The sequence below is a fragment of a genome, unplaced genomic scaffold, assembly GCF_019419815.1.
Source record: "Pyrus x bretschneideri cultivar Hongxiangsu unplaced genomic scaffold, Pyrus_bretschneideri_v1 Contig36, whole genome shotgun sequence".
Classification (NCBI taxonomy): domain Eukaryota; kingdom Viridiplantae; phylum Streptophyta; class Magnoliopsida; order Rosales; family Rosaceae; genus Pyrus; species Pyrus x bretschneideri.
Window position 1 is genome coordinate 234,000 of NW_025999679.1, and position 70,816 is coordinate 304,815.

General features: G+C 38.8%; 7 protein-coding genes across 7 annotated transcripts; 4 read left to right on the plus strand and 3 right to left on the minus strand.

The window, feature by feature from the left end:
* Positions 1 to 7,306: 7,306 nt before the first annotated feature.
* Positions 7,307 to 9,488, plus strand: LOC103948656. The gene is made up of 5 exons (XM_009359697.3): positions 7,307 to 7,573; positions 7,685 to 7,759; positions 8,377 to 8,469; positions 8,602 to 8,694; positions 9,053 to 9,488. The coding sequence occupies exons 1-5, from the start codon at positions 7,570 to 7,572 to the stop codon at positions 9,325 to 9,327; spliced, it is 540 nt and encodes a 179-aa protein (XP_009357972.2). The 5' UTR covers positions 7,307 to 7,569; the 3' UTR covers positions 9,328 to 9,488.
* On the minus strand, positions 9,461 to 11,786 carry LOC103948720 (pentatricopeptide repeat-containing protein At4g02750-like). The gene has a single exon (XM_009359777.3). It carries the CDS (start codon positions 11,643 to 11,645, stop codon positions 9,591 to 9,593), a length of 2,055 nt encoding a protein of 684 aa, XP_009358052.2. The 5' UTR covers positions 11,646 to 11,786; the 3' UTR covers positions 9,461 to 9,590.
* A 2,085-nt stretch (positions 11,787 to 13,871) lies between these two features.
* LOC103948655 (28 kDa ribonucleoprotein, chloroplastic) lies at positions 13,872 to 16,039 on the plus strand. Its single transcript, XM_009359696.3, has 4 exons — positions 13,872 to 14,470; positions 14,838 to 14,939; positions 15,154 to 15,426; positions 15,722 to 16,039. The coding sequence occupies exons 1-4, from the start codon at positions 13,952 to 13,954 to the stop codon at positions 15,773 to 15,775; spliced, it is 948 nt and encodes a 315-aa protein (XP_009357971.2). The 5' UTR covers positions 13,872 to 13,951; the 3' UTR covers positions 15,776 to 16,039.
* A 7,320-nt stretch (positions 16,040 to 23,359) lies between these two features.
* Positions 23,360 to 28,095, plus strand: LOC103948654 (nuclear transport factor 2). The gene is made up of 10 exons (XM_009359693.3): positions 23,360 to 23,520; positions 23,645 to 23,752; positions 23,848 to 23,982; positions 24,646 to 24,952; positions 25,406 to 25,668; positions 25,789 to 25,978; positions 26,189 to 26,316; positions 26,809 to 26,874; positions 27,068 to 27,149; positions 27,614 to 28,095. Exons 2-10 carry the CDS (start codon positions 23,714 to 23,716, stop codon positions 27,829 to 27,831), a joined length of 1,428 nt encoding a protein of 475 aa, XP_009357968.2. The 5' UTR covers positions 23,360 to 23,520; positions 23,645 to 23,713; the 3' UTR covers positions 27,832 to 28,095.
* Positions 28,096 to 28,294: 199 nt separating this feature from the next.
* LOC103948653 lies at positions 28,295 to 32,687 on the minus strand. Its single transcript, XM_009359692.3, has 7 exons — positions 32,536 to 32,687; positions 31,368 to 32,136; positions 30,814 to 30,986; positions 29,459 to 29,543; positions 29,219 to 29,365; positions 28,852 to 29,024; positions 28,295 to 28,595 (listed from the first exon to the last, which is right to left on the minus strand). Exons 2-7 carry the CDS (start codon positions 32,067 to 32,069, stop codon positions 28,469 to 28,471), a joined length of 1,407 nt encoding a protein of 468 aa, XP_009357967.2. The 5' UTR covers positions 32,070 to 32,136; positions 32,536 to 32,687; the 3' UTR covers positions 28,295 to 28,468.
* A 1,777-nt stretch (positions 32,688 to 34,464) lies between these two features.
* Positions 34,465 to 35,644, minus strand: LOC103948718 (senescence-specific cysteine protease SAG39-like). Its single transcript, XM_018647819.2, has 2 exons — positions 35,221 to 35,644; positions 34,465 to 35,057 (listed from the first exon to the last, which is right to left on the minus strand). The coding sequence occupies exons 1-2, from the start codon at positions 35,642 to 35,644 to the stop codon at positions 34,465 to 34,467; spliced, it is 1,017 nt and encodes a 338-aa protein (XP_018503335.2).
* A 1,836-nt stretch (positions 35,645 to 37,480) lies between these two features.
* LOC125480842 lies at positions 37,481 to 39,755 on the plus strand. The gene has a single exon (XM_048592046.1). The coding sequence runs from the start codon at positions 38,123 to 38,125 to the stop codon at positions 39,722 to 39,724; it is 1,602 nt and encodes a 533-aa protein (XP_048448003.1). The 5' UTR covers positions 37,481 to 38,122; the 3' UTR covers positions 39,725 to 39,755.
* Positions 39,756 to 70,816: the final 31,061 nt, after the last annotated feature.

Below are 70,816 nucleotides of genomic sequence, written 5' to 3' on the forward strand. Positions count from 1 at the left end.
AAATACCCAATCTCCGACCTCGTACACCCTGTCTGTAGCATGCCGATCCGCTAAACTCTTTTGTCTGTCTTGTGCCGCTTTCAAATTAGTCTTGATTACCTGGACGTTCTGGGTAGTCTCCTCAACGATCTCCGGACCTACTAAGACCCTTTCTCCGACTTCTGACCAACACAACGGTGTGCGACAAGCTCTACCATACAAAGCCTCAAATGGTGCCATGCCAATACTTGAATGAAAACTATTATTATAGGCAAATTCCATCAAATCTAACCGCTGGTGCCAAGCGTCACCAAACTGCAACACCGAAGCTCGCAGCATATCCTCTAAGGTCTGAATAGTTCTCTCTGACTGTCCGTCGGTCTGTGGATGATATGCCGTACTGTAAAGTAGTCTCGTACCCAAAGCTTCCTGAAAAGCTACCCAAAACTTCGATGTAAATCGTGGGTCACGATCCGAGACAATACTCACAGGAACACCATGGTACTTCACAACCTTCGAGATGAACAACTCCGCTAAACGGCTCAAAGAATACTTCTCTCTCACTGGAATAAAATGAGCCGACTTAGTGAGTCGATCAACGATCACCCAAATGCCGTCAAAACCATTATGTGTACGCGGCAACTTGTACACAAAATCCATGGTGATATTCTCCCATTTCCACTCGGGAACGGGAAGCGGCTGCAATAATCCAAACGGCTTTTTCCTTTCCGCCTTAACCTGCTGACAAATGGCACACCTACTCACATACTCGGCTATTTCCCTTTTCATACCCGGCCAATAATAAAATGGTCGAATGGTATGGTACACTTTAGTAGCTCCTGGATGCATGGCGTAAGCCGAGATATGTGCTTCATCCAGAATTTCTTTCTTTAAATCCACGACATTCGGCACGAACATTCTTCCTTCTTGCATCAACATGCCATCCGATTCTCGTACTATGAGGTCTCTCCTCCTACCTAGTTCTCGAGCTTGGATTAATTCTTGAGTCTGCTCATCAGCTACTTGAGCCGCAAGCACCCGATCAACTAAGATAGGCCTAACCTGAAAATTAGCAAGTAAAGCCACATCTCGATCTTCAGCTTCCAACCTCACTCCTGTAGCACGCAAGTCCGCCAAAAGAGGAATACGGCTTGCATACAACGCATTAATGCGGCCTTGAGACTTTCGACTAAGTGCATCAGCAACTACATTCGCACGACCAGGGTGATAATCAATCGTGCAGTCGTAATCGCTGAGCAACTCTAACCACCTCCGCTGACGAAGATTTAGTTCTTTTTGGGTAAAAAGGTACTGGAGACTCTTGTGATCTGTAAGGATCCTGCACTTTTCTCCGTAAAGATAGTGTCTCCACAACTTCAACGCAAAAATGATAGCAGCCAACTCCAAATCATGTGTAGGGTAATTCATCTCATGAGGTTTCAACTGCCGCGAAGCATAAGCAATCACCCTACCCTGCTGCATCAATACACATCCCAAACCACTCAAGGAAGCATCGCTATAAACCTCGAAATCACCGCTATCGTCTGGGAGTGCCAAAACAGGTGCTTGAGTGAGACATCTCTTCAACTGTTGGAAACTCTGTTCACACCTATCGTCCCACTCAAATTTAACATCTTTCCTCGTAAGTCTCGTCAATGGTAAGGCGATCACCGAGAAATCTTTAACAAATCTCCGATAATACCCTGCCAATCCAAGGAAACTTCTCACCTCGGTGACGGTTCGCGGTTGCTCCCAACTCTCTACCGCTGCAACTTTCTGAGGATCAACCAAAATACCCTGAGCAGAAATGACGTGCCCCAAGAACGCAACTTGGTCTAACCAGAACTGGCACTTGCTAAACTTAGCATATAGTTGATGTTCCCTCAACCTCTTTAACACCAAAGTAAGATGTCGAACATGCTCCGCTTTCGACTTAGAATACACCAAAATATCGTCAATAAAGACAATGACAAATCTATCCAAGTAAGGCTGGAATACTCGGTTCATCAAATCCATGAAAGCGGCTGGTGCATTCGTCAACCCAAATGGCATAACCAGAAACTCGTAATGACCGTAACGAGTCCTGAACGCCGTCTTAGGGACATCATCCCTACTGATCTTCAGCTGATAGTAACCAGACCTCAAGTCTATCTTAGAGAACACGCAAGCACCTCTCAGCTGATCAAACAAATCATCGATACGAGGCAAGGGATAACGATTTTTAATCGTCACCCGATTGAGTTGCCTGTAGTCGATGCACAGTCTCAAAGTTCCATCCTTCTTCCTTACGAATAACACTGGAGCGCCCCAAGGTGAAGTACTAGGCTGAATAAAACCCTTATCCACTAATTCTTGCAGTTGCACTTTCAATTCCCTTAATTCAGCAGGTGCCATACGGTAAGGAGTCAACGAAATAGGATTAGTACCTGGAAGCAACTCGATAGTGAACTCTAAATCTCGATCTGGTGGTAACCCAGGCAATTCCTCGGGAAAAACATCTGGAAAGTGTCGGACGACCCTCACGTCCTCAACACCACAAGGAGGAACCTCATCCAACACCACATGGGCTAAATACCCCTGACAACCCTTAGTCAACAACTTTTTCGCTCGTAGCGCCGAAATAACACCATGTCTCACCCCACTCTGCTCACCAACAAAGCTAACCACGGGTAGTCCAGGACGACGAAATGTAACTATCTTCCCGTAACAATCAATATTGGCACGATTGGGGTGCAACCAATCCGCGCCCAAAATCACATCAAAATCCACAATATCTAACGGGATAAGATCAGCGGGCATAACCACGCCCTCCACTATCACTGGACAACCTGGGTACACGCGATCCACAATACATCTCTCCCCTCTAGGCATAGCGAACTCTAAATCATACCCTAGGGGTGTGGGGCGAGGTTGCGTCACTTGAGCAAATGTATGAGAAATCACAGAATGTGTAGCTCCACAATCAATTAAGACTCTAGCAAAATAACCAAGAATATTTAACGTACCCATAATCAGATCCGGGTTGTTCTGAGCATCCTGCAAAGAAATGTTGTGTATACGCCCCTGGCCCTGCTGCCGTCCGCCACGACCTCTGCTCGCCTGAGCACCACGACTCTGCGTACCACGCCCCTGACTGGGCTGACCGGTCTGTCTCGAAGACCCTGCACTACTGGTAGCAATCTCTCCTGTCTGAAACTGTCCTCCTTGATACCATTGAGAACTGCCGGCTGGAGCTGGAGGATACGGCATATAGCCGCCCGAATACTGAGGGTAACCACCCTGGGAGTAGGGGTCCTGAGGATACTGATACTGTCCCGAGGCATAGGGTACAGCATCACCCTGGTAGTGGTAGGCACCACCTCGACTTGCTTGTCCGTAACCACTAGGACCCTGGAGCTGTTGGAGTGGTGCAGGTGGTGGCATAAAGGTCTGCTGTGGTTTCTGCTGCTGCTGGCCCTGGGGACAATGTGCCGCTCTATGTCCCACCTGTCCACATGTGAAGCAACCATTGCTACCACGTCTACACTCACCGAAATGCCGGTTGTTACACCTACGACAAACTGGGGCTCTGCCTCGCCCACCATCGCCCTGCCTCTGGCCTCTAGCGCCACCAGAAAATCTACCTCCACGACCCTGCCCAGTGGCACTGAAGCCACCACTCGAAGAACTAGAACTAGCTCCACCTCTCTTGAAGTTCTGAGTCTGACGGGGCCCAAGCGATGCTTGACCTTTACCTTTGTCATCTTTCTTCTGGTTGCCGTCCTTTTCTTCATCAGTATCGCTCGACATATTCTCCGAATCCTCGATCCTCAGTAGTATCTCATAGAAGTCCCGATAAGTCTCGCTGTGGATTGCAGACGCCATAGAACGCCACTTCTTCCTAGTGCCCAAACGGAAAAGACGGAGCATCTCCGCCGGATTACCAGCGACATCAGGGTGGTAACGGGACAAGTCCGTAAACTTACGGTAGTACTCATTCGCTGACATCTTCCGCTGTTTCAGTTCGGAAAACTCCTGTTTCTTACGGTCAATATACTCAGGGGGCACATACCTTCTCCTAAACAACCTCGTAAAAACATTCCACTCGACCCTCTGATCCGGAGTCAACCTACGAAGCTCCTGCTCCCACCAAGCTGCCGACTCCGTATCAAGAAACCAAGCGGTCGTCTCAACCCATCTCTCCATAGGCAAGTTCCCCTGATTATGTAGCACCCGAAAAGTCTTCTCTATGTGTTCTAGCCAGCGCTCTGCGTTCTCGGGTCCCTCACTGCCCTTAAACTTATCCAACTTCAGATTGTACATAGTTTCCAGAGGAGTCCTCTGGGGAGGGCGCATCACTGCCTGAAGGGCTGTAGCAAAAGCTTCCCCCAATTGGGTAATATCAGGGAACGTAGGCTCAGAAGAGCGACGGGGTTCCCGACGAGGCGGCATAGTTCTGACAGAAGACACCAAAATTATTAGAATACTCACAAGGACACAGGACTGCCAAACCTAGGCTCTGATACCAAACTGACACACCCCGACCGAGGTAGGAGCGTGCTGGCCGTCACACAAAGGCGACGTAGCCATGTGCACGTGCGGAAGCTAATAGAGTAGAAATAAAAAGTACGAATAATTAAAAACTAGCATTCAAGTACCAGAATAAGTGCTAGTTAGTGCGATACAAATTCAGAGCAGGTCTATAGCAGTCCAAATAAATAACAACCGTAGTACGCCCGAAGGCGAACCTACAATGTGGAGTGTCTGTCAGAACGCCGAAAAGCTCGCAAGGGAAACCACCGCAACGGCTAAGCAACTAGAACCTGGAGGGGCGCAAAAACAAAAGCGTGAGTGGGCAAAAACAAAGCTCTTTGAAAACCATTTAGCAAAACACAAACTAACCCCTCGCCGTAAAACCTGTATACGTCCCAGAAAATAACATATGTACGTATGTATAGATATGCTCAAACATGCTCAAGGGTATGCCAATCATGCTCAATATATGCTATGACAAAATCTCCTAATGATATGCAAGTGCTCAGGTGTGAGTCGTATCAATCACACAATCCTCTGGCAACCGGAGTCACCTAACGCGACCTGTACGGCTGTATATAGAGCTCAAATGTCAATCTCAATAACTAAACCTGCCCACGAGTCGGAACCACCTAAAGGGTCTGTACGACAGGCCTGGGTGTAACATGTATATACGCTCTAGTGCTACGATCACGTGAAGGCTGTGCGAATAATCGCGGGTCACCTACGAGTCGGAACCACCTACTGTGGTCTGTACGACAGGCCTATGCACCTAACTTGGATCCAAGCTGAGCGTATGGTGCGGGAGGTGAACAACACGTGAAGGACTGTGCCCTACTCTGGGCGGGAGCACTAACACCGGGGGTGCAGGTTATGAGCTCTCTAAGCATCTCTAAACACTATGTAATGCAATCGTTAATTAACGCTTACCTGGCACTTACCTATGCCTCCACAGCACCCACACATAAATATATATGACATATGCATATGTATATGTATGCCACAAATAATGCATGCAACGATGCATAAGCGATAAATAATAAAGTACATGGCATAAGGCAAATAACCCTTTTTAAATCAATTTCTGGGAATATAAATGTATATAGGTATATACGGAAAACAAAAGCCCACTCACTGGTATGTAGAAGGGTCGTAGCCCCCCTGCCTCGAATGTGCACGCTCGTCCTCGGGATACGTGTCACCTATATGCGAATTAACTATAAAAACGTTAACTTTAGAGCACATAACCGTCCGTTCAAAATAACTTCTCATACATTGCTCAAAATGGACAAATGAATATACCAACGTGACCTACACAACCTCACGATCACAACCATATTTTTAAAATAATTTTTGGACCACGCACGCGCCCCCACGCGCCTGGAATGGCACTGGTCCACGCGCCCCCACGCGCGGCCACGTGCACGGCACACCGACGGAATATTCCGTTGACTGACGGAATATTCCGTTGACTGACGCCGTTAGTCCTGTAGGAATATTCCGTTAAGTCCAACGGAATATTCCCCTGTCTTCTCCGGCGAGCCGCCGCCGCCTGCGCCGCCGCCGTCGCCGGCGCCGTCGCCGGAAAACTGGAAATTTTTCAAACTTCGTTTTCTCACTCGTTTTTCAACCATTTTTCACGTTCTTTAAACCAAAATGAAGCTTAGGACTAGTAGAATCACGTTAGACTACTTTTAAGGCCTAAAAATCAAAGAATCTCACCTGCAACAACGATCCAAGTTCGGCCAACTTTGAAACTAAGCTTTCCCGACGTCCAAATTCACCCAACGAAGCATTCCCAAGCTCCTTGAGGCCTCACTAACACATCTACAAGCTTAGAATGTCCAAAAACATACTAGATTAGGTTTGCATGAACAGTGCTCAAAACGGAGCTTACGAGATCGACGTGAAAACGACTGGTTTCTCACCTGAAAATGGCACCACTAGACTCCTCTCGGCCTCACCATCACGATGGTGTACTTGGTTCCCTCGATCTGCAAGGTTTTGGATGGTTTTGGGTTTGGTCCGTACGTTTTCAAAGGGAAGGAGGAGAAATGGAGCTCGGGGGAGAGAGAGAGAGGAAAGTCAGAGGGAGAGAGAGATAGCAAGTGTGAATGTGTGTGTGTGTGACCCCCACACCTGTCCACACCACACTAAACACCAAAAACCTAATAGAACAAACTAGGGGTAAAATGGTCATTTCACACGTACGGTTCGATAGTTTCGGGACGGGATGTCACATTATATCTGCGGAAATGAATTCGAAAACCCCCGAGTAAATTGTAGCAACGGTCCCTTAACCTTAACTCAATTGGAGCAATGATCCCTCAACTAAAAATTCATTATCATTGGTCCCTCAACTCATCAAAACGTGCAACTATGGTCTCTCAATTTATCAAAATGTCTCTCAACTAAAAATTCATTACCATTGGTCTCTCAACTTTAATACAACTGAAGAAATGGTACCTCCACTTTAACCTCAATTGGAGCAATGGTCTCTAAACTTTAACCCAATTGTAGTAATAGTCCTTACAACATAACTTATTTTGACAAAACTCTGACAAAGTTGACGGAAATGACCATAGCTACACAATTTGGTGAGTTGAGGGCCAATGGTAATGAATTTTTAGTTGAGGGACCATTACTTCAATTTGATTAAAGTTAATAGACTATTACTAGAATTTACTCAAAACTCCCGCTTTATCCCAAATTCAAAGACCAAGAGGGAAGCCCGGAAACGACATGGCGTTTGTTAATTTCACTATACAAGCGTCACGATTTAGGCGTGATCAGCCGGGACTTGCAAGTGCTCAAGACACACTCGTCAGTCTAAGATTTCGGCCCTCTTTCTTTTGACCTGACGACGATTCCTTGCACGTCCCTCCCTCCTTTCTTCCATCATCATATTATTATATACGATTTATAGAATATAGAATCGGAGAGAAAAAGAGAGAACCCAGAAAGCAATTTGGTCCCAGATCCCAACTTTTTGAATAAATCCCAAAATTCATAGCCATCCATTTCATTCTCCAAAACCCTTCAGAGCTCTCAGAAGGGAAAGAGGAAGAGGAAAAAAAAATGGGTTTGTGATCAATTTTCATTTTTTTTTTCTTGTTTTTCTTTGTATTTTTGGGTTGGTTTGATTGTGTTCTGAAATGGGTTTTCATGTTTTTTGGTGTTTGGGATGTTGAAGGGTACCCGAAGGTGAAGGTCAGGCAACAAGAAGACCAGGATGATCATCAACCCCTCACTGATTTTTGCTTTCCAGGTTTTCATTTCTCGATCCTGTATTTCCCAGCTTAGAACACAAATTAAATTAAAGTTCCTCTCTGTCGATTTATGGAGTATTGAGTAATAGGCTTTTGAAACTACCTCCCTCTCTGTCGATATCAACACTCTCACTTGCAAACTAATGCAAACGGTGTATACTGTTAGAACTGCGATTAAGCAAATAGCCAGACCTTTGTAGATGAAGCTCAGTTCGTTGGTTCAGTATATGTCGGTTTCTTGCAAGCTTAATTTCCACTATCCCTCGTTATATGTAACTCCAACAATCTGTTCATTCCAATCAATGTGAACTCCTGATATTGTATTTTTAGCACAAAACTTTTTACTGATGTTTTTCTTGGGCCAATAGAAGCGTCAGTTTTAAGCCTCTAATTTCAGTTTGAGTCGTCTGAGCTTGAATGGTTTACTCATATGACCAACCTTACACCAAAAGCAATTCCATTCTTTCAAATACTAGCTCACTATCAAAGGATTTTGTCCCTCCTCTTTCTCCCTACCTTTTCTAATTTTGTAATAACATGTTCATTCATCTCACTTTTTATTTTTCCTCAAGATTTATTGGTCATTGGGTGATTTGAAACTTGTATTTATCTACAGAGAAGGAGCACGAAGAGTCTCCGCCCACTGTTGCGAGAAATCCTGAATCTTATGTCCCGAGTGTAGTGATGCCATCAATATCTGCAACTGAAGGTTTAGTTACACTATACTCATATGCTTAGTGACCATGCAAATGTCATTTCTGTACATCATCCTTATCAAGGGGAAAAATGTTCATTCTGTATTATCTTCCAGTTTTGACATTTGAATCTATGTTTTTGACAGGAGAAACGAAAGACGACAAAGTTGAAGAGGAAATCAAACAAAATATTAGAGCCAGCTCAATCCCTAGGCCGCGCGCTGTCTTATCAAGTCCAGGTAATTTTTCTTCCTTGCTCATCTCTATCGAGGTGTTTTGCAATGAGGCTTTTCTTGTTTACACTTAGAGTTTTAAGAATTATAACTCTCAATGGAACACCTTAAACTCATGGAGATGTAATTATATTTGGCTAATCCCAAAATAACTACGATGTTTCAATCGATGAATTGAGAAATTACCGTAAACCTATAAACGTTTTGAGTTCGATATGTGGAACTTGAACCAGATGCATGTTTTCCTAGCTTGTATTCATATTTTAGCAGCATCAGTTTAATCTGATTTAAAATTTGAAATTGTGATCAACATGTTATACTGTTCATTTATTTCTAACCTTTTGTTTGGTCATTTTATTTTCAGTAAATGATACAGCGATTGGAAGCAAAAACAGGATCAAAGCAGTGCGAACGCCACCTCTGAAGAATCATAGCCTGGTCAAGAACAACCACACACAATCCGTTCCATCCCATATTACTGAAAATTCTACAAAAACAATAAAATCCAAGGGGGCTTCGGAAGAGAACTCTCTGAAGGGAAGGAAGGGGTCAGAGACAAATCTTCCAAGTCAGAGGCGACCCCCTAGAACGGGAAAAGCAAGCTCTGTGGGACGTCGAGTGTCGTTTAGTTTGGATTAGATTGGTAATCTTACTTGAGGGATTTATGTAGATAAAGGGAGATATTCCTGTTTCAATGAAACAGCATGAAGCCTTGTGAGAATTGGAGTTTTCGCTTTGTTTGTAATTACAAACTGCCATGCACATAATGAAATCCATGTAACGAGGAAAATTTTGCATAACTCACGTTTTGTGCACAATTTCTGTAACACATAATTGTTGTTCATTAACTATGATGTAAGTGATACAATTTACTACGACACGTACTAGCTGAAGTCGATACCTCAGCCATAAAACCCATCCGGTGGAACTTGTACTAGCTGAAATGAGGCAGCATTTGATTTCGAAATTTCAGCCTCAATCTCTGTATGTAGCAAACCTAATACAAAATGGATTCTTCGAAATTTTGGGTGGGATTTGTCCCCCGAAAGGAATACATACCCGATATTGTTTACCTCAATCCAACTGCACCCAGGTTGCTTCTTCACTCCTTGCTCTTTCATTCTTGCCCAAATCCTCCCCGCGTCTTCCCTTCGTCCACTAGCCAGATACATTTCTGCCAAAATCAAGTATACACCAGAGTTACCGGGCTCTATGTCCAAAACCCTCTCTCCGGCAATCTCACCCACCTCAACATTCTTGTGGATTCTACAGGCTCCAAGTAATGCACCCCAGACACTAGCAGGAATTTCAAATCCATCTGCTCTCATTTGATCTAAGAAACTCATTGCCTCATCAATAAGTCCATATCTCCCCAACAAATCAACTATACATGTATAATGCTCCATTGTAGGTTGAACAAAATACTTGCATTTCATCATATCGAAGTAGAATCTGCCTTCGTCCACCAACCCCGCATGGCTACAAGCAGATAGAACACCAACAAAGGTTATGTGATTGGGTTGAACATCTGTTGATCTCATTTGTTCGAACATCTCCAGAGCTACTTCAGCATTCCCATGGTGAGCGAATCCGCAGATTATAGAATTCCACGAAATGACATCGCGGCTTTGCATGGAAGAGAATTCTAGGAAAGCCAAATCCATGTTCCCACATCTAGCATACATGGTAACCATAGCATTGGAAACTGCAATGATGTTATCAAATCCTGATTTTACTGACAGTGCATGAGTTTGTCTACCAAGCTGTAAGGTTGGTATGTCTGAACAGATTGTCAAAACACTGGTAAATGTACTTTTATCTGGAGATGGCCCTGATTCTTTCATTCTAATGAAAAGCTTCAAACCTTCCTCACCAAGATCATTTTCGCTTAATCCAAATATTGTGGCATTCCATGCAGCTGTATCTCGAGTTTCCATTGACTCAAAGAGTTCAATAGCGCTGCCGACCTCTCCAGTTCCAAAATACCCAACAATCATATTTGTCCATGACACAACATCTTTGTAAGGGTTTTTCTCAAAAACGGCATGAGCTTCTCTAGTGAAACCATTTCTTATTAATTTTAAAAGGATTGAGTTCCATGTTTTCGGACATTTCTCTGGCATCTCCATGAAAAGCTTCATGGCATCATTGACTCTTTCAATCCTGACCAATCCATTTACCATTTGAGCCCAAGAATCCAAATCCCGCTTGGGCATTTTGTGAAGCAACCCCTCCGCAATTTCAACATACCCATTTTCTATATACCCAACCATCATTGCATTCCAAGCCTGAATATCTCTCACAGGCATTTCATCAAAGAGCTCTCGGGCTTCAACAACACGTCCTACACTAGAAAACGCTGAAATCATTATAGTCCAAGACGCCAAATCCCGAACAATCATTCGCTTAAAATACTTTTCAGCCAAATCAAAATCTCCATTATTCACAAGGCCTCCAACTACCAAGTTCCAAGAAACCACATCCTTCAACGGCATCCCATCAAACACTTGTACCGCTTCACCAATCATCCCATTACGAATATACCCGGAAACCATTGAATTCCAAGTAACAACATCTGTAAAATTCATCCCATCAAAGACTTTCCTTGCACCATCCACATCCCCACATTGCATCAACCCAGCAATCATTGTGTTGTACGAGAAGACATCATGTTCAGTCATCCGATCAAATAAAGAAACCGCATCTTGGAACTGCCCATTTTGAAAGTAGCCACGAATCATGGCATTCCAGGTGACGGTGTTTCTGTGTGGCATTTTGTCGAACAGCTTCTGGGCTTCTTCGACAGAGCCATCCCGCATTAAAGATGAGATTTTGGAATTGAGGGGTTTGAGAGTGGTGGATGGTGTTGTAATCTGGTTTTGTGAAAAGGATTTTGCGGTCGCCGCCGCCGTGCAGAGAGATCTTGCGAGTCGTAGAGAGAGGCGTCGGTTGAGCATACTCCATTTACTTTGACTTCAACGGCCTACTACGCGGGAACTCAAATAAGCAAAAATGTGAACTCGGGCTTGACCCGTAAGCACTTGGGCCTTGTTGACCCGTGATCAGTCTGATCACATGGGCCTTGACACGTGATCACTTTTGGTTTAATATTCACACATACGTTGAGATAAATTCTGTTGATTAAATAGAAAAGCTTTTAGTAAATTATGTAAAATTACCTCAATTATACGTTGCATTATAATTTTATATTTTATATTTTAAAATTTGTAATATTATACCTCAATTTATGAATTCGTTGCAATGTCCTACTTCTGTTAAATTAATCGTTAAATGAAGATGTGGTAAATGCTGTCTCCGTATTTCTTTTGATGTGGAATACTATGTAGATAAAAAAAAAATTATAAAATAAACAATTTAAAAAGAAAATTTGTCCAAAAAATTAAATAAAGAGGGGTGGGTCCCAGCCCAATCAAACCTCCATCTTTCACCCTTCTTCCTTCCTGAGTTTTCACCTCCATCCGCTCCCTCCCCCCCCCCCCCCCCCCAAAAAAAACACCACACCCTCACCCCTTTCCTTCACCAACAAGACCACGTCCCCGAGCCTCCTCCGACACCTTCCCCTTCTTCCTCCTCCAGACCTCCACCCCTACCTCCCACACCAAGTCCATCTCCTTGAGCACCAAGCCTTCTGAGATGGTAGCTGCTGAGATGGTGGCTCTTTCTTCAATTGCGGCGAGGATTCATCGGGGTGCAATAGTGGTTCCTGGGTGCAGGTGTGGCGAGAAAGAGAAGTGAGGGGAAAGAAGGGGATCTGTGGGGTGCTGCAGATACTCTGAAATGGAGGAGAAGAAGGGTGAGGATGGAAAAACCCTCGTTTGTGCGTTTTTTTGCTTTTTAAATTTGAAATTGAAGCAAAAATCTTGAATCTGAATGGTGGGTTTTGGTTGGAATTGGAAATGCAAGAGGAGGGGTGTCGGGGGAAGCGGCTGTGGTTTTGGAGGTGAAGGAAGGAGGGGTGCGAATGGAGGGGAAGAAGGTGAGAGATGGATGGTTTGATTGTGGGGTGGGCCCCACTTCTCTTTATTTAACTTTTTTGACATAATTTTTTCATAAATTGTTCCTTTTTAAAAAAAGATATTTTTTTTTATCTATTTGGTATTCCATGTTAGAAAAATATAGGTCCAGCATTTGCCACATCATCACTTAACGGTTATTCTAAGGGATTAATTAATGGAGGTATGACATTTTAAGGAATTCATAAGTTGATAAATGACATTTCAATGTTTAAAACATTATGTATAAGATTGTGGTGCAACCTATAGTTAAGGTAATTTTGTGTAATTTACCCAAAAATTTTTTTAACCAAAACGATCCATGAGATTGTCATAATTCCTCATTTTGGTTTATGAGATTTAGAATTGATAGAAGTTGTCCCTAAGATTGTTCACCGACAATTATTTTGGCGGAAAAATTTCGTTAAATTGAAAAAACTACTAGTATGAAGGGGTTAATTTGACAAAAATACACTTAATTTAACGGAGATTTCTTACAAAATGATTAACAGTAAATAATCTCAGGAACCACTTATATTGATTTTAAATCTTAGTAACCAAAGTGAAAATTTATGTCAATCTCAAAATCATTTTGAATACAAAAAAAAACCAATAGTAAAAAGAAACCATGAATAAACTAAAAAAAGGTAATCAATCGAAAGTGCCCCCAAATCCCCTTGGTGGCGGCAGTAACAATAGGAGGTAAGAATGTTCCGTCCAAACTCTATGTTTAATTTCCTCATTCTCATCCAAAGGGTAATGCATTTTAATATTCTTTCGGTCAGAATTTAAAATTTTACTGTTAGAATCGGAAACACTATTCAAACTTGCTCCCCTAAACGAGCAGTGAGCTCAATATTTTAAGTTTATATTATCCTAGAATAAAAACACTTGTGTTTATTTGGTAATTGGTTCGCGTGATATACTACTTAAAAATTAACATAAAACCTAGTGCCATAACCAGTGATGATTTTTCTCAGTCATGGAAACTTAGAACAATGAATCCTATTTTTTTTATTTTTTATTTTTTGGGGTACAAACATTGGAGATTGGAGATTGGAGATTGGACATGGACACACCTTATCCCCCCACATATCTCTCTTCCGCTCTCACTGGACACAAAGTGCCCACATCAGCTCACATAGCTTTTACCCAATATTCAACTGTAATATCCACCACCACCACCACCCCGTCCTCCTCCAGGCCTCTCACCTCACTCAAAAATACACAATCACAGTTGATCTACCACCATGGCTGCCACCGCAGCTGCAGCCATGAGCTCATCTTTCTCCCCCTCCATCTACACCGTCAAATGCATTCGTTCATCATCCAATCATTCATCCCCCGATCATCTACACCTTAAAATGTCACCAAATCGCATGCCATCACCGTCATCACTATCCCACTCTTTTGCTATAGAGCCACTACTTTCCATTAGTAGCATCGGGACCTCGAATAAGTTTCGGGTGCTGAGGATAACAACTACTTGTGTTGCTCAAGAAGGGGTGGCAGTGACTGATGAGGTTGAAGTTGAGCAAGTGGTCTTGGCCGAGGAGGAGGAGGAGAAGGAGGAGAAGCAAGCAGAGGAACAAGTAGTTGCCGCGGTGGAAGAATTAGGAGGAGGAGGAGAGGCGGCAGCTGGTGGAGTTTCAGGAGAGGAGGAGGTTGCCGTGAACACAAAGCTTTACTTTGGGAATCTTCCTTATAGTGTGGACAGTGCACAGCTTGCTGGGATTATTCAGGACTTTGCTAGTCCTGAGCTCATTGAGGTCAGTTTTTCATTTCCTATTTTTCATTAAGTTGGTTTTAAAAGATGCCATGCTAGTGTTAATTTATAATTTTATCGTCATACACTTTGATAGATATGTTATGTTAGTACGAGGGATTTTCTCATTTGTTGAACGCTTTTGTCGACGGATTCACCACCTCTTCTGGGGTATAGATTAATCGTAATCCATTAGGTTACGATGAATTTGCACGGCAAAATTGTCAACTTAGACTATTTTATGACGTCTTTTGATTCAAAAGACATTCATCTTATTGACAATTTGACAACTTAACATGCTAAATCTTTTGAAAATACCCGTATACCGCCATTAATTGTTACTGACGAACACAATTGACGATCCTATACAGGTTCTGTACCATAGGGAGACTGGAAAAAGCAGAGGATTTGCATTTGTGACAATGAGTACTCCCGAAGATTGTAAAGCTGTCATTGAAAATCTTGACGGACGTGTAAGGCTCTCTCTGTCTTTCTAATTTCAAACATTGTAGAGAAAGAAAACTTCATTCTTTCTCCCATTATATCACATATACTCGTCATATCTCTCGTAGTAACAGAAAAATAGGTCTCATGAGTCATGTTTCGCATGAGTTGGCCTACATTATATGTCAGTGGGAGATCCAGTACATATAACAGCGTTACTCATACCTTATTCCAACATTTCAGGAATTTGCTGGGCGAACCTTGAGGGTGAACTTTTCAGACAGGCCGAGAGCGAAAGTACCTCTATATCCTGAAACTGAGTACAAGCTTTTCGTTGGGAATTTATCCTGGTCAGTCACCTCTGAAAGTTTGACAAAAGCTTTTCAAGAATATGGAACCGTGGTTGGAGCTAGGGTTCTATATGATGGCGAAACAGGAAGGTCTCGTGGCTATGGATTCGTATGCTACTCAACGAAATCAGAAATGGACGCTGCCTTGGCATCTCTCAATGGATTTGTATGCTACTCTTCTCATTCACCTCCTCACTTTCCTAGATCTATTTATAAGCGTAAAAGTCCTTCTCGCATAACATGTGTCGGACAAATTACAGTTTGACAAGTGCTTGTTTATAAGAATAGGTAATTGTATGGACTAGTAACACAACTTCGTGTTAATGTCGAAAACAAGCATTTATCCAATAAACTGAAAAAGGAAACAACTAGCTGGCGTATCAAATTATAATTTGTTCGTAATGAAGAATGACTTGTTAGGCAGCCGACTAATCCTTGTTTTATTTTGTTTGGCTTCTCAGGAACTAGAAGGAAGAGCATTGCGTGTAAGCTTGGCTGAAGGAAAACGTTCATAGAGTTTAGTGTTAATTTAGAAAAAGGGTTAATTAATTGGAACATGTTAATTAGGTGAGGTATATGATTCATATGGAATCACATAACGATTTAATTGAAACTCCCCTTTCAGTTATTGTTGCATTTTGTAACTCAATTTTTGTTTCACAACTTTATGAGCGGAACTTCCTTGTGGATATATGATTGTTTTTGCCATTTGGTGAGGGTGGTTTAACATTAGTTAAACTGCATTGCGTCAACTAATAAAATATGATAATTTATAGAAATACATCTCATTCATCCATACTTTGATCTTGACAGATAAGAATGATGCACTGATTTTAGAAAAACGAGTTTTTAGTTTTTGAGTTAAAATTTAACCTTGAAAAAAAAAAAAAAAAAAAAAGAGAGGGAAGAAGCAAGATTGGAAATACTCTAAAGCGATATAAATTGTATGTCTGTAAGAAATGTTTTCTCGTTAGTAACCCAATATTGCTAAATTGTCAACTATAGTTTGTTAGAGTACTGTTAGAATGCCAAATGGCAGCATCTAAGTGTGACAGATGTAGGGTGTGATGATGGAATCACTGGATCAAATTAAGTTGTTAAGGTGGTTAGAAGATTGTTACAGAGAAGCTTAAAGAGTAAGCTAGATAGTTACTATAAATAACAGCAGTTGTAATATTGGTGGGTTGCTGATGTAATATTCCTTAGTAAATACAAGTTACTTACTGTGCAATTGCGAAGACTTAAAATTGGTATGAGAGCCTAGGACTTAAGGTGTAGTGGTACTTTAGTTCAACCCAAAAGACTAGTCCAATAGGTGAGAGGACCCCAATGATTAAAGTACCACTACATCATTTCTGGTGTAGCCGATGTGGAATCATAACAAAATTATGAATTTAATTAAGAGTAAACAAGAATTTACATGATTAATAATCCAAATTCATAGATTTAGTAACATACTATGTAATGTGTACGATAATAGTGTGCATCTTCATAAAAGCAATATTCTCTTTTCTTGGTTATGCTATCATGTTGCTGAATTGTTACCATGACATATACATAGTAAATAGTAAGAATGATGTTGACATTTTATTGATAACAATAGATAGCATGTTGCTAAATTGTCAACCCCAAACATGAATTCAAATAGTTAACGATTCAAATTGGCAGTCTAGCAATATTATAAGACAAGTCTCTCACAACCAAGTGCACCTAGATACGTGTAATGGTAAATAAACTGTTATTTGTCGTAAGAGCAATTCCACATGTTGGAGGAGGGCCATGCAAAAGCAAGGGCAATGACATGTAATTGCCACTTTGAAAAGTAATTATTTTTTTACAACTCCATCTGTTGGGCAATGACGATTATTGTTCACAAATATTATTTTTAAAATTTTTTTAATCTTGTAAGTGTGTTTAAGCGTGAACATTGTAAGTTTGTTATTTGAAACTAAAACTCTCTGTTTAACTCCAATAATTTAATTTCAAATATAAAGCAAAGCATGGCATTACAACAAGTATAATTAACTAAAAATAAAAGGCGAATGAAAAAGATGATTGGGTATTTATAAAATAAAAAAATTTCCTATGTTTTTTTTTTTTTTTTTTTTTTTTTGCATTTTTAACGATTGGATTTTTCTTATTATTGAATCCGACACACGATAACGTGCCACAACGGTGCCTTTTTAAATTTTTTTACCTTTGAAAATATGCCGGTCTAGATCATCAAGCTTTTGGAAATCCAACGGCTATAATTACACCACTTCATAAAGTCGTTGGGCTCTTCTATTAGAGTTATTACAGCGAGCCCTACGACAGCAAAGGTTGTCAGCCTACTCTTTCCTTGCACGTGTAATACACGCAGCAAACAAAAAAAAATGCGATTGATGTCCCCATGGTTGTTGGCGCAAGACTTGTCTTCTTGGATTTGGACTGCTGGAGCCCGATTTTGAAGGTGAAGGGCAAAAAAGAAGCAATTGCCTCTGCCCAAAGGCAACTCATGGAAGTGCCCTAACATGTTGCTAAATGTCAACATGATTGATACATTCACATAAGAATCCATTTGATAAAGGATTTAAATTGACAGTGTGGCTCCATAGAATTTTAAATTGTCTTGTATATTTATACTATTATTAAGAGAACTCTCCTTGTCAACTTTTTGCCACTTTTTTTTTCTTATTTTGTCATCACTTTTGATACACAATACTTATATAAGGAGGGCAAAATAGTAATTGTGTATCTTTTGCCCCTTTTTTCCTATTTTGGTCTCACTTTTGATACACAATACTTACATAAGAAGAGTAGAATAGTAATTTTGTATATTTTGAGAAAATGACAATCATATTCCTATTTTTCCCATTTTACCCTCACTTTTGATATACAATATTTACGTAAGGAGGACAAAACAGTAATTATGTAATATTAAGATAAAACATGCACTTATTAAGAGAAATTGTCTCACCATTATTTTTTCATACTCGCTAATCACACTATTTAATAAAAAAACAAAAAACAAAATGAAAGTGTTCACACACACAGCGTGTGTGCTCATCGGCTAGTATACAATAATAATATGATGTGTTATGTCGTTTGATTAACAATTAATTGTAAACATTATGAGATTATTTGCTAGTTAGAGCATCTCCAAGAACAAATGTTAAATTTTTGTTACTTAGCTAGTGAATAGCGTAAAAAAGCCAATTTAACTAGCCAAGTTAACTTATCATCTCCAATAACACTCTCTGTTAATAAACATTCCAGTATTTTATTATTTAACAATTCAGCATGTAATATTTTATTAATTAATTTAACAAAAAAAAATATATCTCAAACCACCACTTTCTAGAACCACCAATCAACGGTCTTTTTTTTCTCTCTTCCTTTGTGACATCCCACATCTCCCAGGGGTGTGATCCTTAAATGTATATTCCCATCCTTACCTAGCACGAGGCCTTTTGGGAGCTCACTGGCTTCGGGTTCCATAGGAACTCTGAAGTTAAGCGAGTAGCACGCGAGAGCATTCCTAGGATAGGTGACCCATCAGGAAGTTCTCGTGTGAGTTCCCAAAAACAAAACCGTGAGGGCGTGGTCGATGCCCAAAGCGGACAATATCGTGCTACGGTGGTGGATCGGGCCCGGGTTGTGGTGGGCCCGGGCCGGGATGTGACAATTTGGTATCAGAGCCTAACCCTGGCCGCGTGTGTGCCGACGAGGACGTCGGACCCCCTAAAGGGGGTGGATTGTGACATCCCACATCGCCCAGGGGTGTGATCCTTAAATGTATATTCCCATCTTTACCTAGCACGAGGCCTTTTGGGAGCTCACTGGCTTCGGGTTCCGTAGGAACTCCGAAGTTAAGCGAGTAGCGCGCGAGAGCATTCCCAGGATGGGTAACCCATCGGGAAGTTCTCGTGTGAGTTCCCAAAAACAAAACCGTGAGGGCGTGGTCGGGGCTTAAAGCGGACAATATCGTGCTACGGTGGTGGATCGGGCCCGGGTTGTGGTGGGGGCCCGGGCCGGGATGTGACATCCTTTCTATATATATATATATATATATTTTTTTTTTTTTGGTCCCTTTCTCTCTTTCTTCTCTCTTCTCTTTCTTCTTTACATCAGACTTTATCACTTTGTTAATTGGAGGAATGATGAAAAGATTTCCCAAGTTGTGATTGTGCAGTGGGTTCTGATTGGGTCAAAGCTGTTGGTTTCATGTATTGTCAAGGAACCTGCCTCAACCCCAAGAATGAAGTTATGGACCATGGGGCTATTTATTTAAACCAACACATGCCGCTCCTTTGAGTATGGTTGGGAATAACTTGCATTTGGTGGAGTCGTTATTCCCTCGGCCCTCAAAAGCGTAGATAAATCCTTCTAGGTGATCATATGGATCCGTGAGCCTTTGTAGCTTTGCATCTTGAGTTCTCGAGTATCTCCACTTGTCAGCTTGTCAAGCAATTCCTTGGAGAATGGCAAGGGAACTTCGTCATCGGAATAGTCAAGGGTTCTTGGGCTTGGACACTTGCTCTATGTCTCTCAGTCGATCCCACACACTTTTCATCTCCTCACCTATGACTTCCCTTAGGATGCTCTTTAAGTTGGCATGATCATGCAGATTCTCGACTGAAGCCTTGGTTGTCAGCGACCAGTGCTCATTTTCCCCAAGCGCCTTCCTCTTCTCGAATTCTCCTCTGATAAGTTTGCGGGCATCCTTACCTCTACTTCCTTCGTCCACCATGGAGGAGAAAGAGGAAGATTAGCCCCCATCTAGGATGTGTTTTCAATATTATCGTTAGTCTGGTTGATTTGTTCCATAAGGTCATCATGTTCTTCCTGGAGCAAAGGTGATGTAGGGCGTATCTGGTAGAAACGAAATAAAATGAAATAAACCGATAAATAGGATTAAAAAGGAAACGATAGGCAAGGAACACTATCTCCAATTACAAGGAGATACCTTAAAACCCTATAAACTTTGGTTCTAATACCAGCCTACGACGTAGACACTAGAAAGAACAAACTTACATACTCTTAAACAAGAGAAATGCACAAATATGAGAAACAAATCTTTCTGAATATTTCACTTAGCAACAAAAAAAGGTCCAAGTTCTCCATCTTATAGAAGAAGTGGTATTTAAAATCTTTTTGTAACTGCATTTAGAAATTGAAAGACAATAGTATTAAATTGACATAAAATTGAAAATTACATAATTAAAGTAATGAAATCTGCCATAAAACATCTTGGAAGTAAAACCGATCAGCCAATTTGTATTAGAACACCCGCTTTATTCCAGCACATAAATTCATCTTCAAATAATTTATTGTGATGTGACCATTCTGCCTTGCCATGCTTTGTTTTATTCTTCAAACTTACAAACAGATTCTTTGCATAGAATATATAGAGGTTGACCATCTCTTGGACTCGAACAATAGCGTTAGGGTATGGACAGAATGCACCAATATTTAAGACTTTTAACAAATCAATCATTTCACTCAACCTCTTGTTGATTGAATCATTTATAAAATCTTGCCAAATTGGATCATGGAATTGAAACTTAGCAAAGGTTTCTACCACATTTGTCAAAATGCTTGTGTTCATCTATTTTCTTTTGTGTCCAATTTTGAATTCAAATACCAAATTGTTGTCATCATGAATATCCTTGATAGAATTCAAATACATCTCTTGATTAACCACTCCAGCCTGTTGAGAAAACTCTTGAGCATCAATACCCTCATCAATTGTAGGATCATTAATAACATCACAAAATACATAAAATTATAATGACATATACCACAACAAATTCACATGAACTATCTAAACAATGAACAAATATTGTAGGAAGATCTAGATTTAGATCTTCAGTTACTGGCATTTGCGACATGTTGGTGTTGTTACCTTTGATATGGCGTCACCCTTGGATTGAACTACGCTCTGATACTAACTGATGCAAGACACATTGGAAATAAACGAAATAAGATGAAATAGACTGATAAATAGGATTAAATAAGAAACTATAGACAAGGTTCACTATCTCCAAGTGTAAGGAGAGACTTGAAAACCATATAAACTTTGGTTCTAGTACCAGCCTACGACATAGACACTAGAAAGAACAAACTTACATATTCTTAAACAAGAGAAAGACACAAATATGAGATAAAAATCTCTCTGAATATTTCATTCATCAACAAAAAAACGTCCAAGTCCTCAATCTTACAGAAGAAGTGGTATTTAAAAAGTTTTTGTAACCTACATTCAGAAATTGAAAATCAATAGTATTAAATTGACATAAAACTGAATTAAAATGACATAAAATTAAAAATTACATAACTAAAGTAAAGAAAGTTGCCATAAAACGTCTTGGAAGTAAAACTGATCAACCAATTTGTATAAAACACCCGCTTTATTCCAGCACATAAATTCATCTTTTAATAATTTATTGTGCTCCATGCCAAATGCATTTTTTTATTTCTAGTCCTGCATCAAAAGGCTTTGGGTGTGGAGGAGGTTTCTTACCTCATTCATCTCTCCAACGCTGGAAGTATATTCTTCATTTTTTCCTTTAAGCTAGCGAGCCTGACCTTCTCTTCTTGTCTTCTCTTGCGGAAGGGCATCTTGGGCCTAACAGAAAAGGCCCTGTCTCTCATCCTCCTACTGATCATTCTTCTTGGCTAAGTGCGATCATTGAAAATGCCTAAGACAACTAGGTAGAAAACACATGAAATCGTATGCGTTTCCCACAGTCAGTGCCAAACTGTTAACGCTCAAAACTTGCATGTTAACAAATTAAAACAATAAGCCCTTGTCGGGCTTAGGATAAAAATTAAAATGAACTGGACTTAAGATATAAGTGGTTTACCCCTCAAAACTAGGTTCATCGACTATGTTGCTTGGATTGTATTGATTTCAAGACTACAAATAACTCTTAGCTTAACGCAAGAATTCTTTATTACATCAGTTGTCTGACCCCTTTACAACATGTTCCCATCTCTTTATATAGTTACCTAATGAACCAAGACAACTCTGTACTTTTTCTAGCATTTATTGCGTCACTTGCCTTGACTAGTGCATTGATAACTTTTTACCCACCAACTAGACATTCGATGGTGACGTGAAATTTGCTCAGTCGTGATTGCACTCCTTTTCTAGACAAGGCTTGTCAAGCGACCTGCTCGGCCTTGGTTCTCTAACCTAGTCCCTTCGAGCAGCATCCTCGACCACCTTTACGTCCCATCTTAGGCCTTTATTTTTTATCTGGTTGCCATGTGGCCTAATTGACTACTGAGGATAAATGCTCTTGAAACCTTGTGCCATAAGATTGTCAGCCTGCCCACGTGCCTTTGGTGGTCGTAAAATACTTTATGTAACTTAGTCGAACTGAGTTCGTAGGCAGTTGGCTGCAGCGTTCAAGAACATCTTTCTCTAAACCCCTTAGGCCTTGAGGTTTTTAATCTTCCTTAGTCCTTGACTTTGGCCATTTTGTGACCTCTTTCCCGGCCTGCACCATTTCTTGGGCCTAAAAATGCCCAGTTAACTGAATGTTTTTAAGAGTTATAAATCCGTGGGGTTTGATGGAGTTCTAGTGGAGTTTCATATACTCCATGTGAATTCGTTCAAAATATTAAGGGAGATGCCTGATTTCTCAAAGTCTAAAATACACTATAAAATCCTAGTAAATCCATCAAAATCCTTAACTTTTTAAAATATTTTAAAATCAATTCCTAATTGAATACATATGGAGTTTTATGGACTATTTTTTGTATTTTTGGTTGGAAGTTTTATGGACTACTTCAAAATCCTGATTGAACACATTCAGATTTTGAGTTTTATGAACTCCTTTAAAATTTTGATTAAATACCCATAAACTTCCATAAATTCATTTAATATCTTAATTATACTCTCTAATTCATAAACTCTTCTAAAATTTTTTGAACTTCCAATTGAATACAACCCTCTAAAAACCTAAGCGCTAAACAAATCACAAAAATTCAAACTGTAACCTTTCTAAAGAATTTTTATCGAAAAAGGTAAAATAGGAATTTCCTTCTTCTCGTATAAGAAAGAGGACTAGGCAAATACGTCACGAGCGCAGGTTAGCAAAGAGGTATCAAAAGGAAAGGTCCGTTTGATGCAGTTCCATATTATAGTGCGCCCGCGTGGGCTGAGCGTCACCAATTTCTGTGGTGACGGCTTCCAACAAAAGCCGCAAAACCCAGTCAGTGAAGAAGATCGATCCCTCTCTCTCCCTCCCTCCCCCAAATCTGTCTCAAGGTCTCCTTCTCTCTAAAGACCAAAGCCTCCACCTTTTCTGAGACCCCTTTCTCTCTCTCTCTCTAAATATCTGTCTGTTTATGCCATTTGTGTATAAAGCTTATCTTTTGGGGTTTTGGTGCAGATTTGTGGGGGCGTTCGCAGATCCAGAGTTTTTGATTTCGCGGTTTTAGGGTTTAAGAGGTTTCAAAATATGGCCACCCCCTATGCATTTCCCGTCACAGCTGCTCAGGTTCCCTCTTTCTCTCTCTATATCCTCTCTCTCTGTTATTCTCTTGCTCTGCCGCCGCTGAGGGTGAAATCGCCGTCGTGCTTGTGGTGGTTTAGGTGGGGACGTACTTTGTGACGCAGTACTACCAAGTGCTTCAGCAGCAGCCGGACCTTGTGCACCAGTTCTACTCCGAGGCCAGCACAATGGTTCGTGCCGACGGCAATTCCAGAGCCACCGCAGTTGCAATGCAGGTATTCTTTCTACAATTTCGTCACCAAGTGCTTCTTCATAAGTTTTATGTTTAAGTTCCTCTTAAAGTTTTCAACTTTTTCTGCAAATTAACATCAAAATATCTGCTTTGTGTCTTTTGGAGTAAGTCGAGTAAGTAGTTTGATGGGTTTTTGTAATTTTAGTTCCCTTTATGTACTGCGTCGGCTAAATAAGTTCCTGAGTTTGATCCCACTAGTTGCAGATTGTGACATTTGTGTATCTAGCTGTGAGATACCTCATTTTATTGCTGTGTGAGAGGCCGCATTTTCTTTTCTTTTCTTTGTTACTCCTAGTTTGAAAAAAGAAGTATGCCTATTGGGTTCATTGCTTCTAAATTCACTTGAATTTGCAGTTTTATGGGTGGCCTTCTAATTAATCATGTTGATAACCGTTTCCTTTTTACAGCTATAAAAATGTTAAAATTGAAACTAACCTGTTGATGTAATAGGCCTATACATGCATCTATCATCATTTTTCGTACTCTCGCACCCCCAGTCCATCAGACAATTATTGCTTGACATGTTCAGTCATTATTTTCTAGTTACAAGCAATTAATTGATTCCACTTGTCAGCATAGTTTATATATTTTGAGTGCTGGTATATTTGATACTCAAGTTTATTCTTTCTTTCCTTGTATGCAACAGCAAATCCATGATCTTGTTATGTCGTTCAATCTGACTGGATTCGAAATCAACAAAGCAAATTCCTTGGAATCCTGGAATGGAGGTGTTCTTGTTCTGGTTGAAGGCTACATTGAAATGAAAACTTTCACTGGGAGGAGGAAATTTGCACAAACATTTTTCCTTGCACCTCAGGAGAGAGGTTATTTTGTGCTGAACGATATATTTCACTTTGTTGATGAGGAACCGATTCATCATCATCCAGCAGTCTTATTAGCCCAAAACAATCTTGACTCCAAGCTAAGTGCTCCTGCTACAATTTCGCAGCCAGGTATTTTAATGCTTCATGATTTACGTTGATTTGAAGGATTCCTTTGTCAGTAGGCATAATAAAATCTGCTAATTTAGGAGAAAGCATGTGACTATTACTAGAAAAGTGATGTGGAGTTTGTTGATTTTATTTTTGCATTTATGTACAAGAGTTTGGTATTTGAAAACAAAGAATTTTATGTAGGACAACAAAACCAATTCTATAATTAGCAATAGAAAGTGTGCTGGTTGAATGGCAATGTTTACTTCATCTGAAACCATATTTATGCATGATTATGGCTCATCCTTCAGTGCCATTTCAAAAAAAAAGTTCTTTTAAAATTCTTGGAGTTGAAAATACCTTTCTGAAAATTTTAGTAATTTATTTTGATTTGGTAGTATTATAAGTTTCATTTCAACGTATAAAAGAACCGTCTTTTTTAGTAATTGGCTGTTGGAACTGGTGATTTTGCAGTGGCTAACTATTATGTGGGTGGAGAGATTCAGACAAGAGACTTTGTCGCTCCTGCTGTCAAAGAAAATGGTCCAGTTGAAAGTTATGGCTTTGCAGAGCAACAGTTGCAGCAAGTTGTTGAAACTGAGAACTTGTTGGATGATCGTGCTGTAGAGCAATCAAATGGTGCAGTTCAAAGCACGCCGAATACCATACAAGATCACCTGCATGCATCTGTTGAGGAACCTATTGGAGAGCCTCAAAAGCAGACCTATGCTTCTATAGTATGCACCTGAATCTGTAACTAATTTTTTTTTTCACATAAACACATACATATATGTATATGTATGGAAGGTTCTGCTCATTATGTGTGACCAATCTTGTCTGCTTGATTTTTTTGATAGTTACGCGTTGCCAAAGGGCAACCTGTGCCTTCTGTAGCTCCCCAGCATTCATCTAATAAGAGTGCACCAATGGCTTCAAACTGGAATCACTATCCTCAGTCCACTGCTCAGCAATCCATTTCATCATCTAATACATTTGAAAGGCCTGTAGCAGAGACAGCAGATGAGGTTGCCGCTCTAGAAGATGAAGGTGAACATCTGGGCTTATTTTAATGAGTTCTTTGAGAATTGTTGCTTACAATTTTCAGTTGTAAAAAATTGTCGTCTAGTTTAATTTTTTTCTTAGTTTCGCTCTCTTGTTCAGTCTAATAAATCAACATATCGGCAGTTTAATATGGACTTCAACAGTTTTATTTAATTGATCTTTTTGTTTCTTTTTGTCTTCTATGAATGCTTTTAGGTGAAATAAAGTCTGTTTATGTAAGAAACTTGCCGACTACTGTGTCCCCATCTGAAGTTGAGGAGGAATTTGTGAATTTTGGAAAACTAAAGCAGCCGCCTGAAGGAGTGGTCATTAGGAGTCGCAAGGTTCATGCTCTTAGATTTTTGCATTCTTTTATTCCCTTAAGTTCCTCTCCAGATGTATCATTTATACCAGTTTGAAATTAGGCTTTTTAGCCAAAATGGTCCTTGAGATTGGCATAACTCCTTACTTTGGTTCCTGATATTTAAAATCGATAGAACTGTCTTTTGAGTTTGTCCACCGTCAATCATTTTGGTTAGTACGTAAAAAATATCCGTTAAATGAGGATAAAATGACAAAAATACCCTCAATTTTTGTCAAATCATTTTGCCCTGCCCCATTGTTTATTAAATTGAGGGTATTTCTGTCATTTTGGTCCTTATTTAACAGAGATTTTTCACGGAAGGACCAAAATGATTGACGGTGGACAAACTCAGGGACCACTTCTATTGATTTCAAATCTTAGGGACCAAAGTGTGGAGTTATGCCAATATCAGGGACTATTTTTGCCAAAATGCCTTGAAATTATTAAGCTAAAATATTCCATTGTTGTGCAGGATGTTGGTGTTTGCTATGCGTTTGTTGAATTTGAAGATATTACCGGTGTTCAGAATGCCGTCAAGGTCCACTCATGAAACCATTAATACAATGAGTGCTATTTGCGAAATTTGAATTTTAATAGAAGATTTTACCAAAGTTTCCTTTCAGTATCAATTGAATTTAATGTTGGAGATGGAGACAAACTTTTTAGTTACTTTCCTCCCACAAGTCCGCTTCCCGAGTCTTTTATTGATTTTTTCTTTTTATTTTACATAGGCTGGTAGTGTTCAAATTGCTGGACGACAGGTATACATTGAAGAACGGAGACCAAACAGCAACATCCCGTCTCGAGTGGGAAGTATGTTTCTTATATATCTTATTAAAATTCTGTCATCTGTTCTCGCTTACTATCTGGACGATTGCATTGAAAATACTGCAACATGTATTCCGATGATTGCCTAATCCTGTTTCTTATGGCCATGGATGTTATATAGTGACATCATTATATTGTGTGACAATTTTTTAATGACTTCATAATGGTCTCATTTCACCATCTATGGCTGCTGTATTTAATAATTGGCAATTAGCAACGTTGTTAGTGGCATCCACTTTCCTGTGCTAGTTATCTGGCGAAAGAAACTCTGATACAATTCGTTGTTAAACCCTTGTCAATTTTGACTGCTTAATGTGATACCTTTAAGAGATATTTGAGCGTTGTTTCTGATCAAATTGTTATGGCATAACAAGCGCTTACGCTCCAAGCTTCACATTAGGATATGCTCTTAATGTAATCTTATTGCTATTGAATTGTTGTCTGGACAGGAAGGGGAAGAGAAAGGGGCAGCTACCAAGCAGAGGCACCGAGGGGTCGTTTTGGTTCTCGGAGTTTTGTGAGGGGAGGTGGCTATGACGGAGGTGACCAGGACTACAGCCGACCAAGGGGAAATGGCTACTATAGGCCAAGCCCTCGACAAGACAGAGGGAACTCGGGTTATCAATCATCAAGAAGCGGACAAAATTCATCGGAGTTCACTAATTAAGATTATTCTACAGCGAGAGAAGGAAATTTTTGGGTCAGCAGGTATAACTCTAATCGGTTGCAAAAACTACTGGTATTCCTTAGTGTTGGTTTAGCTTTAGATGTATTGGGCATGTCCATCATATTTTTCTACGTAGGAGTTGCTTGGCATTGGATTTAATAAATTTAAATAGGTTTTGCAATTTTGACCTCATATTTTCTTTGGAAAAATCCTCCATGGTCTCTCTTATTGATGCAGTTAATTAAAATTCATTTGATTGATATATTTTTCTCTAATTTTGCCTATTATTTTCTTTAAGTAAGGATTCAGTTTCCTTACCTAATGATAATAAAACGCGGTAAGGTGCCACTTGCATGCGAATAGTCACACAAGGCGGAGCGCCAGCCGAGACCAGTCGTTATGTGGGTGTTGATGCCTTCTCATTAGTTGTATGTAATGTTAGCTTCTGTTGCACGAATTGATATGTAGATTCTGAACGAAATTGAAACTTTATTTCAAAAATTACTTCGATTTTTTATTTTTAGTTACAGAAAGCACAGTTTCACCATAAAATGTTCACTTAACCGTTCTGAAAGTGAAATGCATCTACGTACAGCATTAGAACTTATTCACCAATCCAGTAATCTGTGTTAGCAATTCAGGCGTTTCCAACGCTCACCGCTCCTCCTTGTACAGGAGGCACTTGGACGTGAGCTTGCGATACGCTGTCCTCCTCATCTTCTTCATGTTCCCAGAGGAACTTAGCGTAGGCCGCAAGAACATAACTAAAAAAGATGGAACAAAATGTTAAAAGGTCATTTAATCCGATCACGCAAGCTATATTATCTTGTATATGATTAGAGATTTACTGGCAATCAAATATTTTGAGACAAATCCAATCTAAATGGCGATCTAGAGGATCGGGAGACCGAACAAATTCAAGAACCTATTCTCTCTGCCAATTACATTACTATACATTTGCAGAAGACGTTTCTGCAAGATCATTCATTAGAATCTCTGAGATCATGTAAAAATATGTACCTATCTTCAGGATTAGCTTGAACAGCTCGCTCAAAGTACGACAGTGCCTTCTTACTGTCATGATGAAGTTCCCACGCCAGTGTAGCATATTGTGCCATGATCTCACCGTCCCCAAGATCAGTTAGTATTGCCCGCAAATAGTGCTCCTCTGCTCCTTGAAGATCTCCTTTGGACTGTAACCAGTCACGATAACGTTAGACAAGTACGAAAGAAGCAATGAGATCATGTCCAAACGATCAATCACAAAACAAAATATGAAATAAATCGATATAATAGGGAAAGCATATCTGCAGTAGCTACATATTTTTGGTAAGTAGAGGTTGTATAAAAAAGCCGAATGATAGAGTGCAGAATGAACGTTTCTCACCTGCCACAAGAACTGAGCATAATTTCTTAGCAACAAAGCATTGTCAGGGTTCTCTTCAATCATCATCTTGTAATTCTCCTCGGGGTCGTCACTCCTTGAACCAGCCACTGCCGTATCAGGCACACTATCGCCAGCGACATCCTGCACCTGTTCCACAGGGCATTATATCATTTCCAGTAATGTAAGCATTCTCAAATGCCATCATATCTTCAACCAGAATATAAAAGACCAATAAAGCACCTCAATCTCATCACGACATGCTTCATCATCTTCCGAGTCATCCTCTATTTCCCAAAGAAAACTAGCATATGCTGCAAGAACATTGCTGCAATCCAGAAACAAATTATTAACTTTCAGTTGTGCTAAATTGCATTCTGATCATGATGTTTTTACTTTGCATCACTTCGGTGAACTGTTCTCGAATTTGTACAAAACCCAACCAATTCAAAGTATAAATCCAGATTTTTTGGTGTGAAAGTAGATTTCTGTTTTTCTTTGGAGAAAGATGTAATCAAGACTCATCTTTAAGTCCCAAGAGACAAACCGACAGCTTCCCCATAACTGTAGGGTCCCAAGACACATTCTTTGGAGGATTTTAGAGAGGAAAGGAGTACGAGTAGCATATATCCAAGCTATAAAGGATATGTACGATGGAGCAAGGACTGCCATAAGAACTCATGAAGGACAAACTGAAAACTTCCCTATAACTGTAGGGTTACACCAAGGCTCATCTTTAAGTCCTTACCTTTTTGCATTGGTAATGGATGAGTTAACGGGACATATTCAAGATGATATTCCTTGGTGTATGCTTTTTGCAAGCGATAGAGTGTTGATAGATGAAACTCAGGAAGGAGTAAATGCGAAGCTTAACCTTTGGAGAGAAATGTTGGAATCTAAAGGTCTTCGCCTAACAGAGTATATGGAGTGCAAGTTCAGTGCAAACAAAAGTTCAAATGAGTTAGGGTTGAGGATTGGAAATCAAGAAATATCAAAGAGCGACCGCTTTTGCTACCTAGGATCTATCTTGCAAAAGAACAGAGAGTTGGATGGAGACCTCAACCATAGAATACAAGCTGGACGGATGAAGTGGAAGAGTGCATCCGGCGTTTTGTGTGACTGTAGTATGCCACTGAAGCTCAAGGGAAATTTTTATAGGATGGCAATAAGGCCAGCAATGCTTTTATGGCACGGAATATTGGGCGGTGAAGCATCAACACATACATAAAATGGGTGTAGTAGAGATGAGAATGCTTCGTTGGATGTGTGGGCACACAAGAAAGGATAAGATTATGAATGAGGATGTTCAAGGTAAAGTAGGAGTAGCTGAAATTGAAGGAAAGAGGAGAGAAAATCGGTTATGGTGGTTTGGACATGTGAAACAAAGGCCTACTGACGCTACGGTTAGAAGATGCGATTACAGGACAGAGGTTTAGGCCCCAAGGGGTAGAGTAAGAACTAGGAAGACTTTGGAAAAGACTCTAAGAAAAGACTTAAAGAGTGCTTGGATCTAATGGAAGACGTGGCATAGAACGAAGCGCAATGGTGTTCTAGGATTCATATAGCCAATGTTGTTGTTGTAATCAAGAAAACGATACCTGTCATGAGGACTAGCTTGAGCTGCACGTTCAAAGTAACTCAAGGCTTTATCTTGGTCATGACGGAGTTGCCAAACCAGCTCAGCATACTGACATAAAGCCTCACCATCTGAAGGATTTGCTAGTGTAGCACGAAAATAGAACTCTTCAGCTCCATCAAAATCTCCCTTAGCCTGCCATGAAAGGGTTCAGCAAATTGCACAAGAATTAGAAATCAAGCTTTGTTCTGTAAACATTAACAAAGGCTTAGACGTTGCCTGCGACAACCACAATCTTACACAGATTTGAACACACATATTTAGATATTGACACTGTAATTGGAAAAAGACCCAAAATTTGTTGGGATTGCTTTGATCAGTGGATCAGAAACATAACATCTGTATATAGCACAATCGAGAATGGAAAATTGATTGGATATTTCTCTCAGTTCTACCATTTCTTAATTCTAAATAAAGCCCTAATCACAAATTTAAGCACAACCAAGAAGGGGCAAAGAAAGAAGAAAATAATAACAAAAAGAAGACATCTTTGAACAAAGAAATCTAAATCTTTACCTCTAAAGCTTGACCATACTTCCTAAGGAACAAAGGGTGGCAGGGATATTCATCAACCATCCGCTTATAATACTCTTCCGGGTTGCCGTTCTCATCGACATTTTCCATAGATAAATCATTATCCCAAGCATCACAACCAAAACCAGCACCACCAACCCCAAGCCCTGTTGCAAGGTACATGGGAGGACTGACAGGTGTTCTTACTTCTTCGTCAACGCGCAAAGTCCGGATCGCCTTCAAACCTTCCACTTCCTCTTCACCCTTCTCTTCAATCAATCGCATCTTCTTCTCAAAGCTGAAGCCTCCAAGCCCTGTCACGTCTATGCTATCTCCTATTGTAATACTCCTCTCCAGTGGTTCTTGTTTCGAATCTTGCCTCCGAATCATTTCATCACGAAACTCACTTGCTTTGTTAAATATATTCAAAGAAGGAGCTGTTTCCAGCATTGCGTTGTGATCATGTGTATATGAAGACTTTAATGGTGCAGCTGAATTCCTAAACTCTTCCATGTCACAAAAACTATAGACTAGCCGTCCTTCTAAGTTTCCGTCAGACAGAACTCGCCGAATGCCTTCCAAGCTTAAACTTTCGGATTCTTGATTAAATTCTGGGAACCCAGAAGCAGAATGCGAGTTTGGACAAGAAGAGTTGCATGAAAAAGATGTTTCAGTGACTGGGGTTGATAAGCTTCTGAGGTGCATTTCAACAAGCTTTATAAAACTAGTATTCTTTTACTTGTTTGAGGTTTACAATTTCTGTGCCTCTGACCTGTAAATTGAAACAAATATTGAAATTAATCACACCCTTGTTTAAAAATGTCTCTTGGTTCTTGTGTATTTATTCGATTCAAAAACCATAACTTAACACGAGTCTGCACCATGAAAATCACATCCCTAATACCAAAACCCAACATGCAACAAGATGCACGTGATTCCATGAATACAGATTGTAAAATTGGATGTCTCCAAACCAATCGAAAACATGAAATTCACCACAAATTTGGGGAAGCTTGTGAACAAATCCCCCTACCCTTATCTTTTCTGATAAATTTATTTCTGGGTTACGGGGCTTGAGTTCTAATCAAGTCATTGAATCAAATAATAGTCGTTTAAACCAATTTATTCATCCACTATATCTTGTATTTAAAAAGTAGTTTCAAAGGCATACCTGTCTCTGTGTCTCCCTTCAATTTTGCTGTCTGCGAGCTTCCTTGATGAAATGAGAGGGTGAGGGTGATTGGGGTGGGGTTTAAGTACCTATTGCAGTCGCAGATATTTTTTTTCCCTTTTTTTATTTTTTATTTTATGGTAAAACAAATTGAATTTGTCATTCAAGGATGTGGACATGTGAGAGAAACGTAAGCTGCGCCGTAAACTAGTATTTCACTGTGAGCTTTTGTTTATTGGTTTGGAAGGATATATTTTTCAATGTGTCCAAAACACAGTATGGTACGTCATGTGTTATATAAATGATGAAATTTTTGTGTTAAAAAAGTTAATAACATAAAATATAAAAAATTTCACCAATTATAACAACCCATGATATACTACTTTTGTTACCGGTAAAAAAGAAAAAAATTCTTTGCTCAAAAAGACAGCAAGCTGTGCCACGTGTACTTCCACGATTTCCGGCTACAGGTATGGTGCCTCTAAATTGATGTCTCTTATGTGTCTCTTTTCTACCATTTTGATATATGTTCTGAATTTTAACCTCAAATTTAACAGCGTTAATCTTTCAAGAATGAATTTAAAAAAAAAGTAAAAATGGATAATTAAAAAAACAACGCATTCTCGATGGTATTCACCGCCGGCGAAGTCTCTTTTACTCTTCCCTCTCTTTCCGATGAACCCACCCACTGATTGTTAATTTTACTTCTTGGGTTTCCTTTCCCCTCTTTTGTGGTTCACTTTCTCTTTCATATATAACCATCAAATCCTCCCCAAATTTCTCTCATTATTTTCAGGATTTGTTACAACTTTTACAGAAGATATGTTCAATTGGGATTTTCAACCAAAGCCCAGATTATATCCCTAATCAGTGACATTATTCCTAAGAAAATTAGCAATAGATTCTACCCAGAAATTAATCTGACAGAAGTTTGATTTGACTGTGGTTATTGAATGGGAAGATAATTATTTCAATCTTGGGCCAAGAGAGAAAGAGAGATAGAGGGAAGATCCGAGGGGAGGCTTTGGCGGCAACGAGTAAGAGTGTCCAGAGTCGGGTTACTGGCGGCTGATCAGGTTTATCTGGTTGCGTGGACAGCATCTGCTACTTCTTTGTTTTTTTATTCTTAAGTGTAGATGGAAGAGGCTTTGGCGACAGGAGTTGGGGTTGGCCGGCGTGGGTGACTTTCTGGGTTGCTAGGGCGAGAGACTGTCGGGATCCGGGGTGGGTGGGAAAGCGGTGGCTGCGAGCTTCTTTATTTTTAGTTTTAGTTTCTTTATTTTATTAAAAGTTAACGGGGTTAAGGTTAGGTTCAAATGGCTGGACACTTGTCAAAGAAATAAGAAAGGAGACATATAAGAGAAACCAAATTAGGGACAACAGACCCGTGGCCACAGTTTCCTAAGCAAAACGCCAAACATCGACACTTATTTCTTCCTTCTTCAAGATGTCAACCAGGGTGGCCATGGACTTCATTTTGGATCCTGTGATCTTCACTGGGGTGGGAATTTGGACAAAGTTCCAAGGATTCGAACAAAATACCTCATTCCTTATTTAAGGGTCCTTTCACATTTTTTTGTTCATGTGTAAAAGGTTAAATATATTAATTGTTTGGAAAAAAAAAAGTGCAAGTCTGAAAAACTTTTTACTTGAAATATGGTATAAAAATGTTATACCAGGACTTTTAGTGTGTTTGTTTGGGCTTCGTATTAGTTGGGTTATTTTGCATATCCATTGTTTTCTTGTTTAACGAAAAGGATTGGGATAAGTTGTTTATTTGGTAATTAATTTATAACACTTGGTAGTTTAGATACATATATATGACATATTGTACTAAACGTACAAGTTGATCGTGTACATATCATGACATATATACCTTGGAGGTATTAATATTATACATTGTAGGTATGGATTTTGATGGTAATCATATTATGCAGTGGGGTACGAGGCTTCCATAGCAATGCCACAAAGACCTTCCTTTGCCTCAACATCTCTTTGCATTCTTATGTACCCTTCCTCACCCCATTCTGCGCCCCATGAGTTCTTCACCAACCAATACTTGGTCCCATCAGCACTTACTCCAAAACCAACTGCAGTAACCCCGTGATCAAGACTTGTTCCACAAGTTCCTGTAAAGACACCACTTGAATAGAATTGAAAGTCGGAGCCACCAGCATCAATGGCAACAGAAATTGGTTGATTAGCAACAGCCTTCAAAAGGGCAGCTTCACTGTTTGCAGGCACATCTTCGTGGCCAGTTATCGTGGCTGCATGACTGGCCTCCTTCTTGGTGTTGCAAGTACCATCAACACCCGTGTAAGGGTAATTAGTTTCGGTACTAAGCCCATGGTTTTGAGTGATGAACTGAAATGCATCATCCATTAGACCACCCTCACAACCTTGGTCCACACCGCTTGTGTCACAATCGACTAGCTCCTGCTCAGACAAAGATATCAATTTACCAGTTGTAAGCTTAGTAATCCCTTCCATAGCTGCCACAGCTGAAAAAGCCCAGCAACATCCTGCAAGTATTTCATTGAAATTAAATATTTTGTTGTTTTTGATGGATGAATTAAATAATGGTTAGATACAGACATAGAGTTTTAATTTGCAATTCAATCCTAGTTAGAACATAAGAAACTATCTGATCAAGTTCCAAATTTGTTTCCAAATAAAATTGATTACCACATTGGCCTTGGTCCTTGATGGGTGTTACAGCTCCTTTCTTTCTCCAATCTACAGTAGCTGGTGCTGTAACATTTTCATATTTGAAAGAAGTCGTCTTTGTGGAACATTCATGCCCCATGAATCTATTTCTAGATGTTTTGAATTCTTCATTTGTAAGGTCTGCAAATTGATTGACCTTCAATTTGTATGGTTTATTTGCATCGTTGTTGGAAGATTCTATAAAATCCACATTTGCTTTGAATATATTGAAACGCTTCTCCTTCTCGTTAATGTCGGTATATACACGTCCATAACGAGCCATCCATTGCTCGTATTTCCCATACATTGATGCATCTTGAAGAGTGCGAGAAGTGGCGTGAGAGGACAAGGCTCCCAACATGAAGATCAAGGCAAAACACATGCACTTGCAGTAGTACTCCATGGTATAGCTAGTAAGGGAAGCAACTAGGGATTTGATGGAGTAAATGAATTCAAGAGAAGGTATACTGAAATGGTAGACTCTTCACGATTTATATAGATAAGAGATGACGTTGCTATCTCCGTGCCCTAAAAGTTGGTCTGTAAACTTCGTGCCCTATAAAATGTTCTGATATAAACCTGCAAGATTTTGCTTCTATGACTATTGTTTTAATTTAAAGTCACGATAAACTACTAGCAAAACTTATGTCCTTATGTGCATACTGGTTCATATTGGGCTTATTATGTGCTCATTGACAGTAAACTACGCGAGACTATACAAATACCTTTGTTTTATATGCAGAAGTTCTCATGCATGCTGCTACTTTTTATTGGATGTCACCCGATGGAAGCCATGCATGACTTCATCAAGGACTTCGTTGAATGATGTTCTTAAGAGCACCTCATCGCTAAATGTTGTGGATTCAACATTTTATATTTTGGTTGCCGGAAAGTTCTTCAATGGATGTGTATATGAAATGAAAAGTGTTATTAGCACTCCAAAAATCTCATTCTACACTTCTTACAAGTGTATTTTTCTTTCTAATTATAGAAAATTTGAAATGCAAAATGAGATTTTTGAATTGTCAATAACAATTCCCTATGAAATACTCGACGATTAGACCATTGAGCAGCTCCATGTAAGTTTATGTAATTGTTATATTTTACATTCATAAAAAGTATAAATTTTAATTAAATATGAATATTCGGGTCTTCAGATCCTGACTAAGATCCTGGATCAGACCCTCGGTCGTAGGTCTTATAAGGTCTACCGAAAGATAGGGGATGCGCCACATCGTGACACTACTGCCTCCTATTCTAGAGATAACATGAAACATGTCACCACGTTGATGTAGGAAGTTGAGGACTTGGATCAGAAGCTTGCGGCCCTGGATGCTCAGCTTGCGACTTGGGTGATAAGATGAGTCAGATCTTACACGCCCTTCAGTTGTCTGGCTTTCGATTCCCAATGCCACCAACTGCTCCTCAGCCATCTTTGAGCTCCCAACCACTCCACCCAGCAGATACCCAGTAGTCCAACCCAGCTGACCTTGACAACCTTCTTTTATAGTTTTATTTTATTTTTATTATTTATTTTTTATTTTTTTATATTTAGATATCATAAAAAAAAAAAAGGCTTGTACGTACATTGTCATATATATGTTTATTAATTATTTTAATTTAATTAAAATAATTACACAAAAAAATTAATTAAAATATGTCATTTAATAAAATAATTATAAGAAAGAAGAAAAAGAATTACGTTTTCGGCAATGAAAGATCTTTGTTGCATAAGATTAAAAGCAAGGAAGGCTATCGTCGTGCAACATCTTGAACGATGGAAATTTCATAATTCAAAAAAATTAAACTTACTCAAAAATCAAATATTATGGGACAAATTTCGTTGCATCATTGTTTACTCAATGAAACTATTCATTGCATAGAGGTTTACCTAACAACTAGTTATAGAGGTTTACCTAACAACTAGTTATCATCGCCATAAACTCAACGACAAATTGTCGTACCCTTTACTTTGGCGCGACGATAGATTTCATTCCCCTATCTTTGAGGTGACGAAAGAATTATCATCGCGAAAGCTGTTTAGACAGTAATAAATTATGCACGTACTAAATTAATGTGAATTATGCTTGCATTCATCTCATCGCTAGTCTTTGCTTTCCCTGCCAGCTAAAAGTCAAAGCTTTAGAATCTCGCAGCGTGGTTCTCTATCCAAATATAGCTTTAGTTAATAGACATAGGTGATGCTGGTAAAAATCACTGTTAGCTTTTAACCAAAAATGAAAAAAACAAAACAAAATTACTGTTAGCTGAAGACGATCACACATGATTCAAGGGACCATAAAATCCCACACGTAATTAGAGCCTAAATTTAGATTAGGGACTGTACATACATGTAACTAAACAAAAATTAACAACCCCCTCCCCTCTCTCTCTCTCTCTCTCTCTCTCTCTCTCTCTCTCTCTCGACTTTCCAAAATTAAACCTCTTTCAATAACAAAACGCGTGGGGTCAAACTCTCTATAACATCCATCGTCGTCGTTTGTCTTTCTCAAATAACAGACCCTCCTTGTTTAATGCTGTTTTTACACAATTCCACCTTGCAGCTGCCCTCTTTCTCTCTCCCTATCCCTCTTTTTTTTCCAAACATATTTTCCTTCCCCTTAGATGGCTCCCCTCACCTCTCGTCGTCCGTCTGCCTCTTTTCGGACGACGAGCAGAGCTATCTCCATCCTTTCCATCACCATCGCCATTTTCTCAACAACACACCAACGACGTCCGTCTTTTGGATTTCCTATCAATCGCCACAACAAAATACAATAGAAAATACCTAAATTCTAGATTCTAGGCTTAGCTTATAAATATTGAATTTTCTTTTTAAAAGATTTGGCTGCGATTTGAATAATTTCGTTCGATCGCGACCATGTCACAATCGATCTTAGCCCCATTCCAACTTTTGGAACTCAACGTGATATCGGCGCAGGACCTTGCACCCATATCACGGTCCATGCGCACTTACGCCGTTGCATGGGTGCATCCTGATCGTAAACTCTCAACCCGGGTGGACACCTCAGGCCACAACAATCCTACATGGAACGACAAGTTCGTGTTCCGGGTCGATGAAGACTTCTTGCATGACGACACATCCGCTGTCATGATCGAGATCTACGTCCTACATTGGTTTAAGGACGTTCATGTGGGAACTGTCCGTGTGCTGGTTGGGAACCTCATCCAAACCCCGATGCGACCCCACCACCACCACCCTCAAGTGGGCATGCGTTTTGTGGCGCTCCAGGTACGTCGTCCCTCGGGCCGGCCACAGGGGATTCTAAACATCGGCGTGGCGCTGCTTCACAGCTCCATGCGTAGCATGCCGTTGTATTCCCAACTCAGCACCTCAGCCGTTGGATATAAAACTTTGATGGGCGAGGACGACGCACCACGCAGCACCAAAACCCACCATACCGGAAGCCAAATGACGACGAATTCGAAACCCCAGCTACGGCGCACCAAGAGTGACTCCAGCTCCATGTTAGGGTCAGAGCTGAGAGACAAAGAATTCAAGCACAATGGTAAAAAGGGAAAAGCGAGTTCCGTGGTTATCTCGTCAGACATCAGCGCGAGAAAAAAAAAGAAGGGTCGCGGTTCCAAAGCGAGCTCGTTGGTTGGCGGCGCATCAGATATAATTTACAAGAAGGGCAAAAAGGGAAAAGCAAGTTCTATAGTTAGTGCGTCGGACGTTAGCTACCGAAAAGGGAAGGCGAGCTCCATGCTCAGCGCCTCGGATGTGGGCCCACCAAAGAGCTGGAAAGACAAAAAAGGAAAACCAAGCTCTGTACTCAGCGCCTCTGATGTCGGCGCGCGGGACCCACCGAAGAACGATGGCAGTAACAATGAGAAACCGGTCAGCTCTATCCTCGGCGCCAACGAAGCAGAAGAACCGTCGAGAAAGATGCGCGGCAGTCACAAACCCTCCCCGAAATTCCACCTGGTGGACAATTACGGTGCCACCCCTACGCGGAAGTCGACTCTGCCAGTTGGCAAGTCGCCGTTGCAGAGGTTGCAGTCGCCCTACGACGCGTATGCAACACCAAGGAAGTCGAACCTCATGCCCGTGCCGTTCATAACAGAGTCGGAGCTGGGGCCATCGCCGTCGGAGGTGGCTGCGGCGATCGCGAAGGAGCGAGTGGACCAGGACAACAAAAGCTCGGTGGTAGTGGGCGCGTGGAACGAGGACGACAGTGTGGAAGGGTTGCAATCGAAGCTGGAGCGGTGGCTAACGGAGCTCCCGCCAGTGTACGAGAGGGGAGAATTCTCGAGCTTTAAATCCAGTGAAATGCGCCATACACAGCGGCACAGCGAAGGAAGCAATGGGTTGTTCTCTTGCTTTAGTAACATATGTGGAATAGAGTGCTCCGTCGTATGCGGGTCGGGCGATAAAGAAAAACCTCGGAAGAAGAATAGGAGTAAGAATGGCCAGCGGGTCCATCGGAGCCCTTCAGTAGGAAATCTAAACAACGTCTGATCAACCCAAATATTGATGGGTTTACAAGTCGGAACTTAAGCGGGAAACATTCGAGGAGATGAGAGTAACGGCTTTGCTGGTGCTAATTACACCGAGATGTACTATTAGGAAAATAACAATTGATATATATATAAATTGGGGGTTGAGGTTCACACTGGGGGTGCGGAATAAGGTTGTTCACACTGGGGGTTGATGTTAGTGAGTTGAGTTGAGCTCGGTTAGGTCACATTGTTCCCATTTCCCACATTTTTAATTTTGTTTCTATCAAATTTCTGTTGTCTAATCTATATTTATCTCTACTAATTAATAAAACATCATTGTCAACCAAAATTCTATGAAATTACCAATTTAACCCTTTAATTAAAATAAAACATGAATAAGAAATATAGGACAGAAATGTAATTTCACACAACCAAATTTTCCTTTTTTTTCTTCCAAAGCCTAATTTGCATGTAATCTTAACATATCTCTAACTTAAAAAAAAAAAAAAAAAAAAAATTCTCACACACACTATGTGTGTCTATATGCTAGTATCTATTAATAGAATTCTCTTTATTAACCAAAAAAATAATAATAATAATATCATTATTGTCAATGAAAATTTTCAACGTCTCTGGCTATGACAAAAATGCATCTGCAAAACAATCAACACCTTTGATCAAGGACCTAAGCTTCACGCGCCCACGACGTGGGAGGGGGTTAGGCCAATAGATATCCGATGCCTAAGTCAGTTTCTTTGAGAATATTAAAGTGTTTAGGGCTTTTTAGGGTAGCAAAAGCTCCTGAAATTTGGTAGAATATGTGGTATATATAGGGGGTCAGCCATAGTGTTAGGGTTTTACCCTACACATGGCGGCATCCTATTGGCTAAGGTTTTATGGAGAAATATTATCAAGATATTAAATAGGAAATAATATCTTGAGATAATTGAGTAATTATCCCTAATTGAATTAAATAGGGATTACTTACTTGAATGGAGTCAATCTTCAATTGGGAATGTATTAAAGATAGGATTTGGGTAATTAGTCCTTATCTTTAATGCTTTGACTTTTCCTTACCAAGGGCAGGTGAATTGTGGACAGTCGTATTCAGCAGCTAGGACATTTAGGGGTGTGAACTGCGCTTGGGAGTATCTAAGGAGCCTGCCCATTTATTGAGGGCAATCTTGTCTTTCTTGAGCAAAAGTCTTTGTGTCGCCTCTAGAATTTTTGGAATTATTTTAGGCTCCACAAATGCCCCCACACCTGCTAGGTTGCACGTAGGAAAAAGACAGTAAGTGTAGAAATTCCAAGCTGCATGGGCTTGTAGAATTGTTTCCCAATTTGAACTTGATCTCCTTCCTTGATTTGGAGATAGAGTTCTTCTAGGAAAAGGAAACCAATTGTCCCCAATACCTATTTAATTATGCCTTAAGCAGGGAATTAAATAAATTTGGAGAACAATCATCATTCCAACAAGGAAAAGAGAAACCAGAGGAAATTTCCTCCCACCCCTAGCTTTCTTTTTCTCTTGCCCTTGCAAAGAGTCGTCTCTCGTTGTTGTTCTTCTTTTCCATGCCGCACCAAGGTAACAAAAATTTGAATTTTCTTCTTCTTGATTTTTTGGGAGTCTTGGGACTTGAAAAATTGGCTTAGCGAGGGCTGGGGAGGCGTGAGTGACATGGTAGGGATACCACAGGCCTGCTGTGCTGTGGTGGTGTGGCGATAGAGTTCGGTTGGCATGGGTCAGGTGTTTGGCTCGGCTTGAACCGAGGGGAGGCCAGCTTGGGCTGAACCTCTATGGCTATTAGGCATGGGCCTATGCAGGCGAGAGGAGAGAGCGTGGAAGAAACTGATGTGGGCCAACTCTTAGGTCCTGATGCTCTGGGCTAAGAGGCATGGGCCTTGCTGGAACGCATTGGGCGCGAATGAGGAGAGAGGAATAAGGCGCAGGCCTCCTCCTGTGCTAGGTTGAGTTATGTGGGCTGCATGCATAAGTGACCAAGGGCCTTTGGGCCATGTTGCTCAAGAGAGAGAGAGCCGGGTTTGGGCCGTGGGGCCTAGCTTGCTACTTGGCTAGTGCTGAAGGAGAGAGAGTAAAGGCGAGCTGGATTGTGAGGTTTCACGTTGGGCTCTGTGGTTTTTTTATTTTTTTATTTTTTTTTATCTCTTCTTGCGAGCTGCCTTCTAAATATTTTTCTTCATACTTTTTGCAAAGATTTCGAGATGTCTGCGTCCAATCGCAAAAGTGACGAATATCCTTCACCCTTGTACCGTCAAGGTGGTTTTTTCAGCAAAGTGGTCTACTTCAAGGCTGCATATGTCAAGATCAATTCCGATGAGTTGTTTTGGGATTTCCTTGAGACGTACAAGCATGCGATTCCATCAGAGGTTCGTGTCAAGTGGGTGAAACACGATAGCTTCCATGAACTGTGCGGCAGTGAGGGTGCCACTGCTAGGAAGAGGGCTATTAAATTCCATCTATATTACTTCGTGTTGGGATTTACTTTTCCTATGTCGCGTATTTTTCCAAGATGTGATCTGATCCATGAAATGCGCGCCTGCTCAGTGCTCCCTAAATGCAGTTCATGCGATGGTGGGGTTCTCGAACTTGAGCAGGTTCTTTAATCTTGACTTGACCATAAATGAGTTCTGGTACTTCTTTGAAATTGGCCACAAGTAAGGCGTGGGGAAGTTGAGGTCTCGCCATAGGTTGCTTGATGTTTCCTGCAAAGGTGATCATGAATGGGCGAGAGATACCTTAGAGGTAAGTGGAGAGTGGGAGTCTGACTCATCTCCTGAGCTGCGTGTTTTAACTGTCTTTATTAGTAGTAAGCGAACTGCTTTATTCATGGCCTGCTTGAATTTTTGTTGAGCTACTCCATGACTTCAATTTACTGATTGTCCTTCTTACTTTGTGTATATTCGGAATTTGGCTCAACTCCAAGAGCTTTGGTAGATATGAAGAAAATGCATATCGCCTTGGGCATTCTTACTGAGTACCGCGGGTAGTGCTGGCTGCTCAGTCCTATTTGTCGGGAGAAAGGTAGGCTGCCTTTGGAGGAAGAGATAAAGTGGATAAAGGATAAGGTGCTTGCTCGTCCAATCGCTGCTGTAAAGCTTGCTGCTAATGAGGCTGGATAGAAGAGATCTTCTTTACCTGCTTATGAGCCTTCAGCTAAGAAGAAACCAATGACTTATTCTGCTGCTCGTAGGGGCTTGTCTTTTGTTAAGAAGCTTATTATCGATTTGACTTCTCTTAAGGGGATGAAAAAGATCGTTGAGTTAGAGCCTATGAAACTTGTTACTCCGAAGGTAGCCACGACCATTGCTGAGAGGAGCAGAAATGTTCAATGGTACCCTCGATGTTTGGTTTATGTCGAAGGTTGGAAGCAAAGTTCGGTTCGACTTTTGAGAGGCTCGCCGCTATGAAGAGCAAAAAGGTGGATTCTACTGCTAAGGTGACGCTTGGGCCTGTTCCTCTTTTTGTTACGACTGTTTCAATTGCTGAGAAAGAGAAATCTGCTCGCACGAGCGATTGCGAGAGATCCACTGAGTCTAAGGCTAGAGAGTTTCTCGAGGATTGTACGGTGCTGAAGGTTGACCTGTTTGAGGAAGTTGATGCATACGCCAAGTTCGTTGACAATGTTGGGAAAGTTGTCATCTGCTTAGACTTTTTTACGAAACGTCCTGCCTACTTGAAAAGGTCCTCCCTGATTGCTACAATGCACAAGACTTTAATCCTGATAATTGAGTCTATGCGTGTTGATCAGGATTGGCAGAATTGGCAAGTGCTTACTAAGTGCTCAACGAAATGGCATAACGTGAAACCTTTTTTTGTTGATATAACAAGCCCATTATTTAAAAATCATAACAATGAACCACCACATAAATTAGAAAGCAAAAAATCTACATCCGAAAGTACCCAGAAGCTAAAATGATAGAAAGAAGGATAAGGGGTATTTATACGTACTTGTCATTGTTGCAATCCATTTTTTGAGCAGTAGCAGCAGCAACTCAACCGTCACCGCCCAAATGCCAGACCCTCTTTGCCTTCTCTCTTTACGCACAGACTCTCTATCTTGGGTGGAGAATCAAATTGAGAAACCCATCTGCTAAATTAAAGTGGGAGAGAGCAAGGAATTGACTCTTTGGATTCGAGAACATATATACGGAGAAAACTTTGAAAGATAGAGAAATAAACCAAAAAAATCAAACATGAGAATCAAATAGCTTACCAACTGGGTAGGTTTTTAATTTCTTATGCAGTACGTATGTAGCAGTTATATAGGTTGCAACAATATGGATGATATGCTCTTTGATGAAATAAACGACAGAGTCCTTCTTGACTTCCCTTAGGGGTACGACTTCAGCCCACTTGGAAAAGTAATCTTTTGCAGCTAGGATGCAGGCCTCTCCTGCGGATGACTTTGGTGTGATTGGTTATACGACATCCAATCCTCATGCATCAAACTACCATGAAATAACTGTAGGGTGTAATAGTTCAGGCAGTTAATGTATAGAGTACTCGAAGCAATTTTGCTTCTTCGAGAGAAGGTAACTTGGCTGCAATAATCACTGGCAATGTCTCAGAAGCACCTAAAAATTCATACTTCATATGGGCAAGCAATTGTTTCAAGTCTTGCTTCGATGCAACTTCAACAGCTGGATAAATTTTCAGTGGGGCTGATCCCAAAGCTTCGCAATGATGCCACCAACGCAGATTGTGTGGAGGGGCAGAATTGAGCATATTGGCAATTTCAGTAACTTCTTCAACTTCACCTCTAGGCATGGATGAATGAATTAGATAAGCTTCAAGAGGTTCAATTGGATGTTGTGCTCGAAACTGCTCACTTACAATATGATTCCAGATGTCAACTCTTAAACATTCTTCCTGATCTCTTGGATGCTTGATAGCTTCAAAAACCTTAAACACCACTTCCTTATCTTCAACTCACAATGTAATCAAACGGCTTTTGACATCAATCAGTAACTAAGAATGGACGGCCTAGTATAATTGGAATCTCACTATCTTCTTCCATATCAAGAATCAAGAAGTATGCAGATAGGATTAACTGATCAACTTGAACCAAGACATCTTCAATAATTCCTTTGGGGTACGTGGCAAATCAATCTGCTAGTTGTAGAGACACAAGAGTAGGTTTCATTTCACCCAAAGCTAACTGTTTAAAATTTGAATAAAGAATCAAGTTAATGCTAGCACCAAGATCACATAAAGCTTTATCAAAAGAAGATTTTCCAATTGTGCAAGGAATCGTAAACTCCCTGGATCGATCAACTTTGGTGGCAACTTCTTTTGCAAAATAATGTCACTCTTCCGAAAGCATTACTTTTTCGTTCTCCAAAAACCTCCTCTTGTTCATGCATGCATCCTTCAAGAACTTTGCATTACTAGGAATTTGTTTCACTACATCAAGTAGAGGTATGTTAAATGTGCACTTTTGTAAATAACTCTAATATATGAGAAAAGTTTTGATCTTTTTTAGCCTTATGAAGCCGCTGAGGATATGGAACAGGTGAAACATCGGCCTTCTCCAAAATCGAATGTTCTAAAAGTGAAGAATATAATGTATCAGAACCAATGTTAGGCACTTGAGCAGCTGAATTCATAAAACTCTCCTCTTGTGCTTTGGTGATGACATTCTTAGACTTTTCAACCAACGTCCCATTTTCTTCATCATTCGTCTATATAGTTCTCTCATTCCTGAGTGTAATAACCTTTAATTGCTCCATGTTCCTCAGATTAATCTTAGTTTAACTGGGAAACTTGCCCTTCTCCCTCTCAACCATTGTGTTTGCAATCTGCCCAACTTGATCCTCTAGCTTGCAAATAGATGCTTGCTAATTTTGTAGAGAAGTTTGAGTTGCTTGCATGAAATTGTTGGTGTTTTGAGTGAGAGTATTGGTAATTTGAGCCAATTGAGCCGTCATATCTTCCATTGCACTTTTATTGTCTTCATTGTTCTAGAATGGTGGAGGTGGGTTCACTTGATTTTGTTGATTGTTCTTCCAAGCAAAATTGGGATGATGAGGTCAACCAGGATTATACTTATCAGAGAATGGATTAAACTGTTGGCTTAAAGTTTCCAATTTGATTGGCTTGTTCTTCAATGAACTCGGGAAATAACCCTTTATAGGACAAAATCCATACTAGAATGTGTACCTGCACAAATTTCACACATATTAGAAACCATCTTTGACTGATTATAAGACATTAAAGAATCAAATTTCTTATTTAAGTTAGAAATTTGGGTAGCTATAGCCATAAATGCATCAATCTCATGTACGTTAGCTTTCTTTAGTTGTTCTCTTTCTCCACCCCAATTTTGAGAATTGGCAGCAAGGTATTGAACAATGCAGATGCCTTATCGACAGTCTTAGTCATTATAGCACCCCCACTGGCAGCATCTTTCATTCACTTATTGTCAGCGCTCAAACCTTGATAGAAAGACTGAAGCTGCAACCCTTGTGGCAAACCATGATGTGGACATTTTAGTAACAAGTCTCTAAATCTCTTCCAACTCTCATAGAAAGGCTCGCCTTAGAATTGAGCAAAAGTCATTATTTCATTCCTTAGCTTCACAGTCTTGGAAGGGGGGGAAAATTTTCTGCAAAAAATTGTTGGCCAAATCATTCAAGTAGTTATCGAATTCAGTAAAAGTGAATTGAGCCAATTCTTCGCCTTGTCTTTCAGGGGAAATGGGAACATGTGTAATCGGATAGCCTCACTTGGCACATGATGAATCTTGAGAGCATCACATATCTCGAGGAACTCATTGATATGCAAATTAGGATCTTCAGTAGTCAAGCCATAAAATGATGGCATCATCTGAATGAAAGATGGCTTCAATTCGAAATTGTTGGCAACAACTTCCGATTAAACAATGCGTGATGGTGAGGTTGTTACAGTAGGAACTGAATACTCCATCAATGTTCAGTTCTCATTCGGATGAGGGAGAGCCATTTTGTCAGTTGGTTCTTGCTTAGTTTGCTCTCTTTGTAAGTGCAGGAAAGTCCTTTCGATCTCCAGATCAAATAGTGCAAGCTCTAAACTCCGAGAACGGTGACCATGTATGAACTTCAAAGAGTACTTGGAAGCAAAAGAAAATAAAAACAAAAATTAAAAAGGTAAATTACATTTTCATACCTCAGGTTTGAGGCCTATTTCAATTCCTTACAACATCTTCAAAACATTTCACTTTCATACCTTAAGTACTATTTTATTTCAAAATAATACATCCATTACATTTTTCATCCATGGATCCATTAAGTGCTGATGTGGCTGCCATATATCTGCCACGTGGCTACCAAATGTGTGCCATGTGGCAAAAAAAATAATTTTTTTTAAACCTGAATTTTCAAAAAATAAAAAGAAAAAAGAAACCCATCCCCGACCCACCCCCTTCTCCCATCCATCATCACCCACCCCAAAATCCCACCCGAGCCACCCCTCTCTCCCATCCCACCATCACCCTTCCCAAAAATCCCCCATCACCCACCCTAAAAAATCCCACCCGATATTAGGTGGATCTACCACAAAACCAGTCCAAAAATCATCTCAGACTCAAAATCCCCATCTCAAACTCCCCAAGATGAATCTACCACAAAACCACCCGTGATTAGGTGTGATTCGAGGTCTCTGTGCAAGGGAGGTGGGTTGTGCAGTTTTTTTTTTTTCCACCCTTTTCCTCTCCTTCTTCTTGTTCTTGTTCTTCTTGTTCTTCTTGTTCTTCTTCTTCTTCTTCTTCTTCTTCTTCTTCTTCTTCTTCTTGCAGGTGGGGAACTGGATTTGGGTTTTTTCTTTTTTCCTCCCTCTTCCTCTTCCTCTTCTTCTTCTTACTCTTCTTCTTCTTGCAAGTTTTTAGGTTCTTCAGGGTTGTGGGTCACTGGGGGAAGGGATAATGGTTTTTTTTTTTTTTTTTTGAGAAAATTCAGGTTTTAAAAAAAAAATTTAATTATTTTTTTTGCCATGTGGCACACATATGGCAACCACGTGGCATATATGTGGCAACCACGTCAACACTTAACAGATCCATAGATGAAAAATGTAACGGATGTATTATTTTGAAATAAAATAGTACTTAAGGTATGGAAGTGACATATTTTGAAGATGTTGTAAGGAATTGAAATAGGCCCCAAATCTAAGGTATGAAAATGTAATTTACCCAAATTAAAATCACACAAATAACAATAAAAATAAGTTAGAAATAGAATTAATTCAATCCTCGTCGATGGTGCCAAAAACTTGTTGCGAAAATTAGATAACCAAATTAATCTCATCCAATCTCGAATTTTTGTGCTTGCAAGTATACGAATCAAATGATAGGATAGCATATAAGCACATATATCGTCCCACAAAGATTGAATTGTTTCTAAAGTCTTGCTAACTAAATTGAAACAAATTATAATTGAGAAGGTTTAACGAAAAAGAGATATGATTTGAATTTAACTAAAATTGAAATACGACTTGAAAATAAAATGCATTAAGTAATAAAATTAAAAACATAAGAAAAATACGACCTAGGGCATCCAAATTCACCGTAACCATTTCTATTTAATTCCCTTAATATGTTATCCTCAAGTAATTCCCCAATATTGATGATCAATTTTTCCTAAATTATTCAATGGTCATGGCATCTGGTTGCATCAAAAGTATCCTTACGTGTTAACCATCTATGGTATCTAGATGAATTGAAACAAGTAAGAATCAATTAAGCTCTATGGAAATCGATAGAAAATCATACAAACCCTAATTCCATGGCATCTACAAATAGGTGTTCATGGTATCAATTGCAAGAAGTTAAACCCAAGTTAAGTATGACATCTACTCTAACTTGCATCAAATCAACTTAATTGAAATCTGGATAGTGATCAAACATCTAAATAAAAATCATGCGCATTATGATTAGCAAAACATACTCAATAAACATGAAAAACATGATAGTAACAATGCCACAAAGAAATTGAGTATTCATGATCAAGCTACATCGCGCCCTAGCAAAGAAAAGAAAAAACAAAGAAAGAACTCTTCCCCCTTTTCACTTCTTGCCGATACCCCCTTTGAAATATTGTGATGTATGCTTTTTTCTTCTTTAAGGAGAATGAATCTCCTTGTATAAAGCAAATGGCAAGCAAGTGTTCAAAAGCAATTAAAAGCCCACTAATTACTAATCCTAATGGACTTTAAGTACTTATTTAAGAAAATGAAAACTAAACGGAAAAAATTAAATAAAAGTTAGGAATTAAGTCTCTTCTAAAGTCCATTGAATAGCATTCTCATGTCCATTTGATTTCCAAAAACGTTGTTGCCTCATCTTCTTACAGTAATGCATGTCTTTGTACAGTTAATTAGCCTCTTGCTCCACTGAAATTACTCTAGACACCCAAAAAGCTCGTTTTCCACTTCTTTTTCATGTAACTCCAATATTGAATGCCTATAAATAAAACAATAGAATTTAGTGCATTTAACCCATTCATATATACAAAATCCAAAAGAAACATATGATGAAAATATGACAACATCAACATTTAACAAAAATGCAGCTCTTTGCATCACCAAACAACATTGACCTTCGGACACATGAATCCCTAGGCAAGAATTCGACAGTGTGATCATTTGGTAGCTCCTTTTTAATAGCTCAGCCTCAACTTTGTTTTTCCTGTGAAGACCCCTTTTTTAGAGTTTAGAGTTTCACCTTGGAATCCTTATATTCATTTCATGCTTTCAAATCCAATTTCCACTTTAAGTCTTTGCTGATTAGAGTTTGTAACCAAGAAACTTTCCACATCCATATTTTTCTTTATCAAGCAAAATAGAGATGATCCATAACCTTCCAATATCCAACCTTGCTTTCCTTAACAGGTTTTGTAACCTCTATCCTTTGCATAACCATTGGCATCATTGTCCTCGCAGTCATACGGATTTAACTTCAGGACAGTGTTGAGATTCTTCAGAAGGTTCTTCTTCACTAGAGCCCTCTGGGTTTTTCTTTGAAGAAGAGCTTTTTAATCTACATGACAATAGATTGAACCTCTTTTTGATTTGCCTGACCATAGATTGAACATCATTAGAGTTGATGATCTTTGCCAAGTCAACCCTATAGAGTCCTTGGGAAAACTTGTGTGCTAAGGGTTAGGGCTTGTCTCCCCCAAAAAATTGTACTCTTTCTGCCCTATTCATAGGACTTTGATGATAAACATGTGCTTACACGTTTTGAGAATTAAAGCTTTATTCAGGTCATTGATCATGTTAGAATAAAGTGCTTCAAACTTTTGATCCTTTGTTTCCTAATCATGGAGTAATGTTTTAATTTGACAAATCTTTCCAAAGTACATCTAACTCTAGAGTAATGGGTAACAAAATAAAACACGAACAAGCTGCAGGTTCGGGACAGAGCACAAAAGCCCCTAGGTAACATTGATTCGAAAAAATATTACCTCCCAAACTTGGTGTTTATAAGGATTTTCACTACGATAATCGGTCTAAGCCCATGAAAAACCTTTTAACTCGTACTTGCCATGATGCATTGGTCGGATTAGGGATGAGAAAGTGAAAGAACTTCGCCCGTAATGTCCTTTCGAGCTTTGACTTTGATGAGTCGTTCTTCTTTTAGTGGATGTGCCCCTCGCTCATCCACCTTGCCTCATTCCAGGTTTGAAAATTTTAAAGTTTGCAATATGTCACCCAAGAAATGGCTTTTTTCCCAGTTCAAATGCATGTCCATCCTTAGTGAATCTTAGGTGAAAGTTCATTAAGGACTTGGTTGCTTGCATATGGGTCAAAAACACCTTTGGAATCATTTTGACAGACCCTATGAGTCGAACCTGAGCGTTTTCGATCGGACTACACCTAGCTGACTTGGCCAAGGAATTTTTGACTATCAAAGCTCATTTGGAATAAAACTCTCTTGAGGATTTCCTAGTCTGGATGCCACCTTCAAACGTGTTACATAACGTACTTGACTTTGTACGTTGGTCCAGGATAGAAGTAATTGTACTTAGGGTCAAGACTCAGAGCCATCCGTCGAATGATTCTCAAATCGCCCTTTTGATTATTCCGTCGAATAGTGTAGAGCCCAAGTTTGAATGTTATAACCTACAACCCATAGGTTGTATAAACTTTTCAAAGGCCAGATGGTGTATTGGACTTCTGAGCCGGGAGGCTATGTCCCTGATGCGAGATTTATGCGCACAAATTAAACCCTCTTTTTGACAATTGTAGTATAAGTATAAGTAGGGATCGTTCTGGACCGGGGATTAGGAGGGATTGTTAATCACTTGGATTTTTGACTCAAAAACGTAAAAACAATATAAAACACTAAACTAAATTGATTTCTAACTAATTTGACAATAAAGTAAAGGGGGGATTGTGTTTGGACAATATTAAATTAAATGGACAAATTGTAATTAAAGGCAAAACGTAAATATGAATGAGATGAAAATATGGATAATGGAATAGCCAAGGGGTTCATCTCCACACATGTTATACTTGCATATAAAATTGATTCTCAGTTGGTCTTTCGATAAATTATGAAACTCGACACTCCAAGTTAATTAGGTCCGCTTAAATTAACCTTCAAATTTCCCTAGAATCATTGAATTGGATGAATATGCATCGCAAACAAATTATTCCTAACAAGTTCTCTATATGAACAGCATGATAAAGATACAAGTTAGAATCATTACGTTCTTTGGAAATTATAAGCATCGACAAGGCATTTGTAACTATGAAAAGCATGATACTCTTGCCAGGAATTCAATTAACGCGATTGTTTATAAGCAACCTCCACTACTTGTGAATATAAGTTCATAACTATTAGGTGAAATTCACTTATATTCTAGCGTCATATTTATGCATGAAAATTAAGCGCGCATTCTTAATAAACATTCATAAATAAGTTATCAATCAAACGGTTAAACAAATTGAATCCACAACTTATGAAATTCCAACCAAATATAATCAATTCATATTGCAAGTATAACCATGGTTTCGAATCACCCCCTAGCTAACTAGGGGGATTTAGCCTCTCATGTTCACAAAAAGAGAATTACAAATGAATTTAAACATAAAGCACAAAGGATTGATTACACCTAGAACGCCCAACGAATCCACGTGAATTGGTGCGCGTCGAAGCTCCTCTTTCCTCTTCTCCTTCTGCGGCAGATTGGTTAAATGGTGTTGGTGGATGATTTGCGGGTTTAGGATGGATTTAGGGAGGATTGGTGGTGTAGGAAGGTGTGTAAGGTGATGGAGGAAGGTTGGTATGGTAGGGGAATGGCACGGCAGAGAATATGGTGTGTAGAATGAATTATGGGAGAATTGTGCTCGGATTAATGGGAGTTAGAATAATGGATGATTAGTGTTGCACGGATGATCCCCTAGGAATTATGGAATATATGTATGGCCGAATTGAATAATAAGGTTAGTGGAATGGTAATGCACGGATGATGGGGATTTAGTGGCAAAAGCAATAGGATAGAATACGGGATAATGGGAAGTGGACGGCAATATATGGATAATGGGATATGGTGCTCGGTTTTAGGTGAAGATAAGTGGGAGATAATGGCATGGAATTAGGGTTAGTGGAATGAATGGAATGGTGTGAATAATGAATGGGAAAATGGGAAGTAGATGATTATAAATGGAATAATGGGCTAGTGCGGATGGTGGGATGTTTTGTTTAAGGGATTGTGGAAGGGAAAAGTGGATGTAGTTTAAATGGGATGAAAGGTAATGCACGGGTTTTGGGTGGGAATTAGAATAATGGGATATGGCTTAGAAAAATAATGGGAAATGGTTTAGAAAAATAATGGGAAGTGAATGATGGATGGAATTGTTTAGGCTTATGGAATGCACGGTTTAGGGATTTAAATTAGGTTATGGTGGTGGAATTAATGGGGTTAGTGGAATGGTTAAAAATGGGATATAGTGGTGTAGGTGGAATGGTGGGGGGATATTAGATTAGAAAAATGGCATGGTGGAGGTAATGCACGGTTTGGTGGATATGAATTGAATAATGGGATAAGTGGGATTTGCGGCTTAGGTTAGATTAATGGGATAATGGGCTGCATGAATTAGGGTAAAATAATATATGGGGGGCCACGGCTTAGAAGAATATTTAGGATGAATGGCTGATTAAAAATATCAATGAATGGTTTATTAGGATAAATATGCCACGGCTAGGTTTATGGAATGGGAGAAAAATAATAAATGGTGGCTGAAATAAGAAATGGCATGCATGGGATTTATGGGAGAATTTGGGAGAGTCTTTTTGGGAAGTCACGGCTGAGAAGAAAATATAAAAATCTAGTGGCTACGGCTTAGGGAATGAATTATGGGAATGAATGGATTGAATGGCTTACAAAAATAGGAATTTAAAACATAAATATAAAGGTGCGGCTAGGAAGGGAAATAGGGCTAGGGCCTTGGTTTTGTGTCCTAAAGTGCCTATAAGGCCGTCAAAGTGGCTAGAAAATACGGACGTTTACGTTTAGGAAAGGTTACCAAAACGGGAAACTTAGGGTTAACTTTCCTAAAATAGGAAACCTTGTTTGAGTAGGATTCCTCGTTTTGGTAAGAATTCATCGTTGGAGTAGGATTTCGTCGTTTCTTCAAGTCTTCAACTCATTCGTTCCTTTTTCGCTCCAAAAGACTCCAATTTGCATCTTCTTGCACACTTTGGCCTTATAATCTGAAAATACACAAAAGTGGCCTTAAACACTAAAACAACTCAGTAAACACAACATAAATGCAAGAGAACAAGCTAATTAAGTCGCATGAATATGCTCCTATCAAATTCCCCCACACTTAACTTTTGCTAGTCCTCGAGCAAAACAAAACAAGTAAATTAAACAAGACGAAACAAAACATACAAAACATAACCTAAACCTTCCAACGTTTGCCTCAGGGATTTCCAATGAAACATGACATGTCTAAGATCATTACACACATAGCTTTTAGTCTTCTTTCCCCTCAAGCACATACTTACTCATAGTCACCATTCACTAGTTCGCATTTAATCAATTAAAACATATTTTGAATGTAGTAACATGCCTTAGAGAATTCCCTTAATTCCTCACTAGTTGTGCACTCAGTTTTCACTCAGATTTTATGACTACACACCCTACACTAGTTATATGTGAGAAGATTGATGTAAACATGAAAAACTAGTACTCACATATGTTATAACAAAGAATCGCAATTTCTGGAGTAATTAAACGTGTTTAGATATGATCTCATGAATGGAATGCTACTACTTAGATGCGAGAACCAGTGACACCATATGCTCATACCAAATTCAAACTCCACAATTGAAATGCACAACACTCAAGATAGAAGTCAAGGGTTGTAACAGGGCTTGGGGTTTTGGCTAACAAGGGAAGGTAAGGATAAACAAACGTTCTTTAAGCAATAATAAGTAAAGTAATGAAATTAAGACCTAAAATTCCCTTAGAATGCAGAAATCAACTTTTAAACAAATAGGGGAGATTCAAACAACTCTTAGGGCCTAATTCATTGTTTTGGGCCCTTACTTCAACAACCAATACTTTAGAACTCTTTTTCACTTCTTTTCAACTCTTTTTCATTTTTTTTTTTTTAACCGTGCCTATGGCACAAAAACTCACATCCATAATCCTTCCCCCACACTTATTTTCTGCAACACATTAATCAAAAGGAATTCATTGCTTACTATGCTTCAAGAACAAGGGTACGGAAGGTCCTAATCTAGGCTAGGTAAGGATAATGTGGGTTAACAAAGAACATGGGCTAACAAGGCTCAACGGGGTTAAATCCTATAAAACAAATGAAAAGGGAAATATGGTAATTTGGCTATGGTGTTCACTACACAACTTCATCTTGAATACGTGTTATGCAAATCAATGACATGCTTTGAATGAAATGGGCATGAGTTCTAGCATTTGGAACTAAGTGATGAAACGCCTTCTAAGTAGTAACCAAACAAAGAATAATGAGATCATGCAACGACTTTAGAAAACAATGACGCACAGATTATTACTCTCCAAATAACGTTTAGGCTCAAATCTCACAGGGATGTATCGTTTGTTTAAGTTCATTCCTTCAAACATGTTTCAAAAACTAATTTTTTTTCTTTGTGATTACATGTGAATTCGTGAACTATAACTACAACCAAGCATAAACCAAAGAGTATATCAAACGTCTTTCTTTAACCGTCATGCAATTAAAAACCAAATCCTCATCATTGCGTTGGAAGGTACCCTACGACACAAACACACAAAAACAACTTTAAAACAACTCTTTTTGGGTTTTTCAAAACAATTTTTCAAATTTTTATGGGATTTTCGAATTTTTAAGTCAAAACACACTAAAACAGTTTAAAAACATTTTAAAACAGCAAGGAACAACACTTGAAGTTATGGGTGATAAAATCCAACAAATTTTTCATCAACATACTTAGTTACCCCCCCCACACTTAAATCAAACATTGTCCTCAATGTTTTAAGCTTAAAACACACCAAATAAAAGAAAACATATAAAACAGCAACTAAACATACTAAACATGGCAGAATGTATCTATCAAAGAGAAGAGTTTTAGAGATGCAAATCTGGTTATGGAGTGTAAATTCCATCTTCTCCTTGGTGATTGCAGTGAGGCTTCATCTTGAGTGATTCCACAAGCTTACTCTTGAAATGCGCTACTCCCATCGTTGATTTTCCTTTGTGCTACTCTTGAACTGGGTAGCAGGCTTCCTTTGGTCTCCCCCGAAGGTCTGAGCTTCCTCCTTTTATCTGTTTCTTTGTTCAATCTCTCCAATTCGTATTGAAGAGGGTTAGAGGATAGCTCAGCAAAGCTAGGTAAACAACCAGGGAATAGAGTCCAGATAGACTCCAAGTGCCGGCTGATTGCTTCTTTCACTTTGCCATGCAAGTAATATCAAGGACAAAGGAAAAGACAGGGAAAGAGCATGATATGATATACCTTTGCTTTTGCCCTTGATGATATGAGATACCTTTGCTTTTGAAGAAGCGGTGAATGAATCAGCACATGTATTTGTGGTGCTGTTTCCTCCTGGGTCATCTTTGCTCCAGGCATCTGGTATCATCTTTGGGGAAGAAGAAAGAATAGAGTATTTCGAAAGACTTTGCTGGGAGTGCACCCTCAGAGGTGAGAAAGAGTTGGGCTTTTTCTTCAGTTTTGCTTTGCCAAAAAATGAAGGTCGACATATATAGGGAATTCAATAGCAAGTGGTGGTACTGTTCTTTTACCGTTGTCGACAAACGTTTTGATCCCGCAAATCCGGCTTTTTGAAATAGTGACGACTCTTCGATCTTTGAATTTGCCTCTTCGATTTCTGAGCAGTCGCCCCTTCGATTTCTGAACGATGCCCTTCGTTTTCTGAACGACACGTAGTAGCGCGGATGTGGCTCTGTCTGAGATCTTTTGACAAGTGGCACGCGTTTTCTGCAAAGCCGAGAGTTTTCGACAAATATGCACACGCTTTCTGGAAAGCCGGGAGCTTTCGGCTTTGTTTCCCACATTTGTCAGCTAAAGTGTGCAGCTGATTTCTCGCCTTCCACGCGTCTTCTGAAAAGCTGGGATTGCGTCTGACGAGAAGAGTGGTGTCTCTTCATTCTGAATTGGTGAATGCCTCTCCTTTAATAGAGGTGATTGATCACCTTCTAGCATGCACACTTGAAAATTGCCCAGAAATCGTCTCCGGCCTGTTTGAAAATCTACTCCGTCCAGCCCTTCTCTTTTAACTTCGTGAACAATGGCTAGCTCATCCAACCCATCGAACCTTTGCTTAGATTTGAGTCTAAGCAGTGATCCGGTCGCGTCTCGTCAGGGTAAGGTATGGTGCCCGTCTTTCTTATCTTCCCATGGCCCTCTTACAGATGAGGACTCTGTGATGACGGATCCCACAACGGCTACGATAGTGGCTCGGAACCTCCTCACTCCCAAAGACAGTCAGCTGCTTTCTGGACGGTCCGATGAGTTGGCCGTTCAAGAGTCCTTGGCTCTTAGCGTTCAGTGCGCTGGCTCTGTGTCCAACATGGGCCAACGCCTTCTTGCTCACTCCCGTCAGGTTGAATCCTTGATGGCGGAGGTGGAGAGTCTTAAGCAGGAGATCAAACAGCTTAAGTACGAGAACCGAAGTTTGCACGTGCTTGCCAACAATTATTCAACAGGCATGAAGAGGAAGCTTGATGAGCTTGATGACCGTCAACGGTTTGCAGCTTTCTTCCAGAGGCACCTCTTTCCTGGGTCATCCAGCGTTCCACCAAGGTTTGAGGCCTTGAATGATCTATCTTTGGTACCTCCCGCTCCTATGCCTTCCGCTCCGATGCCTCTTGCTCCAATGCCTTCTGCTCCGAGACCTCCTGTTCCGATGCCTCCTGCTCCGAGAGTGTTGCCACGTAGTGAGGCCTCAAGTACACAACCTTTGTGAAGACTCCATCTTTCTACCATTTTTTTTTTTTTTTCATCACTCGGAAATCAATAAACAAGCTTTATTCACTGTATTGGGTTGCCTCCCAAGTAGCGCTTGCTTTAACGTCGTACAGCCGGACGATGAACTCAATCACTCCAGGATATGTTCACGAATCGGATGAGAACTCCGAGTCATGAACTAGTACCTAAAACAAGAAACAAAACAAATTTAAGAATCTGGAAAAATAAAAAAAAAACGAAAATAAAACAATCCAAGGGATTAGCAAAGTTGCTAATCCCCGGCAACGGCGCCAAAATTTGATGCGAGATTTATGCGCACAAATTAAACCCTCTTTTTGACAATTGTAGTATAAGTATAAGTAGGGATCGTTCTGGACCGGGGATTAGGAGGGATTGTTAATCACTTGGATTTTTGACTCAAAAACGTAAAAACAATATAAAACACTAAACTAAATTGATTTCTAACTAATTTGACAATAAAGTAGAGGGGGGATTGTGTTTGGACAATATTAAATTAAATGGACAAATTGTAATTAAAGGCAAAACGTAAATATGAATGAGATGAAAATATGGATAATGGAATAGCCAAGGGGTTCATCTCCACACATGTTATACTTGCATATAAAATTGATTCTCAGTTGGTCTTTCGATAAATTATGAAACTCGACACTCCAAGTTAATTAGGTCCGCTTAAATTAACCTTCAAATTTCCCTAGAATCATTGAATTGGATGAATATGCATCGCAAACAAACTATTCCTAACAAGTTCTCTATATGAACAGCATGATAAAGATACAAGTTAGAATCATTACGTTCTTTGGAAATTATAAGCATCGACAAGGCATTTGTAACTATGAAAAGCATGATACTCTTGCCAGGAATTCAATTAACGCGATTGTTTATAAGCAACCTCCACTACTTGTGAATATAAGTTCATAACTATTAGGTGAAATTCACTTATATTCTAGCGTCATATTTATGCATGAAAATTAAGCGCGCATTCTTAATAAACATTCATAAATAAGTTATCAATCAAACGGTTAAACAAATTGAATCCACAACTTATGAAATTCCAACCAAATATAATCAATTCATATTGCAAGTATAACCATGGTTTCGAATCACCCCCTAGCTAACTAGGGGGATTTAGCCTCTCATGTTCACAAAAAGAGAATTACAAATGAATTTAAACATAAAGCACAAAGGATTGATTACACCTAGAACGCCCAACGAATCCACGTGAATTGGTGCGCGTCGAAGCTCCTCTTTCCTCTTCTCCTTCTGCGGCAGATTGGTTAAATGGTGTTGGTGGATGATTTGCGGGTTTAGGATGGATTTAGGGAGGATTGGTGGTGTAGGAAGGTGTGTAAGGTGATGGAGGAAGGTTGGTATGGTAGGGGAATGGCACGGCAGAGAATATGGTGTGTAGAATGAATTATGGGAGAATTGTGCTCGGATTAATGGGAGTTAGAATAATGGATGATTAGTGTTGCACGGATGATCCCCTAGGAATTATGGAATATATGTATGGCCGAATTGAATAATAAGGTTAGTGGAATGGTAATGCACGGATGATGGGGATTTAGTGGCAAAAGCAATAGGATAGAATACGGGATAATGGGAAGTGGACGGCAATATATGGATAATGGGATATGGTGCTCAGTTTTAGGTGAAGATAAGTGGGAGATAATGGCATGGAATTAGGGTTAGTGGAATGAATGGAATGGTGTGAATAATGAATGGGAAAATGGGAAGTAGATGATTATAAATGGAATAATGGGCTAGTGCGGATGGTGGGATGTTTTGTTTAAGGGATGGTGGAAGGGAAAAGTGGATGTAGTTTAAATGGGATGAAAGGTAATGCACGGGTTTTGGGTGGGAATTAGAATAATGGGATATGGCTTAGAAAAATAATGGGAAATGGTTTAGAAAAATAATGGGAAGTGAATGATGGATGGAATTGTTTAGGCTTATGGAATGCACGGTTTAGGGATTTAAATTAGGTTATGGTGGTGGAATTAATGGGGTTAGTGGAATGGTTAAAAATGGGATATAGTGGTGTAGGTGGAATGGTGGGGGGATATTAGATTAGAAAAATGGCATGGTGGAGGTAATGCACGGTTTGGTGGATATGAATTGAATAATGGGATAAGTGGGATTTGCGGCTTAGGTTAGATTAATGGGATAATGGGCTGCATGAATTAGGGTAAAATAATATATGGGGGGCCACGGCTTAGAAGAATATTTAGGATGAATGGCTGATTAAAAATATCAATGAATGGTTTATTAGGATAAATATGCCACGGCTAGGTTTATGGAATGGGAGAAAAATAATAAATGGTGGCTGAAATAAGAAATGGCATGCATGGGATTTATGGGAGAATTTGGGAGAGTCTTTTTGGGAAGTCACGGCTGAGAAGAAAATATAAAAATCTAGTGGCTACGGCTTAGGGAATGAATTATGGGAATGAATGGATTGAATGGCTTACAAAAATAGGAATTTAAAACATAAATATAAAGGTGCGGCTAGGAAGGGAAATAGGGCTAGGGCCTTGGTTTTGTGTCCTAAAGTGCCTATAAGGCCGTCAAAGTGGCTAGAAAATACGGACGTTTACGTTTAGGAAAGGTTACCAAAACGGGAAACTTAGGGTTAACTTTCCTAAAATAGGAAACCTTGTTTGAGTAGGATTCCTCGTTTTGGTAAGAATTCATCGTTGGAGTAGGATTTCGTCGTTTCTTCAAGTCTTTAACTCATTCGTTCCTTTTTCGCTCCAAAAGACTCCAATTTGCATCTTCTTGCACACTTTGGCCTTATAATCTGAAAATACACAAAAGTGGCCTTAAACACTAAAACAACTCAGTAAACACAACATAAATGCAAGAGAACAAGCTAATTAAGTCGCATGAATATGCTCCTATCAGTCCCTGTGCCTATAGCACACCTATAGTAAAGGGGCTTAATACAACTCGAGCATCTAAGTTGCTAACCAAACACTACCGAGTGGGCTAAAAGAGACTCATCTGATACTATCACTTTGAATTTTTATACTTGCAATTATGTGAAGGTTCAAAGATGTGTTATTTTGAGATTTTGGGTTTCCCACTACTGCAAAAAGAAAAGAACAAACAAACAAAATGAAAGTCGCTTCATCATCAAACATAAAAATTCTTATTCATAAAAGAATGATGACTTTGATAGGGTGTATGATTGAATCCGAAAATGACCACCTACAAATTTCTAAAATGGAGAATCAAATCACTGGTGTAGTTCTTTAAAGATGACACAATGTGAAATTTTCATTAGGGATCATCTTTGACGAGTAGCCCATTGTGAGGTAATTAGAAGATGAGTTCTCCATGGACATGTCTACGCGTAGACGGCGGTGTTTAAGAGTAGGATAGTCAAAGCTTGGCTGGCAATGTTCTGTCTTTTAGTGGTTAGAGTTTCATCCATGTGCTCCAAGTTGTACGTTTTTTTACCTCCTACTCTAACGACTTGGTAAAGTCCTTCCCAGTTTGCTTTGAGCTTGCCTTCTCTAAGTATCTTCATTTTCTCGAAGTTTTCCCTTAAGACCGAATCTCAAACTTGAAGGCTTGGAGGCTTAATGCCTTAGTTATAGTACAAACCAAATCTGATATTGGTAGGCAACAAGTCAAACTTGGGCACATTCTCGAAGTTTCTCAACAAAGTCAAGGTTTGACTTCAAGATTTCGGCGTTCTCCAAAGTGATATGTTCCTCAGTGTGAAAGTTTGGCATTGCAGTCTTTGATGAGTAGCCCATGGTCAGGCGATAAGGAGATAAATTCTCCAGGGACTTGTCTACTCGTAGACGGCAACATTCAAGCATAGTATTGCCTAAGCTTTGCGATGTTCCATCTCTTGGTGATCGGAACTCTATCCTTGTGCTCCAAATTATAAGCTCCTCTGCCCCCTACTCCGACGACTTTGTAGGGCCCTCCTAGTTTGCCTTCTCCTGGTACCTTAATGTTTTCAAAGACTTCTCTTAGGAACAGGTTCCGACTTGAGCTTCAAGGCTTGACACCTTTGTTCTAGTAGGACCGAATATGCTATTAATAGGATGCAAGTTGGCCTTAAGCACATTCTCGGGGGTCTTCGGTAAAGTCGAGGTTAGACTCCAAGGTTATAGTGTTCTCCAAAGCGGTATGTGAAGGAAAATTTGTGAAAAACATGTTCATTTAAGCAACATCAATTGCATGCAATTAACAATTAAAGGCGGAATCATGCTTGTATGCACTTAAAACAAAACATTTACCCATGAAATTCAAAGCCTAGTAGATAGGTGAATCAAGACTCAACTCAAAACAAAGTGAGTTGAGAAATCAATACCTTTGTAGATTCCTCTTTGCATAAGCAAATGCTAATCACCCAAAGAGAGGGCCTTCATTCCTTGCATCTTGGATCCATGGATTTGGATGGATGAAAAGGTTTCTCCAAGTTCCCAAAATTGAGAACCTCTAAGTCTCCACACCAAGGTATATTGTAGAAGAAATGAGTGACCTAGAGGAAGTAAGATTGCTAGCTATTCCCCTCTAGATTGGCCGAAATTTTAGAGAGAAAGGAGAGCTTGTGTTCTCATCCTTTCCCCCAAAAAATAACCCTTAGTAAATTTTAGGCTATAAAGTCCTTTATATAGTCCCTTCAAATAAGTGACCTAATGGACCAAAAGCCCTATTCTTTTACACATGGCTAGCCTATAGGTTTATTGGGCTTTCAAGCCCTTTGTTTTATTCAAGTTGTCATACAACTTGAGTTAATGGGCTTGACATTCAAATCCCATTGGGCCTTGCGGCCCAATACTAACCCGAGGTCTTTAACGAACTTATTCGTTTGATTAATTAACATATTAATTAATCCTAGCCTTAGATAAATAATTAAACCATTTAATTATTCTTACTCATCTCCGTTGAATCTTCAATCTCTACCTTACACGGTGTACGATCCATTAGGTTCCTTTTAGCGAGGCAGTGGGCGATTCAAACTCTTTCAAATCGATTGTGAATTGAAACTTACTTTCAATTCTCCCGTTAGTGATAATACACTTTTAGGGCTTCCACAAACCATGAGTGACACCTTAGCAGCATATCATGGTTACCCAAGCTAATCAGAAGAGGTGGAGAACCTATTCAGTTTAGGATTACAAATGCAATACGGTCTTTCTCTAATACAATACTCTTGACCACATTGTTTGGTTTGATAGTTTATTCATGTCGACTATCCAATGTGAATCTTGTACTTATATGATTACCTTGAATGTGATCTGTAACGCATTCTAACATCTCATTCATACTCTGGCCAGAGATTCTAAATCATATCATAGAGTATTCTCCCTCAAACAGTTTGAAGGTTAGAGATCCCTTGTTGCGCATTCACTTGCCTCCATGGCTAAGTGGCTTAACCCCAACGATGCCGTGGACACCCTGATAGAGTGACGTTGACATAATCAAAGATTAAGGACCTAACTACAAGACAACTGTGATGCCTCAGGTCAAAAGACTAATTTGCATTATCCCAACCATGAGTTCTCATGTGACATGAATATGAGAACTCTTCATTGATCGTGTTCAGTGAACTCATTCTCTATTGAGCACCTACGTACTTGTCTTGATGTCACACACACCAATGACTCGAGACTAGTCACTCTCCCTGAGAGAAGACATAGCACGTACTGATCTTAACGGACTGTCAATGCCCAATTGACAATCCTATGATCAGGAACGTTTAGGATGTGTCAACGAAAGAATGGTCTCATGAATCTAACTTCTTTAGATCGCATTCTTCCAATCACATATTCCTTGGACTTATCGTTTAAGCATATAACATTTATATGAGACGGCTCAAACAATAATCTTTGCCCTTTACATTTAAACTACATTAGTTTGAAATGAACTACATTAGTTTGAAATGTCCGTAAAGTATCATCATATGATTGGTTTTAGGGCACATTTCCAACAGTATGTTCCTTAGTGTATCTGCATCGTGGCCATCTGTGCCCTATTAGAGCAAAGAGCACAGATGACTTTTGTGTCTTTCCCCTAAGGCTGGAAATTTTTCTTGAAGATCCCAAACCAAACCAAAAAAATCCCTATCCCAGACCCAAAAATTCCCAAACCAATAATGCCGAAATTTTCGGGATTCATACCAAACAGATCCCGAACCTTTCGGTATGAGAATCAGGATTACATATCCAATGGTTCGAGAATCCCAAACCAAACCGAAGATATATATATATATATATATATTTTGGTTGCGTATATGCATGTTGAGTGTTGAATTTGAATTTAAGTAGTTTGATAGTAGACTATATTAGAAATAAAAGTATAAAATTAAGTTGTTTGGAACTTTGGAACATCAATTTGACTTGGTATTAATGAATTGGTATTTTAATTGGTATGAAATTTCAAATTGATATGAGATAAAGAGCCTAAATTTGAATTGATATGAAATTGGGCAACAAAATTTCAAGCCGAAAGCCTAAATTTTAGCCCACAGCCCAAAAATCTCAAATTTCAACCTAAAAGCCCAAAACCCAAAATCCAGACCTAATTCATCCCGGAATGCCAACAATATTTTCGAAATCCCGAAAATTAGGAATACCAAAATTTTGATTCAGAATTAGTCTTCAAATCTCTGCCCTAAAAATTTTTGGTCTGAGATTCAGGGTCCCATTTCGATTTGGGAAACCATACCAAATCACCGCTACTTTCCCCCAGCACTCATGTAGCGGAAGAATCGATTGTGCCTTCCTAGCTATCAACAAAAAAGAGAGAATATAAAAAAGGGATTCGAAGGGATTTGTATTCAAATACTTCCAATAAAGTTGTATACCATCATGTTCTTGTTCACAACAACTAGCTCTTAAATTAGTTTTTTTTTTTTTTTTTTTTTTTTTTTAACCAGTGGTTCTTGATGAAAATAGTTAGATCAACTTAGATGAAACTGTAAGTTGATCACACAAGAGTACAAAGATGTAATGTGGTTCTTCCAAATTCGGATTGCGTTCATACGGACTAGTTTTCATTTCACTATGATAATGCAGGATACATTTTCTTTAAAGAAACATGGATGGTACGAGGTGAAATTTATAAAAATAAAAAATACACTTAGTCATGGAGTTATAAGCCTTATCCGTTACACATACACATGAATGCACGACAGTTTATTGAGAGAATCAAGTGTCCAACAGTTAGCATCCTCAATAAGGGTTTTATCTTCTATGAAACTACTACATTTCAAGTCTTAGTGAGAAATTTCATCCCCAATAAATCGAAAAATAGGGTTAGATCCACTAGTTGGGCTACAAACTTCAATTCTTGAGTAACATAAAATTGGGCTACATCTAGCCCAAAAAAAACAGTGGTTCCCACAAAAAAGTAGCAACTCATGTGACCAAAATTCTATCACTCTCCCTCTACTTGTGAATAGACTTATACTCTCCTTTTATTCTTTTTTCTTACATATTTTTCTTACAATTTGGCTAATTAATGATTTTTTAAAATTCCATAATTAAAATTTCAAATTGATTTAATGTTCATGAGCATTGGTGGATGAAATTTTCAAATAATTTTTTTCAAAGTTGTATGATACTAATTTACCAATTGGTGTTAGGTAAATTGTTGTGTTGTACGTCAAAATCAAATTATTTCAGAGAGCCAAGTAGAAGTTTGTATCTTTCAACGGATGAGATTGAGATAAAAAAATCTTATCCAACGAACAGTTCATAAGCGATGAAATCTAATTTTGTCAGAATTTGAACTTTTTTAGGTTGAAAGGTAGAAAAGTTAACACACAAAAAAATAGCGCATAATCAAATTACTACATAAATATATATATATATAGCCTCATATAGAGCTCGAAAGAAATAGCTCCTCCTTATGAGAGATTCTTTTATAAAGCTCCAAAGATTCCTCGAAACTCTAAAATGGGCTATATCCACCACTTTTCTAGTATTATATAAAACTCTCATTATAGAGGGTGAGGGTCATTATATAAGAAACATATTGGGCTCTCCTATTTTGGGCTTATTAGGTGGACTAGGTGAAGCCCAAACCATAATACCATAACGGGTAATGTATTCTTTTTCAAATGCTCGTAGTTTTCGGAGAGAATTAAACAAAGACCTTGAAAAATAGTTATTTTTCATTAATTTAAGTCGAAAAAACAAATCAAATCAAAATATACGTATATGTCTGCACCTAGATTTTAAAAAGAGAATTTTAACAAAAAGTTCACAGTACTGTTCACTTTAACGAAAAATCACATTTTTACACTAAAAAGTCAATTTTGGTACTATTCACTTTACCCTTTATTTTATCCTTATTATTAGAACTCAAAATTTTCAAATTCTTTTCATTAGTTTTTCTTTTTAAAAATGGTGAATTTTTATTAAATTTTTGATCAAAAATACTATTCTTACCATCTGAAAGATTCTATCTCTTTAAAAAAATAATAATACAAATATGTAATAAATGTAATATTTCTTAATTTTTTACTGCACATTCAACCATCTTTCGATATAAAGAGATGATAAAATAATAATAAAGGATCAGTAAATTCCTTTAAGAAGAGAGGGTGTAGCGCGTGGGGTAAAGGTAAGCGATTGCGATTCACAGAAAGTGCATAGCTGTCTCGGACTAAAATGTAAAATGAAAAGTATAAGAGCTGCGGGTGTCATTGTCTACTGGTTCCTATAGGTCCCTCGGTCAGCCATGTACTCTGTCGGCTTACGTGGCGTTGAGGTGAATGCGGTATAGTAGAAGAGGCACGTGACATGACTCCCACTTTGTCGACTTGTCCCACAACCTTTTACCTTGGGATACTAATCCCACTTCTTTTCCTTGTTTACATATGTTTTTATAAGTAAAACTCGAGTTTTAACTCAAAATATATTTTTAGAATAAATTTAGTTTAGGATTCTCTTTGGTTAGTAGAACTTACTTATTATATATGTGTTTTTTTTTTTATAAATTTATTGAATTTAACAGTTAAGATTTAATATAATTAAATTGTAAAAAAAAAGATCTCACAATCTAAATTTAAATCCAACAACTAAGGTAATTAAAAAAATATTCTTTTATTTGTTTCATATTCTTTCATGATTTTTTTATATTTATCGGAATCTAAATATTTTTAAGTTAAAATGTTCATGAAAATAAGGAGGGTAATCTACATAATTTTTTTTTTCTTTTAAAAAAGTTACTTTAAGAAAAAAAAAATATCCTAAATCAATTATAATATAAATTCGAACTACAAAGTTAACCCAAAGGGGATGCATGAGAAAAACTGACACAGCCCGACCGAAATCAAGGCATGCTGGCCATTACGTGAAGGTAACGTAACTATATGCACAATGCGGAAGCAATATTAATATAAGAAATGCGAATAAATAAAAACCAAACTAACTAGAGCACAAGGGGTAGTGGTCGCCATAGAACGCCACTACTTCTTAGTACCCAATCTGAAACGACGAAGCATCTCAAGCGGATTAGAAGCAACATCTGGATGATAACAAGACAAGTCAATAAATTTCCTATAATACTCATTCGCCGTCATCTTTCCCTGTCAACGCCGTCGTCCGAAACCAGCACGCCTTAATTTTGGTTCGGATGTGTCAAAAACCCTTTCTAGGTTAAAACCTAAACTTTATAGGTTAAAAATTTTAGGTTTTAACTCAATGATGGAGATGGTCTTAAAAAGACAAATTTTTTTAAACTACAATTATAAACCATATAATGTGTTATCAATAATAATTTAATTATCAACATCACGTTATATGATTTAAAAGTGAGACTTTCTATTGACTTTTTGTCATCTCATGTTTTTTACACAATATTTTATAATCTTAGCATGACATTGATATTAAACTGTGAGATGATAAAAAATCTCACCTTTGAGAAAGTTTAATTAGCAGTTCTCAATATTGTATTCAATTATGTTGACAAATCCACTTTTCCCACTCTGCTACTCTGCTTTTTGGTCGAAAACACAAGGATTGTTTATGTTTATTCTTACAGCATAGCAAAAACAGTTTTTTTAAAAAGCACGGTAATACCTAATTAGCTCGTAGGTTTACATTCATACGCAGATATAGAAGTTCAGTTGTCTTGGGCACACTTACCTAAATCTAGGAGTTCATTTTTGCTATTATATATAGTTACCGTTTAATAAGTGAGGTAATGAGAAATGAATAGAGAAGCATTTGGAGAAAGTCCAAACCTGTGTTTAGGTGAGGTAATTAGGAAAGAGATTTGAGGTTAAGTGGGATTTAAAAGCATATGGTTCAAAATAAGATGTTCGATTAAATTACACAAATGAGATGTCTATAATAATTAGATATCAAACTCGTTATCAAAGTTAGTCGAACCTAAAATTTTCATTTATAATTAAAGATAAATATTATTAAACCGCAATACTAATACTAGTGTCATCTATCTGGCAAGTTTAAAACAGGGGTTGGAAAATGACAAGGAGCCTGGTCTTTGAATTTTCTTTATTTTCTGCTAGCTACTTTGGTCTTCAATTGCAATGGCGTGAACCTTACATGAATGAAGACTAGTACTACTGCGAGACCATTATTAGGCCGATTTATATTGAATTAAATATCATACTCTTGTTCAAAATCCAAACAGGGAACATAAAGAAATTGATTTTTGGTGCTCTAAAGAAATGATTTTGAACCATAAGTTTTTATCTTCTTTCTTCTCTATTTACTTGTTAAATTTTCTCAAACCTACCATGTGTAGACCAAAGAATTTCAATGCTCCAATGCCAGTTAGAATCACTGAAAAATGTGGACCATGCCATGTAACCGATGATCACGTCGGATAAACAACAGGTCACTCGAGATATCGCCTGTAAAAAAATGTCATACTTCATTGTCATTGTCAAAATGATGGAAACCAGAATTACACATGGGGCTGGTTTTGGTTTGGTAGCCGAACCAAAAATCAGTTACCAAAAACCGAAATCAAATTATTCGAAATAAGAAATCCGAAATTGGTAAAACCAAAATAATATCGATTTTTCAGTCCATTCAGACAAATTGCTCTAGAACTCAAGAAATCCGAGTAGGGTTAACCTCAAACTGATCCAGAACTGAAGAAAAAAAAAAATTAAAACCAAGATCGGAAGCCTTAAATCAATTTCAAAATCCCCCAACTGAAATTAATTCAACTTCAAAATCCCTAATTTTTCCTTTCCAAAAGAACACAAAACTATTACGAGTTCTGGTAAAAAAAAAAAATCTTACCTTCTAAGCTTGTAAGGCGAGAATGGCCCGTTTGATGGTGGGAACAACAATACAAGTTGCAGGGAGAAGCTTGTATGGCGTTAGAGTGATGTGGTGTGACGTGGTGTGGGCGGAGAAGTTGCAAACTGAGTCGAGATAGGGAGAGGGTGCGTCGGAGTCGACAGAAATGGAAGTGATGGTATGAAACTAAGTGGAGACCTAAGACAGAGTTCATTTTAAATGGAGGGCTGAGATTCAATCTCTATGAAATCGAACGGGTAATATTAATTTATTTAATAAACAAATAAAAACAATGGTGATTTTACCGAACAAACCCTTCATAAAAATCTAAAGTTTCGAATGCCGAAGGGTTCGAGATTATTAGGTTCGAATTTTTTTTGGTCGTATTAGATTTTTTTGGGCATTTTGTCCAAAATAACTGTTATAGCATTTTAAAATTTTTTATTTTACACTTTTTATAAATGTGTTTTTCTTTTTAAAATTTAAAATACAAAATAAAATTTTTAAAGTATCAATAACAATTCTCGTTTACAACATCGATTACACATATATAAATAAACTTATTCAACATTGACATTTTTTTTTTTTTTGGGTACCTTTCTTTCATAAACAAATCAATTGATTAGACTATCTCTACCCCCAACAAATTCTTGAGAAGTGGTCCCTAATTTCATAATTTTAAATGATAAATGACTAAATAAGTTGGTTTTATTGGTAATGAATTTGTTATTTTCTCAGCTTTACTGGAAGGCCCACCATCCACCGTCAGTGCATCCCTCTTTGGGTCCCAACTTTCCAAAACAAGGTTTTGTGCCCTTTGTCTTCCCAATAGTAGACAGCACCCAGGGAGAAATATAAAGGATGCACAGATAAATAAGAACAGAATAATGCTTTTTCTTGTAAAAAGACTCAACCTTTAGACTTTAACCCTAGTGCTTTAATTAATCCTATTAATTAAAGCAAAGCTAAGAGACAACTAAGATCAAATTAATAGTGAATTAGTGATGGTCCTCCATTGTTGACTAGTATAATTGTCATTTAGGTCTAGCGTTAATGGATTATACTTTATGCAGTCATTCAATCTAATTAAACTGCTTTTAGTATTGATAGATGTTAAAGAGACTTCTTTGAAAAAGAGAATTTTTATGAATTTTTCATCACCTCATATTTTTAATATAATTTTCGTACTAATATTATAAAATATTATTCTAAAAACATAGGATGACGGGGAGTTCATGAAAATCTTATTTTGAGATAGTCTCCTTAGCATTTCTTAATGGTATTAGAGGTGGTATTGGGGTGTAGTGGTATTTGGTATCCACATATTTGAATGTTTGCCCATTGTCCAAACAGTCACTCTCACTGCATTTATAAGTGTTTCTTCTTCAGTGATAAGAGACACCTACAAAGAAATGTGACGTTAACAACGATGGACAAAACGAATGGTTCTAAGTAGTTAAAAGTGTTTATTTCTACATTTAAGATTTTGTGTTTGAATCTCTCTTCTCCAATATCGGTTGACAAAAGAAGAAAAAATAACAAAAACCTTAGACACCCACAATGAGCTAAGAAAAGAGAAGAGAAAAAGTATCCTTGTCTATTAGCTGAAAAAAGGAAATTGAACTTGAGACCTTTATAACACTAGAGGAGAAGGATTACTTCATAAAGAGCTAGTTAGAAAGCATTTACTTAATTACCAAATGGCCTGGTGATAATTGTCTTTAGTTACTTATAAGAAGTATTATATTCGAATCACATGAATATAAATATAATATCTTCTACGATGAATATGATCTTCAATATTGACGTAACTTTGTCGTGAATTCATAATTTTTTTAGTTGTAAAACTATTTTGAAATTAACTTCTAGTTGGTCAAAACGAAGACTAATATTTGATTGAAAATTTTCTTTTTTTAAAAAGAAAAATGGTTCCCACTTTAGAGGCCTATGTTGCTAATAAAAATGTGACATCCCAATAACCAGCACTATTACCTGCATGATTTTGCTGTATACACAACTAAAATCCCAATTTTCCTCATTGTCCAAGGTAAAAGGTCCGACAAGCCAAAGTTTAATATTATCATTAACCATCATACCAAGACCAAAAAGTTGAAAATACCATCATACTTGCTAGGAACATGTGTCATATCCAACCTTTTCATCATACCATACCACCACACTTATTTTAATTATCTTCATTAATCAATTTTTTTCTTCTTCTAAACTTTATCATGTCACACAAATGAGCATGAAAGCAAAAGATAATCTTTGTAATTAGAGAAACACAAGGAACCCTACATGAAATTTTATAATATGATTCTCTATCTCAACCCTACTTTATTGAAAAAATTAAGAGCAAATTAAAAAAAATCAATTTTATGACAAACCAATGTT

What these genes read in the sequence shown, in the direction of transcription:
- LOC103948653 (XM_009359692.3), bottom strand. Translation starts at nt 32,069, where the DNA reads ATGCACCTCAGAAGCTTATCAACCCCAGTCACTGAAACATCTTTTTCA. An exon ending in CATGTCGTGATGAGATTGAG is followed by an intron (nt 29,366 to 29,458) that starts GTGCTTTATTGG and finishes CCTGTGGAACAG; the next exon opens with GTGCAGGATGTCGCTGGCGA. An exon ending in CAAGCTAATCCTGAAGATAG is followed by an intron (nt 28,596 to 28,851) that starts GTACATATTTTT and finishes CATCTTTTTTAG; the next exon opens with TTATGTTCTTGCGGCCTACG.
- LOC103948655 (XM_009359696.3), top strand. Translation starts at nt 13,952, where the DNA reads ATGGCTGCCACCGCAGCTGCAGCCATGAGCTCATCTTTCTCCCCCTCC. An exon ending in TTGAAAATCTTGACGGACGT is followed by an intron (nt 14,940 to 15,153) that starts GTAAGGCTCTCT and finishes CCAACATTTCAG; the next exon opens with GAATTTGCTGGGCGAACCTT. An exon ending in TGGCATCTCTCAATGGATTT is followed by an intron (nt 15,427 to 15,721) that starts GTATGCTACTCT and finishes TTGGCTTCTCAG; the next exon opens with GAACTAGAAGGAAGAGCATT.
- LOC125480842 (XM_048592046.1), top strand. Translation starts at nt 38,123, where the DNA reads ATGTCACAATCGATCTTAGCCCCATTCCAACTTTTGGAACTCAACGTG.
- LOC103948656 (XM_009359697.3), top strand. An exon ending in CACTGATTTTTGCTTTCCAG is followed by an intron (nt 7,760 to 8,376) that starts GTTTTCATTTCT and finishes ATTTATCTACAG; the next exon opens with AGAAGGAGCACGAAGAGTCT. An exon ending in CGCTGTCTTATCAAGTCCAG is followed by an intron (nt 8,695 to 9,052) that starts GTAATTTTTCTT and finishes TTTTATTTTCAG; the next exon opens with TAAATGATACAGCGATTGGA.
- LOC103948720 (XM_009359777.3), bottom strand. Translation starts at nt 11,645, where the DNA reads ATGCTCAACCGACGCCTCTCTCTACGACTCGCAAGATCTCTCTGCACG.
- LOC103948718 (XM_018647819.2), bottom strand. Translation starts at nt 35,644, where the DNA reads ATGGAGTACTACTGCAAGTGCATGTGTTTTGCCTTGATCTTCATGTTG. An exon ending in CAAGGACCAAGGCCAATGTG is followed by an intron (nt 35,058 to 35,220) that starts GTAATCAATTTT and finishes AAATACTTGCAG; the next exon opens with GATGTTGCTGGGCTTTTTCA.
- LOC103948654 (XM_009359693.3), top strand. Translation starts at nt 23,714, where the DNA reads ATGGCCACCCCCTATGCATTTCCCGTCACAGCTGCTCAG. An exon ending in TGCTACAATTTCGCAGCCAG is followed by an intron (nt 24,953 to 25,405) that starts GTATTTTAATGC and finishes GTGATTTTGCAG; the next exon opens with TGGCTAACTATTATGTGGGT. An exon ending in CATCCCGTCTCGAGTGGGAA is followed by an intron (nt 27,150 to 27,613) that starts GTATGTTTCTTA and finishes TTGTCTGGACAG; the next exon opens with GAAGGGGAAGAGAAAGGGGC.